A 72,089-nucleotide genomic window follows, 5' to 3' on the forward strand; every position below is an offset into this window, starting at 1 on the left:
AAGGTCTGCATCATCCAAAGAAGTTGAGTGCAGCAAGATGCAGCAGCCACATATTCCGCTTCAGATGTAGATAAAGCAATCGAACTCTGTTTCTTGCTGAACCAAGATACTAATCTGGAACCCATAAAGAATGCACCACCACTTGTGCTCTTCCTGTCATCCACGCTTCCGGCCCAATCTGCATCTGTGTAAGCATGAAGTGTGAGATCTGTATCTCTAAGATACCATAAGCCATAGTTTTGAGTTCCTTGAAGGTACTTGAAGATTCTCTTGACTGCCTGAAGATGAGTTTCCTTTGGATTTGCCTGAAATCTTCCAACTATTCCCACTGCATGCATGATGTCTGGTCAGGTACCTGTCAAATAAATTAGACTTCCAATCATAGATATGTAGGTTGGTTGATGCACTGCTGTTGATTCATCATTTGCACTGAGGCTGCATCCTGTGACCATGGGGGTACATACTGGTTTTGCATCTTCCATGCCATATTTCTTCAAAATCTGCTTGAGATACTTGGTTTGAGACAAGAAGATACCGCCTTCATTTTGTTGGATTTGCAATCCAAGAAAATATGTCAATTCTCCAAGCAAAGACATTTCGAATTCTTTCTGCATCACCAAGGAAAAGCTTTGACTCATAGCTTCTTAATTGCTGCCAAAGATAATATCATCTACATACACAACAAGTATTAGAAATTTGTTGTTTTCAATTTTTATGTAAAGATTGCTATCTGCTGATCCCTTTGAAAAACCTTGTTGATGAAGATATTTGTCCAAACGGTAGTACCAAGCCCTTGGAGCCTGTTTAAGACCATAGAGAGCCTTTTCTAGTCTACATACAAGATTTGGATCATTCCCAAGGATGAAACCATCTGGTTGCTCAATGTACACTTCTTCTTCTAAGTCCCCATTCAGAAAGGCTGATTTCACGTCCATTTGAAAAACTTTGAACTTCTGAAAGCTTGAGAGAGCAAGGAACATTCAGATGGCCTCAAGTCTAGCAACGGGAGCAAAAGTTTCTTCAAAGTCTATTCCTTCTTGTTGAGCATACCCTTTACACACAAGTCTGGCCTTGTTTCTAATTACTTCCCCATTTTCATTCAAAGTATTTTTGAAGATCCATTTTGTCCCTATGACATTCTTATCTTTGGTCTAGGAACTAACTCCCAAGTGTTGTTCTTTTCGATCTGCTCAAGTTCTTCATCCATTGCCTTGACCCAACATTCATCTTTGCATGCCTCTCTTACATTTTGTGGTTCAGTGGAGGAGAGTAATGCCAAATAGCTTGAGGCTTCTGCAATTGTTCTTCTTGTTTGTACACCTGCTTCTTTCTGCCCCAAAATCTGAGATTCTGGATGATTCTTCTTAGCGTACCTGGATGGAGTCTTCTCTTCTATCCTTATTTGTTCCTCAAGTGCCTCTTGAGGTTCTTATTCATCATCTGTCTGATTTGGAGAGTAGTCTTCATCCTCTTCAATATTTTCATGATTTACTTGCCTAGGGATGTATCCTTTTTCATCAACCACTACATCAATGCTGTCAAAAATTCTTCCAAGTCTTTTATTGTAACACTTATATGCTTTGCTGTGGGGAGAATAACCAAGGAGAATGCCTTCATCTGTTCTAGGTTCAAGTTTGCCAAGCTTTTCATCAGTATTCTTAATATAGCATTTGCTCCCAAAATTTTTGAAATGCTTTACCGAAGGAGTCTCACCATACCAGAGCTCATGCGGAGTTTGAGTGTTGTTTACTCGGACATTTTTTTTGTTGAGAATAACAACCGCAGCAAATGCAGCTTCACCCCAGAAGGTTGCGGGAGTTCCAGACTCATCAAGCATAGCATGAGCCATTTGTTGAACTGTTCTGTTCATTCTTTCCACCACTCCATTTTGCTAAGGAGTCCTAGATGTAGAGAATTCCCCTCTTATTCCATGTTCCTCACAGAAATTGAAAAATTCATTTGAGGTGAACTCCCCACCTCTGTCAGACTTGAGGCACTTAATTTTATGATCTGATTCGTTTTCAGCCAAGGCTTTGAAAGATTTGAATTTTTCGAATGCTTCATCCTTGTGTTTCATAAGTCCCAACCAAACCATCCTGGAGAAGTCGTCAATGAATAATATAAAGTATTCTTCTCCTCGAGGTGACCTTGTCCTAAATGGACCACATACATCTGTATGGACTAGCTCAAGAGGTCTGCTAGCTGATCATTCCTTCTCAGGGAAGTTAGTTCTGGTTTGCTTACCAAACTGACATGATTTGCATATTGTGTTGTCTGGAATTTTGATATCTGGAAGACCACGAATTGCCTGGTATTTGCATGCTTTCCTTATTTGTGAAAAGCTTAGATGTCCTAACCTCCGGTGCCATAACCAGTGTTCATCATCCTTGCTCAAATAGCATTGTTGTTGTCCTTCTTCAAATATGTATAAATTATTTGGATTTCTTCTACCTTTGATCACTGTTTTTCCTGTATCAAGATCACGAACACTACATCCATTTGATCTAAATATTACCTCGGTTCCTTGATCGCACATCTAACTGACACTCAGAAGATTATGCCTCAAGCCATCAACATACAAAACATTTCCAACTTTGACCTTTTCTTTCAACTGAGTAGTGCCCTTTCCTTTTATGGCTGCAGGGGTATCATTTCCAAAAGAAACTTTCTTTCCCTTTTCTAAAGCAGTATATGGTTCAAGTTTTTCTTTATCACCTGTCATATGCTTCGAACATCCACTGTCGATGTACCATAGATTTTCCTGTCCTTCTGCATAAAAAGCTATCCCACATCTTTTTGGTTGTGGTTCCTTTATTCTCCATGTTCTGGTGCTTGAGGCTTGTTCCTTTGTCTGCCGAAACTTGCTCCTGCATTCAGAATCTTCATGACCGAAGTTATTACAAATAGAACATTCAATTTCATTTTCAAGTGCCGAAAAGTTGTTATAGGTCCTTTTCGTAATCCCAGTCATACTTCTTTGTTTTTGAGCTTCTCTAGTCATGATTGTCTTATAGGCAACACATTGAGCTGCTTTGTGACCAAAGTTATGGCAAGAGAAACATTAGCCATTGAAGAAACTTCTGCGATTATCAAATCTACCAGCCAAATGATTTTAATTTCTATTGTCATCCATTCTTGAAGCAAATTGAGAATTTTTTACCTGTGGCTGGTTGTAGCTTTTGTTCACCCTTAAGATGGATTGCCCCTGGTTTACCTGGTAGTCTTTGTTTGTTCTTGATGTAATTCGTCCTTGTTTTACCTGGTGATCTCCATTGGGCTTTTGCTCATTCCTCCTTGCTGCATCAAGATAACTCTTTGAGGTGGATGCTTGAGATGTTTCTCCATTATAACCCAGACCTGTCTTGATTAGTGGAGAACGTTGTACATTGATAATCTCATCCAGAGTTTCAGATCCTTTAACAAATTTAAGATTAAGAGCCTTTGTTTTCTCAATTTCTTTTCTAAGGCCAACAATTTCACATTCTAACTTCTCAAGAAATTTTTCTTTTTCATCAAGTTGAAATTGCAGAGTATCAATGATAATATTCTTTTCTTCTAAACATGTCTTGAGTCTAGAAATCTCTTCATAAAAGCTATCCACATCTATAGCATCCATGTAATCATCATCTTCAAAAGCCATTAAAAGTTTATAGTCATTACCTTGTTCATCTTCATCACTATTTGATAGCCCATCACTGTCTTCATGAGTGTAGTAGCTTTTCTTATTTGCATTATGTTTCTTGTTCCATCTAACAGGTTCCTTTCCCTTGTCAATCTTATCCTTATGAGGACATTTGGCGGCATAATGACCTACTCTTCCACAAGCAAAGCATTTAAAAGGTAACTTATCTCTGAATCTTCCAGTACCCCGTTGAAGATTTCTGACAAAATTTGATTCTTCTTCTTCTTCTGACACGTGTCCTGACTCATAGTGCTCTCCTTTGCCTGAAGCCTTGAAGGCAGCTTCTCTCCTGTCTGATGGACCTCCTTTCCTCATTTCATAAGCAGTTAGAATTCCGTGCAGCTGTGACATTTTAAGATTTTGTAGATTCTCTTTTTCTTCTATTGCAGAAACTTTACATTCAAACCTAGGGGACAAAGATCTTAGAACTTTTTCAACCACAACAGCCTCTTTTATTTCTTCACCCAAATTTTTCATACAATTAACAATATCATCTACACGAAGAAAATAGTTAGCCACACTTTCATAATTATACATCCTGATATTTTCATACTAAATCTTGAGGGTTTGAAGTTTTGCTCATTTTACCTGATCATCTCCTTCATAGCTCAGAACAATATTGTCCCATATCTCTTTTGCGGATTTAAACTGCATTACCTTGACAAATTCTGATTGAGATAGGCATCCTAATAGAGTATTGACCGCCTTTGCATTTGTTTCATATTTCTTCTTCTCAGCCGAATCTGTAGGAGTTGCTGATGGAAAAGTATACCCTGTATCTTTGATATCCCAGACTTCTGTACCAAGGGATTGAAGATAGGCAGTAACTCTTACCTTCCAATAAACGAAGTTTGTCCCATCAAAAATTGGTGGCCTGATTGATTCTTCCCTCTCGTAGTTGCTCATGATGAAAGATATTTCTTCAAGCGATCAAGCTCCTTATGAAGAACCTGGCTCTGATACCAATTGTTGGAAATAATACTGAGAGGGGGGGTGAATCAGTATTATCAAGTCAAATAATTTATTTTTCAACTTCAGATCATATACACTACTTCAGTTAATAAAAATTGCGTATATATGCAACTACAGATAAAGAAACCCGCATATATAAAGCAATATTATTATTTGATTTAACTTTCAGATGTTAGTCATTAATCTGTGAATCAGAAGCAAATAAACAGTACCAAGAACAGTGAAACAGAGCAGAAGACAGTCACACACAAGAACACAAGATATAAGGAGGAAACCCAATGTGGGTGAAAACCCCCTGTTGCAATTCGTCTCTATCTTCTTTTTAATAAGAATCTTCTCTTTACAATGTTTTGTACTGGTGCAGTCTTTACTAGTACGCAGGCTGCAACCTGCAGGAGCTACAACTCTCTCTCGTTCTCCAGCTTTCCTGGAAGGGAGCTCCAACCCCCTTAGTTCTTGTACTAGCCTTGAGATACTAGTATGCATGCTCCTACCTGCAGAAGGCTGCAACCTTCTCTTTGCTTTCAGGGACCTCGTTTCATGAATTTTCAGACTGGATCCACAGATATCATCAATAAAACATCAAAAAATTTTGCATCAACCAAACTCCTTTTCACCAATCAACAACTGAATCAAATAAACACTTCTCTGACTGTTGTACCCAGAACACAGTAACAGTAACCAAACACCAATTCTGAACCCAGAACACTGCATCAATAAAACAGAAGCAGCTAGAACATAAATCAAGATATGTACGCTACTTCACAATATTCAGAAAACCTGCCTGTATATGCCTCTGTACCACAACCAACCTGCGTATATGCTTCTTTCACTTACAAAAAAAGCGTGTATACGTGCCTGAACTTCACTGAACCTGCATACAGATCTATAAAGGATAATTCATTCTTTTAAACATTCAGTTATTAGTTAACCCAGATTATCAGATTTATAGATCAAGTGTGCGCCACATATAACAGATCAAAATCATATAGAGATACCAATGTTCAAGCCTTGAGATTTTGATCCATCAATAGACCTTATCCTTCTTGCGCTCAGGTTCCTCCTTCCTTTAGATCCAGATCTGCACCATAATCCAATCACTAGTATTCCAGATCTAGCATAACATCAGATATTCAATAATTCAGATAGTGTGCTTGCCTAATGATCTCCTCCCTCTTTTATAGTGCTAGGCCTTTCTCAATACCAAGGTCTAAAACCATAACAAAACAATACCAAGGGCTCAATACTTGGGATCAACACACTTGTCGAGATACCATGGTCCAAAACCATAGGTTCAAATACCGAGGACTAACTACCACGGACCAAAAGTAAGTTCTCCAACATATACGTGCTTTTCCTTGCATGAAAGTGCATGTATACGCATACGCGCCTTTGAAACGTCAAACCCGCGTGTATACGCGTCTTTGTCTAGATGAACCTGCGTATATGTCTTTTCCTTCATTCTTAAAGCTTGAACTGGCCTGAACTGAGATCTTTTACCAAAGAGAGTTTCCATCAAGGACAACACCTGTGCCATAGCTCCAAACCTGTGCTATAATGCCAACAGACCCATGGTATCATGGATTCACTAGATTGGGCTACTCCTATTACACACCAAACTGCTTTGTTCCTTTCTTTTCTCATTGCATAGAGTTTATGTTTCTTGTTACATGAATGGTGCACTTCAAACAATAGTTGTTGGTACCTTTCACATGTGCTCATGTCCATATGCCAGGGATCTTGAATTACAAATACTTATTTTGGGCATTGAAATATTTTGTCATGGTTAGCGCGCACACACACATTTCTCTTTTTTTTCCCAAGAAAAAAGCGTAATTTTATTAATGAAAATAGAATTACATGCTGCATATTACTAAGAAACATAGCATCATCAAGTCCATGACTAATGGTAATCAACCTACAAAAAGAAAACTAATATACAAATGAAGAGAAAAGCTAGGCTTTTCTCCCTTTCTTTTTTTTGACCTTGCGCCATTCCGCTTGAGATGGCACCGAAGAGACAAGTGTGAGCTGATTCCAAACATCAAGTCTTGCATTGTCCTTATCTGAATCTGAATTGTCTGATGAGTGTATATGCTTGTTCCCGCTGTTATCCCTTTCTTCAGGTATCATGCCTGATTGCATCAGATGGTTTTGAGATTCAATTGAGTCTTGTGGGGTTTCCCCCTATGTTTCTGGTTCATTTGGTGTCTGGTTGTTCCCATTGGATGAGGGTTCATCCTCAACTTCATCCTCCTCCTCTACGGACTTAGGCGGGGGAAATTGCCAACCTTTGGGTTGTTTCCCAATCTTCTTCTTTCTTCGGGTATCTTTCTTGTCTTCGAGACATGTATTATGAAGGTGCCTTGTCTACCTACAATTTCCACACTTGAAAGTTGTGTTTTCATAATATATAGTCTATGCCCACTTCCGCTCTCTATGGGTTAGTTGAATGTGATTTGGTAATCCTTTGTTAAGATCTACTTCCACACATACTTGTGTGAATGTGAAGACCATTTCCTCCATTCTTTGGGTGTTTGTCTTGATGTACTTCCCAATGTTGTTCCCTATGCCTGTTAGGACTTGGTTGTCGCAATAATATAGGGGGAGATTATGTAGTCGAACCCATACCAGTATCCTGGAAACGACCATGGTATTTGCATCAAAATCTGGAAACCAAGGTGTGATGAAGAGGCACGACAATCCCCAGAACCATGCTCCTTCTTGTAGGATAATATCTCTTGCCTATGATGATGGGAATTTTACAATGAAGAAACCTTTAGAGCATAGGTTTATTTCAAACTATAGAGTCCAATTATTTAAAATCCAGTGAAAAAGATCTACTAGTTTTGGCTAGAAGGAGTTGAAACAAAAAATAATGGCTTGTGTTTCAAATATGGCACAATGCTCATCTGTTTCTAGAGTGTCTATGTTTAGTTCAAGAGTATATTTCAGTTGCTCCACCATGTATGGAATGGGTGATGTACCATCTTGTTTTTTTGGTTTCATGTCTACGTTTTTTTCCTTGTAGAATGTTCTTGAAGGATGGTCCTCCATTTATATTCTTTTGTTTTAATACTGTGCTTCTTGATGTGATGTTCCCAATACCTCCTCTTGCACTTTTAATTTTAGTAGAAGTCATAGCTCCTCCTCTAAGTCTCGGGCTAAGGGTTATGGAGGATGCTCAGAGGATGTAATAATTCATCAAGAGCAGTTAATATTTCATTATTCTACCCGCGTATACCAAGTTCTGCATATATGCAGGGTGTCCAGCTTTTTGTGTGATGTAATGCTTCAGTTGTATCACTTTGCCTGATGTATTCACCCAAATTAATAAGGAACGCTCGACAGGAATCTTTAGAAAGATTTGAAAGAAGGTAGAACTTACCAGATGTCGGGCGTCGATATCCTTCTTGTTGCCAAGAATTCGATCTACTTCAAATGTTCCATATGGCCCCATGCTCTAAACTGGTCCGATTGATGAAACGGGTCGAAACAGGGGACGCCCCTTCTGAGCCAAATCACAGTTGTTGATCAGGTTCTATCTTAGTAGAGCATGAAATAATGTGGCCATCCTGTATCCGTGGGTATTTTTCCCCTTTTACCATAGAACCCTGGGCACCCAAATCAATTATTCTCCCCTCCATCACAAAGGAAGCGTGCAGGTATGGTAGTTTCGAGTGCCCGATCGCCACAACAATATCGATATGCAATAATTTCAGCATATCTGGGCAAAATGTAGTTTGTCCAGATAGGTAAATGGAAACAAATAAAATTAGACCGCAGTGGAGTCCCGGAGAGGGAACCAGAGATACCGAAAGACAAAGGCCACAATATAATTTGTTGTCGCCTCTGTCCAAGTAACCTTGTTCAGCCAATCCAATAAGGATGTGTCAACTCCAACAATATCGAGTAGGGTTGTGAAACGCTTGCACCGGAGCGGAAAAGCCATTATAGCCCCGAGTGTGAGACTTGTTGCTTGGTCATGTTTTCCTCCATCTGAATGTTCCCGGTCCCCTGCACTCCACCAACCAAGATGACCTTGCCTCTTTGGAGAAGTTGCAAGCTCCCACCCAAATTTGAGCACCCACGAGAGGCCTATTGCCTCGGTCCCGTGTTTTCCCTTCGCATCCACCGAGAGGTAGTTCCTGGTTTCCAAACCTCTTCCTGCATTTCCACTCAATGAAACCCTAATGCATACAAGCGCCTTTTTTGCCCCACTCCACAAACTCAAATGTTCTTGATTCCACACACACATTTCTATATATATATATGAAATTGAATTGAACTAAATTAGTTAACATGGATATTTAAATAGTTTATAAATATTATGGATCTTTTTCACATTCAAAAGTGAATATATAGAGAGAAGAAGACATCATTTCTAAAATTAATATAAATATGAGAGTAAAATATTCTTATCACATCTCCCCTATACTAAGATATAATATAATTATTGTTATTAATATTTTACAATATTTTTAATTAAAACTAATTAAACAATTTAGTTTTTAATTATAATTGATATTATTTTTTATTTTAAGAGAAAAAGGCTCACGAAAAAAATTTACAAATTTTATCCACTTTTGTACATAAATGATTATTTACAATACAATAAAATTTTGATTTCATTTATGTGTAAGGTGGAAGGTGTATTCTTTTTATCTTTATCAATGTGGCTCCACACACTAGACGACTTTGAATATCGGTCCAATTCAAGTCAAAGTCTTTAAAAACAAGGGACACAACAATGTATTCTTTTAATATTTAATTTAGCCGAGACTTTGACTTGGACTTTGTTCCTCATTTAAAGTTGTCCACTAAGTCATGTGATAGGAACAACCAACAACTTCAACGACTTTGACTTGGACTTTGTTCTTTATTTAAATTTGTCACTATCCCTTTCCCTCAGAATTGTGCAATGCAAGACTCGAGGACAATCACTAGGCAGAAATGCGCATTTCTTGAGAGGAAGATAGAGCCTTCCCTTTCAGGATTGTGCAATGTTGTCTTGGTGAGGCAGAGTCCGGGCCAAGGCTACCCAGACTCGCCAATAGGCAACTGAAAGCGAATGTGAATGTGAATGCATGGCAATATTGAGTGTAAGAATAAGTGAATGGTCATGCATTCAAACATTGAATGACAGATTCAGAAAATGGAACAACATGCATGTGGGTGAGGCGAGTCGTTGAATCGACGATCATTCGTGAAAAACAGTTTCATGCATGCGACAACAGTGATATGTTGATGAAAACTAAGACGGTGTTCATACAAGCTAGCATGTATCAAAATGATAGCAAGCACTCACTGAAATCAAGCAGACATCATTCATATGAAGCAAAACACAAAAAGTTCCATAAATGCAACACAAGACATGGAAGGCGGGCTTACCCCAAAACAATTGAGTTGAATGCGCAGACGACTCCTAGATGTGATGTGGGATGTCAAAGTTGCAAGGTTGATGTGAGGAATGAGCTCTTCAGTGTCTGGTCCATGAGTTTTGATAAAATCAAAGATGTGACGTGCATGCCACAAATCTAGGAAGAGCAACACTTGGTGGGAGGTTTCCAAAATGATCCTTGTTGTTGGCATTATGATGCATGTGTTGTACTTGATAGCAACCCACTCGTAGAAGAACAACTCAGTTATATATAACTAGATGAATCTACAAAAGAGATATCAGATGTGACAGAATACATGGGATGCAGGACAGCTCAAAGGAATCAGATGACAGTTCTCAGTATGATAAGTTAGCTTTGCCATCAAGTCCAAAGGGGAAGATTGTTGGCATTATGATACAAGTGTTGTCCTTGATGGCAAGATGACAGATTATAGTGCAACGGGTCAGTAGCAGAATTGATGATCAGACTACAAAGAATGAAGAAAGATGAGTATATAAGCAGGTTCACTATATACCAAGTCGCGTACATAGGCAGGTTATACGCAGGTTAACTATGTACCAAGTCGTGTATATATGCAGGTTCGCTATATAACAAGTAGGGTATACACGCAAGTTATCTATATACAAAGATGCGTATACACGCGAGATTGCTAATCAAAAGTCGCGTATGCGTATGCACGCACTTTCATGCATGGAAAAGCGCGTACATGTGGGAAAGCTTATTTTTGGGTCCATGGTAGTTAGACCTATGGTTTTAGTCCTTGGTATTGCATTCGAAGTGTTGAACCCAGGTATTGGTGTTATAGACATTTTTGTGCCTCGCAGCATGGAGCATGAAATGTCAATAATTACAGGGGTCCTCAGTCCCTAAACATGTTGTTCTTACCCCTAGAAGAACAAGGTCAGCAAACCACAGCACTTCCCATCAGTTCTCCACCTGAAAACACTCAAAAACAGGCTATTTTTGGATCATGTCAACTGCTCCACTGAGCATCTGCGCTGGAATGCAACTGCTCCTCCTTGTACCTGCACTGAAAGTCAAATCTAATGAAGGCTACCTGCGCTGGGCGAGATTGGCCAAGTGGCACAGTCATTCTGCAAGGTGTCAATTGCCCAGGAAGCTTCCAAACTGACACTTGGTTCAAGGGATTCGCCCTGTGATGAGTAAGAGGTACTTGATCTCCATGTGTAAGCAAGGATCTCCAAGTGGACTCAAGAACTGAAGTTTAACTAAAGTGGGAGAGGACACTAGTCAGCTTTATGCCAGCCTCAAGCTGACTCATCCTTTCTCCAAATCTCCTATATATAGAGCTCTTCTATGAGGTCTAAGGAGGCTGGAATTTTGTGCAAAGCAAGGAAGTGCTGTTGGTTTACAGTTAGAGCTATTGGGTGATTGCTTTTATAGAGGTGAAGAGGAGATTTCTTGCTGCTGGGGAGGTGCTGCTGGATTGGAGCCATTGATGGTTGTAACCTTCTCAGAACCCTTTTACTTCTATCAATAAAGCTTTGAATGTTCTCCTATATACTTGTATTGCATTGATGTATTGTATTCACTTGTATATCTGATTCACTCTAATCCATGCATCAGTTATGAGTACATGTTTCTTGTAGTTTTCCTTCTCTTGTTTGTGCAGGATCTTTGTGTAGCTGGGCCGGCAAAGGGAGCAAGGAGCTGGGAACAAGAGACAAAGAGAGAGGACAGGATCGACAAAAGCAAAAGACACCGGTTGGTCAATCTTTTCTTCCTTCTCTGTACTTTCATAAAGGAAAATATCAAAGCTTTACTTTCAGTTGTTGCTAAGGACTGTCACCCTTAGAGTAGGGATAGGGTCATCCGAGTCGGATACTTTTCCTCACAACAATTGGGTCCCTAGTATTGGTTCTCAATGGTTTTGGACCATGGTATTGAGTAAGGCCTAAGACTATAAAAGGAGAAAAAGATCATTAGGCAAATGCATTGAGAAAGTCTTGAATATCTGATGAAGTATGAGATCCAGTATGCAGGTTATGGGTTTATGATGCATTGCTTGATCTGAGCTAAGGAGGAATCTCACCGATTGATGGAGAACAAGATCTAAGGATAGATCAGGATCTAATGGCTTGGAATGAATCATCTCTATACAGTTTGATCTTGTTTAGTCTAGATCTGTATACTGATGCATGTAATGTTCTGTAAATGTTATGATTTGGGTATGACTGATGTCTGGAACAGCTGCAAAGCTCTGAGTTAATATTTGCAGATGTGTACGCGGGTTAGCTTTGGTAAAAGCGCGTATGTATGCGAGTTTGTTTCATCGTAGTAGCATATACATTATGAAGTATGATATTTGAAGTTGCAGTTGGGTCTGATTGTTATTGCAGAGTTCTGTTGTCTGCTCTGGTGACTGTGTTGTTGACAAGGTTTCAGTGTTTCAGTGATTCAGAGATTGATGATGCTAGTATTGATTGATTTTGTGCTTCAATGATATTGATGGGTCCAGTATGAAAATTGGATGAAATGTGGCCTTCAGATTATTATGTTGTGCTTCAGGAGTATCCAGTCTGAAAATGTATGAAACATGGTACCTGGAGGAAGAAAGAGAAGGTTGTAGCCTTCTGTAGGTCGGCACCTACGTACTAGTACATCAGCTAGTACAATAGCAAAGGGGGTGGTAGCTCCCTTCCAGTAGTAGTTGGAGAACGAGTAAAGGTTGGAGCATTTTAGTAGGCCGGCACCTACGTACTAGTAAATGGATCGGCTAGTACAAGAGCTAAGGGGGTTGTAGCTCCCTTCCAAGAGAGTCTGGAGAACGAGAGAAGGTTGTAGCCTTCTGCAGGTAGAAGCCTGTGTACTAGTATAAGACTGCACCAGTACAAAAATATTGTAAAATGAATTTTCTTGTTAAAAGAGATAGAGACGACTTGCAGCAGGTGGTTTCCACCCACATTGGGTTTCCACCTTATATCATGGTGTTCATGTGTGTGATGATCTGTTCTATTTTACTGCACATGCTTACTGTTCATATGGTTAATGAAGTTCTGATGCACTAACTAAATATCAACATATAATGGATTAACTGAATCATAAGTATTCTGGATATACGCAAGTTGCATTAGACACAGTTGCTTATACACGCGAGTTCCATTAACTGAAGTAGTGTATATGTATCTAAGTATGGAAATGAAAAAGTTTTATTGATTTGCTAATACTGATTCATTGCCCCCCCTCTCAGTGTTATTTCCAACACTTGCATGCAACCTCCAGCTGCTAGAAGGACATCCCTGAATCAAGGTATGCATTTTCATGTTGCCTTGGGAGAAGTAGCCCATGCATGCAAATCGGTTTTTCTCGGTCCCGGAGGGAACTGGTCAACTCAACTGCACATGCAAGAGTCTATTCAACTGCTAGGAGAAAATGCGCATTTATGGATGGGAGCTAGGCTAACTGCCCAGGGGAAGCACAATTTCTAGGCAAAGTAGCTGACTGCTACCCAGGATTGTACAATTCCTCGACTGAGTAGTCCTTCTGGGAAGAATTGCGCAATTTTTTAGATGAAGCTTGACTCATAGAATTGCGCAATTCTGGAGCCCAGCAGGCTGCCAGACTGAATTGCGCAATTTCTGGAGGGAAGGTTGGTTTCCCTCCAGAATTGTGCAATTTCTTGAAGGAGCTTCTCAGCCTGCAGTTGGACCCAGTCCGGAGAGATAGCCTGTGAGAGGAATGCATCAAGCTTTGTTTGATAGACTGTTTTTCTGCAAGAAAAACACTAAAGCCTGTGTACTTGATGAAGCAAGACAAGGTGTTGTGAAAGGCTGGTAGGGAGGCTCCAATACAAAGCTAAGGAAAAAATTTGGAGGGTGGTTGTAGCCACTACAACACTTGGCGACACACTGGTAGAACTCGAGCTCTCTGAATGGACCTTTTTTGTGAAAAGCAAGTCTAACACCTCTGAAAGTATTGTTCAGTTTTCCTTTCGTATTGGCTTCACACTAGCTTGATTGTAAGATGTAGCATCTGCCAAGCTCTTGGTCGATTGATACACATTCCGAGCCAAGGCAACATAGTTGTTTCGATTGGGGTTGAGGGGTATATTTTTGCACAAGCAGTATAGTCGTCAAAGTCTTAGTTTCATCTCTAGTGTTTCTTTGCTGCCAGCAGACCTGGACAGTACCCCGACGGAGTCACGTAGGAACACAAGCATGGCTCCATTGCCAACAATCCTGGTTAGTACCCTAGTGGAGTTACTTGCATCACCTCTCTGCACAGGAAGCCTTTCTCTTCTTTCACCTTATCCATTTTTTATTTTTTATTTTTTATTGTTTATTTTTTCACTTTTCATTTTTTTCATAATTGTGCATAACACTTATTCATTTCAGAGGCGGAAGAGGGATCCTAATTTATTGAGAGAAGAAGAGGTTATTCTAGCAGAGAATTAGTTTATTGTACCTCTGACGTGCCTATTAAGGTTTTCCCACTCCCCTTACTCTATTTTGACTTAGCTAACAAGGGTTAACCCAAAAACAACCGACTAGAGAAGGTGACACTAGTTAGCGCACAAGCGTTTTGCTTTCATCAAGGTTCACTTTGAATAGTACGTATTTTCCTTCGACGTATCATGGACTAAAAGTAACAAGTTCTTCATATAGAGTCAGGATTACAGATAACCAAGTAGTGATAGCTACACAAGACCTCTTGTAATTTACCCAACTTGTTTCAAAAGTCATACATGGCTTCATGTGAAACTACCTACGAACAAAACAAGCAAACAAACGAACAACAAAGAAAAGCAGAAGTAGAAGCAGAATCGAAAGTAAAGTAAGCAAACAAGCAGGCAAACAAACAAGCAAACAAAGCAAGTAAGCAGACAAGCATGCAAGAAAACGAACTGAAAGAAAACACTACTCCTACTCCTAGACTAATGGTGCATGGGCCTGATCACGTGAAGTGATATTTCCAATGCAAACATCGACGCATTGGTTGACCCATGTTGGTGAAAGCTTGGTCTACGAGCAACCTAGTTGTGCGAACTAGCAAGCAAGAAAGATATAATAATGAAGAAAAACACACCTCATGTTTCAAAGTGCCTACAGGACATGAGTGAGTGCTAGTACATGACAAGCAGTCCGTGGACTTATCACGGTGTTATGTGACACTCCGTGCAGCTTTGAAGCATATGAACACTCTTGACTGTGACATACAAGTAAACAAAAGAAACAAAGACAACTTGTGTCATGCACGTGTGCTTGCAATGTAAGATTCCTCCAATGCATCAGCGATAGGATCGTGGAGTTCGAGTGGAGGAAGCATGATCTGTGTGTGAGATTGATCTTCAATGCATACAAATGATTGATGAGGAGCCTCGCATGATTGAACAATTTCCTGATCGAATGTGAAACTAACCCCGAGAGAGCAAGGGCCTAACATAACCATCAGCTCGAGTTGAAGTGCCTCGAGAGTCTGGAGTGTTTCAACTTCATTGTCAGATAAATCATCATAGACCAGTGGATTTGAAAAATCAACTATGATAGAATCATGATCGTGATCAAATATGGGAGTGAATGGATCATGATAGCCACGATCAGAAAAATCAATGATTTCATCGACATCCTCATGATATGATGAATCAAACAAAGGGGTAGATGAGAAGAAATTCATCCTCTATGTTTCTAGAAAATGCAGATGAAAGATCAAGTGGATTTTCAATGAATAACTTATCCTCTCTATTGTCGGATGATGGATTGACATCCAGTGTGTCCTGCGAGTGATCAACGATGGGTGCATCCGTGAATGAAGATACACATGTGAAATAATGGATGGCAGGTTCACCAAAGATGTCAGGGAAGAATGAAGGGGGCTCAGACGAAAGGGAGTCATCCTTCGCCAAGTGTTGATGCTCAAGCTCCCACTCATACTCTTCATCAATGACAACACATGCTGGTTGTGCAACACCAACTCCGTCAGTGGCTTGTTCCATGTTCAAAACAAGTGTAGAGTCTAGAATGTAAGAACAAAAGACAATATTATCCAGAGGAACAACCGAGTGTGAAAACAAAGGTTGTGGAAAAAAATGCATATGAAAACTTGATGGACTCATCCAAGTCTGCACGAAAATTAAGCAAAGTGATGTTGGGAGGATGTGATAGCTGAACAAGTGTGTGAGCTTGATCCTCAACATCACTGTGCAGTGGTGGAGTTGTTTGATGAGGGGATAGCGGACAATCACTTGTGACAGTGACGACATTCATTTGAGATTGTGTAGCTCCATCACTGAAGAATGTTGAGTGAGGCTTGATTTCAAACTTATTCTTGGGACGAGCATATTTCTTAACGCAATACTCGAATCGGTCCCAAAGATAGAAAAACTTCATCTAGCTCTTCAGAACTTGAAACTACAAATCACGCAGGCACTGCCAAAAATCCATAGTTGATTCATGCGGAGCCTTCCGTTGCTGTAACATTTTTTGGTCAAGATGTTCTGGATCAAAATGATAGAAAGTGTCATCAATGAGATCATAGAAGTGCTCAAGTGAGTGCACGTTGTCAACCGGTAGGCTGCACAACCACCAATGTGGAGATTCGTGAAATGTGTATGCAAGCATAAAACTGGCATGTTTGTTAGAACATCCATCTTCCTCATGAATCATGGAAAGAACTCATGTAAGAACTTAGGCCAGGCCACTTTACCTTCACCATCATACGTGTAAGTGGAAAAAAGATCGAAAAACTCCCTCGTGATGGTGACATCTTCGTGATTTGGAAAACATCATGGAGGGAGGAGAGAGAAATAATCCATGATATTTATGCAAATGTTCAAAATAGGATGAGAGGACACAACTTGTCATCTGGCCCTCCTTCTAGCACCATAAACGTTGACGGTGTTGGACCCATCAACATGTCAAGGGATCTCCCCTATAAGAAGTCCTAGGTAGACCTCAGACCGTTTGGTGTAGGAGTCCAGTAGTGGGTGGTACGGTAATGCCTTGACCGTGATTTTGCACAAAGGCAAGTAAGATAACTCTGTTGGTAGAAAGGGTGTGACAGCTGCAGTAAGACAAGGAAGGTGCATGACAGGTTCTAGCACACTGAGGGTGAGATGAGTGCACCCCTTGGAAACCTGTAATAATACTCAGCTTGGAAGGGAACACACAAGCGAAGATGCATCACAAGCTGGAAAGAGAGTTAGAGAGCAATCCAAAGTGATGGTTAAACCAACAACAAATTTTAGAAAGATTCATACATACTTATACAGAATAGTCCATACATGCATGCGTAAGCAAAAAAATACATATATCATTTAGAGGAAACCAGATAGCATAGAATACAATACAACACATGCATGAAACGTGCTGGCTCTGTTATACTAAGAAGTGTAAGTTCCACTCATACAATACATCCAGTTCCAACCACAAGTTCCAATAGTGGAACATTACAGCCACAACCGCCTGCTCCTCCAAAGAGATGTACTTGCTCTGTGCAATGGAGAAGCCAAGGCTCATTACAATACTATCCAAGCTCTCTCTAAGATAGTCTTATCAAAATCTTGGCTGACCAAAAGCCTTTACAATGATTTATGAGGTTCTATTTATAGCAAAGGGTTGGGTGACCCTTGACATTCCCCTTTGTGACAATTCATCTACCCTCATGACTCTTCATCTACTCTATGACTTCTACATCCAACTGTTGACACTCGAACATCCACTCGACAAGACGTTACATTATAATGCACATGTGCCCATGTGAAACAAAATGGATTGAGCAAGCCATGTAAGACATCACTGACACTCGGTCCGTTGTGATGAGACCAACTCTTTGACATGCTTGTGATGGTGAAGGTGGTGAGTTGATGCCAAGCTTTGTCATCCATGATGGTGTGCATGCACTCCATGGTGACATCTTGCTAAAGTGAACTCTTGCCTTCATTGCATCTTGGTGCATTGGTGTGGCTCCTCCATGCAACTCATCTGCTAACATGTGCATGGTCTTCTTGGGTGCGGTTGAAACAACAACAAAATGATGCATAGTGTTCGTGTTGATCTTCAAGTGTGTGTTGGTGGTCATGCGCATCAACTTGTTGAAGTACATGTTCAGCTCTAGTCGGACTTGCTTCTTGTCTTTGCCTCGATGAGTGTGCCGAATGGGTGGGATCGCATGTGTGTGCACAATGACATGCATGTTGTTGAATTCCCTTGCATGTGATCAACGACACCACTCACCATGTCTGCTCTGTGCCAGCTGCTGGGATGATTCTATAACTTGTGCGAGTGCAGTTCCATCCATTTGTGCATGTTGCACCCCCTACTGTACTTGTTCCTGTTGCAGCTCATTATTTTGTCTGTGCAGCTCCTGTTCTTCCTTGAGTTGTTGCGTGAGCACATGCAACTCCTTCTTTGTTCTATTCTCTGCCTTCGCGTGTTCTTCATGTTGTGCCATCACCTCATAGCCTGAGTCTCCAAAGTTTCTCTTACCACAAGTAGAACTACTTGAGCTTGCAAATTTGTTCTGCCTCTATGTTGTCAACAACCTTCCTCTTGTGCTCATTGCATTCTTTATGCTGCCTTCAGCTGTTGTTCATGGTGTTGCTTGCTGTGATGTTGTTGTCATCATATCTTGATGTCCTTCTCTACGAACAACTTGATGTCTTCGTGGGTAGGCAAGTTCATAGAAACTTGATCCACTGCATCCCCAAGTGTGCTCTGAATGGTGTCTTCGACTCTAGTCTCCTGGAAACCTTTGTACCTGTGTTGCTGAGAGCAAGATGAACACCTATGATACCTGGAGACATGGAAACACTCATGTCAAGCAATTTGTCAGTCGAAAACGAAAATGAACTTGAGAACTAACTTGCAACATACATGTATGACTGATCATGAAGGTTGTGCAATTTCCACCGGGAGGTCGGGAGACTAACTGCCAAGACTGCATGAGGCACAAGCTGGGCTATTAGGAGCCTATCTAACTACTGAAACTGCGCAATGCACAGTCCATCTTGGCTAATGAATGCTGGAATTGCGCAATGCTTAATCTCAGCTAGTAATGGTTGCAAGCTTAGTGACTACATTGCGCAATTTTCTGGGCCAACAGCCACTGTCCCTTAGAATTGAATAATGCAAGACTGGAGGATAGTTACTGGGCAGAAATTCACATTTCCTGAGAGGAAGATAGAGCCTTCCCTTTCAGGATTGCACAATGTTGTCTTGGTAAGGCAGAGTCTAGGCAAAGGCTACCCAGACCCACCGACGGGAAACTGAAAGCGAATGTGAATGTGAATGCATGGCGATACTAAGTGTAAGCACAAGTGAATGACCGTGCATGCAAATGGTGAATGATAGATTCAAAAAACAGAACAACATGCATGTGGGTGAGCGAATCGCTGAATCGATGACCGTTCGTGAAAAACAGTTTCATGCATGCGACAACAATGAGATGTTGACGAAAACTAAAACGGTGCTAGTACAAGCAAGTATGTATCAAAATGATAGCAAGAACTCACTGAAATCAAGCAAACAACATTCATACAAAGCAAAATAGAAAAAGTGCCAGAAATGCAACACAAGACATGGAAGGCAGGCTTACCCCAAAACAACTGATTTGAATGTGTTGACGACTCCTAGATGCGATGTGGGATGTGAGAGCTGCAAGGTTGATGTGAGGAATGAGCTCTGCAGCATATTGTTCATGAGTTTTGATAAAATTGAAGATGTGATGCGCATGCCACAAATCTAGGAAAAGTGACACTTGGTGGGAGGTTTCGAAAATGATCCTTGCATGCAACCTATAGCTGCTATAAGTAGATCCCTGAATTAAGGGATTCGTTTGCATGATGCCTTGGGAGAAGTAGCCCATGCATGCAAATCAGTTTTACTCGTTCCAAGAGGGAACCAGTCAACTCAACTGCACATGCAAGAGGCTGCTCAACTGCTGGGAAAAAATGTGCATTTCTGGATGGGAGTTGGGCTGACTGCCCAAGATATTTGCGCAATTTCTGGGCAGAGCAACTGACAACTGCCCAAGATTTCACAATTCCTAGGCAGGGCAGCCCTGCTAGGAAGAATTGCACAATTTTTTGGATGAAGCTTGACAGGTAAAATTGTGTAATTCTGGAGCCCAGTAGGCTGCTAAACTGAATTGCGCAATTTCTGGAGGGAAGGATGGTTTCCCTCCAAAATTGTGGAATTTCTTAAGGGAGTTGTTTAGCCTGCAACTGGACCTAGTCCAGAGAAACATCTTGTGAGGGGAATGCATCAAAATTTGATTGGCAGGTTGTCTTTCTGCAAGAAAAATAATAAAGCTTGTGTACTTTATGAAGCAAGACAAGGTGTTGTGAAAGGTTGGTAGGGAGGCTCCAAAACGAAGCTAAGGAAAACTTTTAGAGGGTGGTTGTAACCGCTACAACACCTAGCAAGACCTCCTCTACTATTATCTTCCCTAACGCCTTGTGAGGAACCATGTTTTGTATGTACATTGTCGTGCTACATGCCTTCGCCTATAGGAACTTGGGCATATCCTAGTCATACAACATCACCTTTGCTACCCCAACAATAGTCTTATTCTTTTGCTTTTCTACTCCATTCTATTGTGGATTGTATGGAGTTTTCCACTCTCTTATGATGCGCTTCTTCACACAAAACCCCATGAAGTCCTTATCTGTATACTCGCCTCCATTTTCTCTATGAAGCACCTTGATCCTTTTGCGTGTTGAGTTCTCCACAAGAGCCTTAAACTCTTGGAAGTGACTAAAGACCTCATTTTTCGTCTTCAAAAAATAGATCCAGATTTTCCTAGAGTAGTCATAGATGAAGGTCAAAAAATACTCATACCCTCCAAGAGATCTGGTGGACATCATGGTGCAAATGTCTGAGTGTATTAACTACAACACACCACTAGCTCTATTGTCTGTAGGAATTTACAGGGTAAGTTCCTCAGACAGAACACCAAAGGACACTACTCACAACCAGATCTCAGATCAATACACCAGTATTTTTGACATGGTTAAAACCCTCAAAGAGGGAAACAGTCCACGGCCTGAGCCAACGCGGCCACTTCAGGCAATTTATTAATAAATGAATGAAAATTTACATAAGCTTCTCTCATGCACGGATTACCCTACAAATTACCCTCCATGCGATTTAAATAGAAATCATGGACCAATCAGGTATCAAGCCACGGATCAAGTGTCGGTAATACCAAGGAGAGAATGAATCGTCGGATCACTACATATCGTGACCGTCGGATTGTAAGTTATAAAATGTACAACGGTAAAGAAACACACTTTACCTAACTCTATACTAGACCAAGTTGTACTTAACTATTTCCTATGTGTCGGAATATCCTAACATCCCCCCTTAAGAACAACTTGGGATCGGATTGAAGGATTTACAAATATGACACAATAGGAGAAGGAAGGAGGCACTAGAGCCTATCCCCCCTTAGTGACAACTTCCTGAACTCCAACCATAAATCGAAGTTTAGTGAACTTCGCCTCTGTGAGAGCCTTTGTGAAGTTGTCTGCAACTTGATCATCTGTTGAACAATATTGCACTTCAAGAACATGGTCATAAATGAGCTTTCTGATGAAGTGCATGTGCAGTTCAATGTGTTTGCTGCGCTGATGTTGGATTGGATCTTTGCATAGTTGAATGGCACTTTGATTATCACACCAAAGTGTAGTCGGATGTTGCTGCTCAAAGCCAAACTCTGACAGGATCTGACGAAGCCACAAGGCTTCCTTACTAGCTTCTACGGCACCAAGATACTTTGCTTCTGCTGACGAAAGAGAAATGGCACCCTGTTTCTTGCAAGCCCATGTAATAGGTCCTGAACCAAGAGTGAACACATAACCGGCAGTAGACTTCTGATCATCAGGGTCACCAGCCCAATCAGAATCAGTGAAGCCAACCAATAGAGGAGCTGCTTCGGCACTGTAATGAATCCCAAACTGAACTGTACCTCGAACATAACGAAGTATTCTTTTAGCTGCTTTCCAATGACTTTCACGGGGGTTTTGCATGAACCGAGCAACAAGGCCAACAACAAAGGAAAGGTCAGGACGAGTATGGGTTAGATACAAAAGTTTTCCTACAAGTTGACGGTATAAGGTAGCATCAACTTCAAGAGAAGTACAAGTGACTGAAATTTTGACTCCAGACTGAAAGGGAGAAGGGGCTGGCTTACAGTCTTCCATGTGAAAATGACGTAGAATATCACAAGAATACTTGGATTGGGAAAGGGAAATACCCTCCTTGGATTGCAAGACTTGAAGACCGAGAAAATAGTGTAAGTGTCCTAAGTCTGTCATTTCAAATTTCCTTTTAAGGCTAGACTTCACATGGTTTATAAGGTTGGGATCACTACCAGTAATGATAAGATCATCAACATAAAGAACAAGGATGATAAGAGAGTTGCCCACTTTCTTGGTGTAGATAGTATTGTCAGAATGACACCTAGAAAAGCCAGATTCTAAAAGAAAGCTATCCATTTTGGCATACCAAGCCCGAGGAGCTTGCTTGAGACCATAAAGGGATTTCTTAAGTCGACATACAAGGCTGGAGTCTGTTTGTATGAAGCCAATGGGTTGTTCCATATAGATTTCTTCATGCAAGTGCCCATGCAAGAAGGCAGATTTAACATCCATCTGATGGACTTCCCATTTGAAAGAGGCAGCAAGGGAAAGAACAAGGTGGATAGAGTTCATTTTGGCAACAGGGGAGAAGTTTTTAGTGTACTCAATGCCTTCAACCTGTGAAAAACCTTTAGCAACAAGACGAGCTTTATGTTTATCAACTTTCCCATCTGGTCCATACTTGGTTCTGTAAACCCATTTGCATCTAACAAGTTTTCGTCCCTTTGGTAGAGGAACAAGATCCCATGTATCATTTGCCAATAATGAATGATATTCTTCATTCATAGCTTCTTCCCAATCTGGATGGCCTGAAGCTTCTACAAAGGTGTCAGGATCATAATTTACTGGAGCTTGAGCCAGTAAAGAAGAGGCTCTCTCGAACTGAGAACGTGTACGGCGCTGATCTGTAGGATCACCGGCAAGATCACCTGCTGCATCTCGAGTAGCACAAACCCATTTTGGAAGCTGAGGAGCTGAAGGAGGATCCTGAGATGGTGGGGGAGGATTGTCATCCTCACTTTCATCATCTGAAGAAGAAATGTTTTCAAAAGTAGAAGAGATAGGGAGAGGTGGCACATCCACCGAACTAGGCTCGCAGGCCGATATATTTTCATCAAATTTTACATCTCTTCTAATGATAACATTTTTGGACTTAAATGGAATAAGTCTATAGCCTTTGACATCTTTAGAATATCCAACAAAAGTACATTTTTCACTCTTAGTTTCTAAGGCTTTATGCTTTTCATCTGGAATATGGGCCCATGCTTCACTTCCAAAAACACGAAAGTGACTTACATCTGGTTTGATTGAGCTCCATGCTTCTTCTGGAATGATATTCTTTAAAGCCTTAGTAGGAGTGCGATTTATTATGTAATTTGCACAGTTAATTGCTTCTGCCCAAAAACTAAGACCAAGTCCTTTAGATTGTAGCATACAATTAGCCATTTCCTTTAAGGTGCGATTCTTCCTTTCAGCTACACCATTTTGTTGTGGAGTATATGGAACAGTATGTTGCATTTGAATTCCATTCTCAGTGAAAAAGTTGATGAATGTGTTTTTAACATATTCTCCGCCATTATCAGATCTTAGATTAAGAATTTGATGTCCAGATTGTTTTTCAACAAAGGCTTTGAAAGCCAAAAATGTGTTAAATACTTCACTCTTGAGTTTTAAGAAGTATACCCAAGTGCGTCTGGAGAAATCATCAATGAAAGTTAAGAAATACTTGCAGCCAGATAATGAAACAACAGGGAGTGGACCACATAAATCAATATGCACAAGCTGTAAAGGGGCTGAGGCGTGCCAAGAGGCACGTTTTTCAAAACTGTCCCGATGATGTTTTCCAAGTACACATCCGGAACAAACACCATCTCTGCAAGATACCATAGGAAGACCTGTCACCATATTTTCTTTACATAGATGCTGAAGGGAGCGATAGTTTAAGTGACCAAATCGCTCATGCAAAAGTTTGCTCACTTCATCGTTATGAGCAACAAATACTGAGGGAAGATTTGATGACCCAAAGTTGTGAAACTTATACAACCTTGTAGAATCATCAGCAATGCCAGTAGCCAAAATCTGTTTAGGATCTCTTAAGTCCTTGATTACAACATCATGAGGTGAAAATTCAACGATTTTACCTTCACCTGAATGAGTTATCTGATATACAGATAGAAGGTTGCAAGATAAGGTTGGAACACATAATACATCATTAAACTGACCATTGTCTAGATGAACAGTTCTAGTCCCTACAACACTAAGAGATCTATCATCACCAACATATATATTTTTGGTGTTACAATCATTTAAAGAAGAAAACATGGCTTTGTTTTTGGCCATGTGATAAGAAGCTCCAGAATCAATGAGCCACTCATGAGAATGAGAAGAAGAAGATACATTTAATGCATAGCCAGACCGAGATGCTTGACAACCACATGCAGAAAGTGCCATTCCTAAAGATGAAGTTGAAGTTGAAGATTGCCCCAAATGGATGTTATGCTTCTTCATTGCTGCTTCCAAGGCTTCCATCTTCTTAAAGCATTTTGATTCTAAGTGGCCATCTCGATTACAAAAATTGCAATGTCTATCAGTCTTCTTCCCTTTGTTTTTATTTGTCTTATCATTTTCTTGAAATGATTTTTCATTTTGGGGCTGAAATTGCTTAGGACCCTTGTTTGGTTTAGGACCATTCTTTTTAGGATATGACTTCTTAGGATTCTTTGAATTTGGTTGCTGCTGGGCAGCTAACGCTTTTTTGGAAGAGTTTCCAAGATTAAGAAGACCAAGGTGTAAGAGTTTTTCTTGTTCTCTTATTAAAGAATCACAAAAAGAGTCAAAGGAAGGGGACTTGTAGTCTGTTCCTTGAGAAATGAAGGCTTCTCTTGTAGAATGGAAGGTGGAAATAAACACAGAGTAGGCTGGTCCCAACTTAGTAAGAATGGAATAGATAAGGTTACTATCTTCTTTCTTAACTTTAACACCTTCCAAGAGATATCTAAGGGTCTTGAACTTGGACAAGAAATCTTCAATACAAGAAAAATTATTAGGGTCCAATGTAAGCAACTCATTTTCAAGTTGATGGGCTCTAAGTTCATTTTTAATCCCAAAAACTTTATTGATTTGTTTCATTGCTTCATCAGGAGTATCAAGTTCTGCAAAATGGAATCTAAGATCTGGAGAAATAGACATCCCTATCAATCCACGTGCTTGATCTTGCCTATTTTCCCATTTAGCAGCCTTATCTTCATCCTTCGGTTTCTTTTCTTGGCCTGAGGCTATTCTGATACCATGTAGGAATTTACAGGGTAAGTTCCTCAGACAGAACACCAAAGGACACCGCTCACAACCAGATCTCAGATCAATACACCAGTATTTTTTACGTGGTTAAAACCCTCAAAGAGGGAAACAGTCCACGGCCTGAGCCAACGCGGCCACTTCAGGCAATTTATTAATAAAAGAATGAAAATTTACATAAGCTTCTCTCAAGCACGGATTACCCTACAAATGACCCTCCATGCGCTTTAAATAGAAATCATGGACCAATCGGGTGTCAAGCCATGGATCAAGTGTCAGTAATACCGAGGAGAGAATGAGCCGTCGGATCACTACATATCGTGACCGTCGGATTGTAAGTTACAAAATGTACAATGGTAAAGAAACACACTTTACCTAACTCTATACTAGACCAAGTTGTACTTAACTATTTCCTATGTGTCGGAATATCCTAACATTGTCACTTCTTGGGAACATTGCCTTTGCAAACTTCCTAAGTACGCACCCCCCTACACATGTCATCATTCTCTATGCTTAATTTTGGAACCTCTGTTACAGTCTCTTTGAGAAACTTGAGTGTTCCATTGTGTAAGTGTCCCATCCTCCTATGCCACAACTCTCTCAAGTATCTACCATTTATATTGCTACTACTAACTAGTGTCTTTGGAGAATCGAACTGCAACCTGTATAGCTTGTTGCTTCAAACCCCAATCTGTTTGAACTTATTCCAACCCTAGTGTTTGATGTACACCTTTTGCCCCACAAAGTAAACATTGTAACCCTTTTCTTGTAGTGTAGATACTAAAATCAAGTTTCGACCCAAACCTGACACATGTAACACATATATAGCGTTAGTGTTCATTCCTGAGTCCATTTGAATGCTGATAGTATCTCTCCCGACTGGAGTAAATTTCGTATTATTTCTTATCTGAATAATGAATTCCATCTCCTCTTCCTTGTAACTGGAGAAATAGTCTCTAACCCCCTTCATATGTGATTACATACCATTTTTTATGTACCATACACCTGTGGATATGGAGCTAGAGAGGCAAGCTATGAGAGTGAATTCATCTTCCATCCAGGAATACAAATCCTTAATGTTTTTTGAAGCTGCTTTATCCTTCCCCCTCTTGTCCTTCTTTCGGCTAGGATATTCGCTGACATAGTGAACATGTTGACTGCAACTAAAACATTTTACCTTTGACAGGTCCATCTTGTTCCCTCCTTTAAAGCCTTTTCCATTACTGGGACCCTTCTTTGCCTTTCACTTTCTAGCTAGGGCCACATTCTCTTGCTCCTCTTTCATCTCTGATGCCTTGCCATTGCTATTAGTGTCATTGACTAAGTTGAGACTCATCTACTCCTTAGTGAAATCACTCCATAGTCGATTCCAATCTAGAAGTTTGTCTCACCCAAAAACCATTTCGATGAACATGTGCCATTCATCGGAAAATATATTAGGTTCTATGCACAGTATCTCGTCATCACTTGTCTTGTCTCCAACTGAAGTTAATTCATCTCTAACAAACCAAACTATGGTGAGATAAGAAGTAACATCCTCACCCTTATACATATTTATGGTCCTCAACCTTTCTTTGAGAAAAAATTTCATGTTTTCTAAAGGATCCTGGTACAGTTTGATGATTCTCACATTTCTTTTGTTGTCCCCTTTTTTGCGATATGTGGAACAATGAAATCCTTGACTCCATCAAGAATCATCCTCTTCGTTTTGGCATTTTCCTTTTTGTAGGTTGCTAGTTGTTGTGGATTCGTCGGTATGACAGTTACATTCTCCACATACTCCTTCAAACCATACTCATCCAGAAGGAATGACATCCTGGCCTTCCAAACACCAAAAATTGAGGATCCATTGAACCTATCCTAATCTCTCAATCCTATTTTGGCCATCTCTAGAAATATACGAACTCAAATAAACTGGAGAAATCGAATTAGGTAAAAAAAAAACCTTGTGCTCTTCGCTTCCTCTTCCCTATGTTTATTTACCACTACAAAATGTTTGCGCCTAGATCAAATTTGATACCATGTGAAATTTTATTAATTCCAACAACCAGAAATTAATCTTCTAACTTATGTACTTTATTTGTCTTCGAAAATTATTATAGAAAATAACCATTAATTCACTTACAATCTTCACAAATAAAATTCAGGAACCGAGAAATTAATGCACACACAAAATTATGGACACCAATATTTTTGAACAATAGTCCCTATAAAAACTCTAATGTGGGGAATACCGGTTCAATAGATTAGGGTTTATATTATTAATTCCTCAACTACTTGAGAAATACAATTGCTTGCTTGATATTAACAAAGATCCAACATACAATTTTCTCCACGAGAAAGATAATCTAGAAACACAAGTTTCTTCTACAAAAATAACTCGGCCTCTTGCCAACCTACTCACACCTACTCCTGCAACTCACATTGTTTGCTGGAAATGTGCACCACTAGCTCTGGGAAATTTAACCAGCCTCCAGAACTATGTTCCGACTACCACATTGCCTACCGCTACTCACTGAAGCCACTCAGAACTCCTTCAGTAGTTAATCATGGAACTGGAACTCGATTTGCATCCTTTGCAACTCGAACTGGATAAACTGGAAGTGCGCACTAGATAATTCACACTTCCTAGTACAACCTCCCTGTAGATAAATTCAACCTCTCTTCCTGTCACTAGAACACTAGAAAATCTGTGCATATCTTCTCCATAAATTTCCTCCCAAATTCTCTCTTGAAACCCATGTTGTTGGTGTCTCCCTCTACTTCAACTACACCCTTGCTAATCACTGCAACTGGATAAGTCGAACTGCTCAAGTGTGTCTCTCCAAACCCCATCAACTTGTTTTTATAATCTCTTGTTGAAAAATCAACGAGCATGATCTAATCACAATCAATGGCTAAGATCATCTTGACCCCATCAAGTGACTTTTCCAGAAGTCTCTAGAGAAAAATCGATTTTCCTCAATTAATCTGATTTAATTAACCAATTTTTCTAAGTTAGACTTAAGAAAATAATTAATAATTGGTTAATTAATCTAATTGAGGTGTTTCTTGCGAAACCTTTTTTAGGTATTGGAGAATATATGTTCCTTAGCCTCTTAGACACCATAGAGACTAAAACACCTATCTGATGCTACCAAAAACTAACATAGCATAGGTCCATCTTAACCTTGAATCGTGTGAAAGTGATACAAATCTCGAAGTGTGCTAAATACACATAGACACATATTCTACAAAAAGGCATGCACAAAGACACATTAAATATACACTAATATCTCTCCCACACGGGCTATAGAGTATCTCGTTTTTCTTGGTGCAATAATTTTAGATTTATTATGATATCAGTGCTAAGTTATTCTTATTTATTCCTATATATGAACAATCCCTTGAAAATAATCTCAAGCCTTAAACATAATTCCATGTTTACTAATATCAATGGTTGGGAGTTTTGATTCCTAGAATAGGTTCGTCTAAACCCAGAATCTGTAAGTGTGAGAAAGATAAAAAAATCTCAAAATATGTTATATATGTATAGAGAGGAATAACACAAAGGTTTACACACACATACACATTATAGACACATAACCAACATCTCCCTGATTAATACAATAGAGCACCAAGCTTCTAGTAGTGTTATTAATTTAGTTTGTTGCAATTCAAATTGATTAGGTGGATTCTTATTTGTTCCTACAACTGATTGTAAATAGGATATGGTTTTGTAATATTTTTATATTATACACTAAACTTACTGGATAATACTTAAAAGAATAGAATAGCTTTGGATTTATAAATTCTTGAACTTTGACCGCTTCTATTTCATAGTTAAAATATTTCATATTATTAAAGTGGTGCTTTCACCAAATTAAGTATGAAAATCTTATTTGTGCTTTCTGTTACAACGGAATTTTAGATACTTAACGTCAAATTCTTTCGATATGTTTCCAAACCATGGAAAGATTATGACAAGAAACTTTTAGTTGGTGGCATAGCAACACTAAAATGTTTTTCAATAAATCATACAAGCCACAAAATACATGTACTTTTTTTGTATTCCAAGGGAAATCATCTTCTCTCTCAACTCGAGATCAAGAATGGGGTCAATACAACAATATTCATAGGCCCGAAGCCATTGCAACAATATTTTTCATGATCATGTCAAGGAATTGAACCTAGTGGCAGAGATAACAAACATTCTACCCAACCACTTAAGATAACCCCAATTGATAAATACATACACAGATGTGTGTGTGTCAATTAAGGTTATCTCAGGTGATTAAATAAATAAATAAAATCTATCATCAACCATTCAAGTCTGAACGTTCTAAAAATTGAAAATAGTAATCAAATTATATGGAACTACCCATTGGTAATATAGAAAATTCACGAAACTCTATAAGTCAATCAATGCGTGGTAGTACTATTTTCATCTTGCTATCAGGATTTATTATTGAAAATATTTTTAATATATGAATAAATATAAAAGCACTGCAACAAACTCGATATGGACAAAGACTAGAAATATTATTTACATGGATCTTTAAATAAACTTGCTAGCATTAACGTTATTATAACATGTAGAGAAGTGTGAGTGAAACATAAGAGATTATGCACCGAAAACATGTCGAGATGAAAGGGAAGTGCATGGAGACAAAAGTATTGTAATTTAATAGGGAAAACAGTTCCAACATCAAGGAATTCTTAAAATTGAAATTGACAAGAGAAAATAGCCCGTTACTGTTTCAATAATATCCTTGAACATGTCTCGAGGCAATTAAGGAAATGAAGACAATTATGACCACCATGGCAGAGGATAAAACTCTAGGTTTTAAGGGGTTCTATATTGTCCCATAAACTTATTCCAAGAAGGTTGGATAATCAGAGGTTGGTTTTCTTAATAATATAAGTTATAAAGTTTAGATGATGAATCACACAGGATGGTTTGAAACGCATCGACTTAAATTTTCCAATGTGATTTCTTCCAAAAATATTTTCGGATAATTATAAAGACATTGAAACGCATCGACTTAAATTTTCCAATCTGATTTCTTCCAAAAATAAAAATATTTTCGGATAATTATAAATACATTATCCCACTTTTATGATAAAAAAAAAGTAAAAAGAAAAGAAAAGTGAAGTGTCTTATTAGTCCCCGCCACAGGGAATAGGGACTATTGCAATTGAAATGTGTCGAGATGAGAGCCGTATGTAGGCTAATAATTTTTTTAACCAAAGTTTTCTTAAAAAAATTTAATGCATCTTTTGCTGACCTATTGAAAATTGAAAGCTCTCATTGTTAACCAATGAATGAATCTGAGGTCTCATTGTTAACCAATGAATGAATCTTAGTTTTTATTAAGACCTTTTGAATATTGAAAACTCTCATTGTTAACCAATGAATCAATCTAAGGTCTCTGAGGTCTCATTGTTAACCAATGAATGAATCTTAGTTTTTATTAAGACCTTTTGAATATTGAAAACTCTCATTGTTAACCAATGAATCAATCGAAGGTCTTCTTAAGACCTCTTTTCCAGGCAATAAGTTTTATAACATAAGAATCTACGACATTTCAGTTTCAGAATGGTTGCTCTCAATATGGACTAATTCCAATGTTGTTGTAGCACTAATTAACTAAAATTAAATGTCTGGGTGCTTAGCTGGTTCTTCTGTACACGCGGCTTCATTGACTCTGGCCTTAAATGTCTGGGTGCTTAGCTGGTTCTTCTGTACACGCGGCTTCATTGACTCTGGCCACAATCTTCTCGTCTATTATACTATTATGTTGCTTCACACGTTCGTCTATTATACTATCATGTTGCTTCACACGTTTATGTGACCACTTCAAAAAATTCTATATCAGAGGTGCTAGGAGTCGGTTTTCATTGGAGTTTTACTGAACGTTGAAAAACTGCCCGACCACGACCACTCACGGAAGCTTGTTGATGTTCACTCAAAAGAAGACTCACTAAAGCCTGTTGATGTTTACATTGTATAAAAAAACAAAATGATCACTCAAAGAAGACTCACTAAAGCCTGTTGATGTTTACATTGTATAAAAAACAAAACGATCACTCACAAAAGCCTGGTGTTGTTCACATTGTATAAAGAAAAACGATATCATTCTTTGTCAGATATTATCAGTAAATTTTTGCAAGTATCATCAATAAAGTTTTGCAAGTATCAGTAACCAGTATATGCTAGTAGGAAACATATTAAGAAAACAATTACCTTCTCTTTTTGAAAGCCTTCCCTCCTTCAGTCAACTTTCTTGAGTAGGTAATTATCCAGCAGGTAATTATCCATTTGCTGGGTATCGATAACGATCTAGAGATGGAACTGTTTCTCTAGGTACCGCACTTATTGCCCCTACTTTACAATCGCCCCATTAGCATTCGACCATGTAGTCACAAGCCCCTTAGGGTTACTCACTACTACACTCGTTTTTTCGTTCCGTTATGTATGTCGGAGCCCTATGACTGAGAAAAGGAGTGCGAGTCACTAAAGCTTTTGAACTGCTGCTATCTTGTTGAGTTGGTCCTCCAAGCAACCCTTGTACTTCCCCTGGCAGGAGAACTAGGCTTGAAGGCCAACCTTGCGAATTATATATATAGAAAACCCTACTCTAAGTAAAAAAATGTGTGCGGAGGAACTGTTACATACATGAAAGGATGGGCTAATGCGCAGGGGACCTTGGACAGAAAGAGATAGGACCCCCAATCATCGATCTCCTTCTCCTTTACACGTCAAACAGGCTACCCTCTCCATCTACCTGAGACCGACTCTTTCATCTCTGAATATAGCAGCCCTAAACAAACTATTATCTATGTATTAGCTTTAACGGTGCTACTCTGTCAAATCCATATCTAATAACTCAATAATCTCTCTACATTGATATAAAATAAGGGGAAGCCTGAGTAAAGCCCCTTTCTTTCTAACGGGTAAAATATTTTTCCATGGGCGCCCTTGAATCGGTCCAGCTCAGGTTACCCAGCCATAATAGTTTTCATCCTTCAACCCTTGTTCGATTGTTTTGTCTCTCGCTCTTGCCTTTCAGTATTACTTGCCTGCAGAGGAAGCCTGGAGCCCGTCCCGTTCTTCAAAACCCTGGCTCGATGAGCCAGGATACAAAGCGTTTGACATGACAATCAGGCAGACACGAGGTTGTGGAATACTGTAAAGAAGTCGGTCGTAAAATGGACTCTGTTACGACTGAGCAGAACAAAGAACAAATGCTTGACTCTGTCAGGAGTAAAAATAAGGCGAACGACATTTGTAAGTGACACTTGCAATCCATGCAAGTGTGTTGGCATGTTGCAATATTGACGATAATTAAAACTTAAGTCTACAATTTTGAACATCGTTTCATTTCACAAAGGATTATAATTTTTATTTTTGGCCAAGTGTCTATCTTAAGAACTCGGAGTTGGTGTAAATGTAAGGTTAATTTTAATATCTACTTCTCCTCTACTAATGAGCAATGAGCATGGAAGCACTGACATATATCAGATTAATGGTTTTTACCAGGATTCAAGTGAGAGAGAGAATTTGTGAACGGTCATCCTGGCACAGATAGGAAAGGGTTCGCGGCAAGCTAACGAATCAATGCCCCTAAGTATCAATGAAGGTGAAGGTAGAGCCCCGTATGAAAGTGCCAAAGTGAAGAACGCAGATTCCTGTTTTGCTTCACAGTAGTCTGGAGGTTTCCCAAACTGCAAGGTAGGGTTAGGTTCATAAATGATAGTTTTCCATTGGATTTTGAATTTGGATTTAGGTTTCCGTGTGAACTGAGAGTTGCCACCATTAAAATTTAGGTTCAAAATATATATATATTTTTTAGGCGTTTGAGTTGGGGGCATTGGTAAAATGTATGGGAAGGATCCCCACAATTTAGACACCCTGAAAATTTTCTGCCTCCAAACACATAGGATCCTCTCTTTCCCGTTGCAATTAGAGCTCTGCGCATTGGAAGGTGTCTTCAGTTTTCACTCAAAATCATTGCCTCTATTAAAGGTTTTAGATTCAATATTTATTTGTTCACAATTATTGGATAGATCAAATGTTCTTTGCACATCGTTAACTTCTTGACAGGGTTAGTTGTTCTCACAATATGGTTAATTGTTCTCTTTTTTATATACTATTTCTTACTTCAAAAAGTTCCATTCTTGCCCCTAATTATTCTTGCCCCATTCTTGCCCCTAACTATTCTTGCCCCTAACTATTTTGTCTGAATGCTAACTTTCATTCTCGACCACATAACACAAAACGACTACCTTTGTTTAATAAATAATTTTGTTTGTAGAGAAAAAAAGGGGTTGAACCCTAATTACGTCGAAAGGCGTTCTCTTGATCAAATGTTCTTTGCACATCGTTAACTTCTTGACAGGGTTAGTTGTTCTCACAATATGGTTAATTGTTCTCTTTTTTATATACTATTTCTTACTTCAAAAAGTTCCATTCTTGCCCCTAACTATTTTGTCTGAATGCTAACTTCCATTCTCGACCACATAACACAAAATGACTACCTTTGTTTAATAAATAATTTTGTTTGTAGAGAAAAAAAGGGGTTGAACCCTAATTACGTCGAAAGGCGTTCTCTTTGTGAGATTGGGTGGGAAAACACTGTTTTCCCCACCCAATTAGAGCGCTTTATTTTCGCCCTTCAACCCAATTATATTTTGACATGTTTGGCAGAAATTTGGGCGAGTTTTGGTCCATGATCAATGGGAATCCATCGTCCTGGCGGAGATTTATGAACCCATCATAAGACTCAGTGAAAACCTGCACAGACCTGCCAAGAATTTATTAGATTGCGGGTGAAAGGTCATTTGCAGATATGAAAAGACGAGGAACAGGAAGCATTTACGTTTCGAGTTAATGGAGAGGTAGAGAACTACGGAAGAAGCACCATGTCTCCAGCTGTAATGGTGTCGCAAGTGGCATCAGGGATACGAATGATAGCTGGAACATGGATGTTCAAATCCCTCATGGAGGAAGCAGATCACAAGAAGAGTATGATGGGAGGAGGGGCCATGCCCATGCCCCAATGCCCCACCTGCAATGGCTCCAAGAGGGTTCCCTGTATCTGCAAGCATTGGTTTGATGGCAATGAGGGATGTGCTACATGTGGCCATACCGGTATGAAACCTTTCTCCTCTTGTGGTGGCTCTGGAAAGGGCCGACCAATTCCGGTCAAGCTCTGGATCTCCAATGCCTGCAAGAAATTTTAACAGCATCACTATTTTATTTATCTGGGGACTCTCTGGACATCATTATTTATTGCGAACAAGCCTGATCTTAATCAAGTTGGCTGCTAGGGTTCGATATCATCTCCATGCCCCTTCTTCTATGTATACTATGTAATATGTTGTAATATGAAAACTTGAATCGAAAGGGGTTCGAATTATTGATTCATCTGTTATGCAACTGCCATGTTCACTCAACATTTTGTGTATTCATTCCATTTCATTTCTGTTTTGACAACCAATTCTACTTAATTATTTTGGAGGGGAGAGCAAGCAATGGATAAATTGTGCTAGGAATGAATAAATGTGAGTAGATGCATCGCGTTTATTTCACACCTGTGTTCTTCCCACTGAATATTGGGGTTTGCAATATGTGCATAAAATTCAATCTTGTCAATTTCAAAGAAGCTAATTTATTTTCTGGAAATTGTTGAATCTTAAAATAGTCTAAAGTGACTATTAGCTACAGGAAGTCACACCCTAGTAGTTTAATTATTAGTAATTTTGGTTAGAAATGGTTGGAGAAAATGGCGCCATGGGCTGCACTGCAGAGTGGACTGATTTACTAGGTCTGAGGGGTGATATGCTAAACTTGCATCCAGCCTCATCATCCTTAAATGGGAAGGACCACATGGAAGCAATCCTTCAATGAAGACGTCAAATGGGGTAGACCACATGGACACAATCTTTCAACTAAGACATCAAGACTAGGGTTTTGCCATATTTGCTTAGGACTTGTCCCTGGCCCTAAATGTATGAAACGTACCAGACACTTAGGTAAGCTGGTCCACTAGGTGCCAATATGAACATGTCTCTGGAGCCATATCTCATCTCATGGAAAAAACGTCCTCTGGTTGTTGGAATCGGGTGATATGGAAAATCGCAGTTCCGATTGCTAGAGTTTGGTGATAAATGAATCACAATTACCATCGATTTGGAGCTTTGATCAAATGTTCAATGATTTAGGATGATTCAGACTTGGAAAAAAACCTTGTGGACATCACTCCACCATACATAGAACTTGCAACATAAAACTCAGATGTATGACTGTGTTGATGCAGTTTGAAGAATTTGTCCAGTCATATTATATCACAATCTCATTCACAGGGTTTTGTTGAACTTGAATCTTCAAGTTTGAAATTTGGTTTTGTTTAACTTGAATCTTCAGGTTGGAAATTCGGTTCAGGTTTGTTGAACCTCACAGATAAATCTAATATTGAATCTGAATCTAAAGATAATTTTGAACTTGACTATGAATTTAATCGGAAAAAATTGAGGTTTGGTTTGAGGTTTGAACAAAAAAATTATGCAAATCATGCAATAATTTTGGTAACTTAAGGCATTGGCACCCATCTACTACCAATTCTTCCTAGTCTAAGAGTTTTGAATATCAATATGAACAACCTCACAGGTTGAGAGAACTATTTCTTCCATCACACACCCACTTTCCTTATTGGAATCTATTTTCCAATAACTTCTTTTGAATTTTGATTTCCTCCCTAACAACACAGTTGACCAGTTGGTCGCATTGTTATTGTTCATATGTCTAGCTCGATATTGTTGTAGATGATGTAACAATAAGAGTAAGTCGAACTGAATAAATGAGATGAAGTTTTTTTGTACAACAAGTTGGGCAGAGTCAATCCCCAGAAGGAACCTGAACCAGAGAGGATCAATGCAAAACTGATGATAAGTAAGCAAGCAACCTTGTCCATCGTAACATAGCAATGCACCCCAAATTTTCATATTTCACAAATGTTATTATAATCATCCATTGGGATGCTTCTTTGAAACTGTTGGTCTGAGAAGATGATGGTGCACTAGTGTTGATATTCTCCTCAGTCTCAATTGCTACATCCCCAATATCACACTTATGTCCATTTTACCCTCCACTGCATTGTCTTTTGAGAAAGGTAGCCATTCATCCCCTTTGCAATACATTGTAGCCATCCTTTCCTGTAACCAAATCACAAACACATTGCATTTCCAAGACAAGTAGGGTATACAAGCCTTCAAGCTGAAAATTTTCCAAACCCATAAAAAACAATTATATCAATGAAAATGTGATTTCTTGTTTTGTCTGTTGTCAAATTTGACGTGACTGACTCTAATCTAGTGATGGGAATCGTCTGATTATGGATATCATATTCCTATTTCAGCAAATATACAATTTCAAACACTATGTTTTGTTGTTTTCTACTCTATTTGCAAGATTTTGTCACAAAGGAAATATAGAGCAATTGGATAAGTGGAAGAACAATTGGATCAATGAAAATGTGATTTCTTGTTCTGTCTGTTGTCCAATATGATGTGACTTAGTCCAATCTAGTGATGGCCATCATCTGATTATGGATAGAAAATTCCTATCTCTGCAAAAATACAGTTTCAAACAATATATGTTTTGTTGTTTTCTGCTCTATTCGCTAGATATTGCCACAAGGGAAAATATAGAGCAATTGGATAAGTTCTTATATTGGAAATATGCAAGGGAAAAACAATTATATCCATGAAAATGTGATTTCTTGTTTGGTCTGTTGTCAAATATGATGTGCCTGAGTCTACTCTAGTGATGGGCATCATCTGATTATGGACAGTAGATTCCTATCTCAGCAAAAGTACAATTTCAAACAGTATATGTTTTGTTGTTTTCTGCTCTATTTGCAACAAGCACACCCTCTTGCATGGATAAAGTGCCAGATGTAGTTCATCTTAAGTGGAGGACAATGGTCACATGCATGCATGCACACCCCTCCTTTGGATCTGCACCCTCCTCAACTCCTCATGCGAGTAACCTAGCATATCTAGGACTCTACAACCCGCTCTAATGGTACATAATGCATTTTTTTTTTTAAAAAATGAAATAGAAAAGCTAACTTAAGTGGATCAATATTCTAGTGCTAGAAGAGGTTTGTATGTGCATAATAGAGGTATGCATGCACCCTTACTCTCTCTCCCTACATAACACCAATGTCGCTCCAAAGAACACTAGTGTTGCACCATCATACTAATCTTTTGTACCCTCACTCTAACTACACTGGAATCAAAGTAGCCTATGATGGAACTATTGCGCCATAGAGAAGGAGAACAAAAAAAAGATAAAAATATAACACTGCAGGGCATTTGACAAGGATCCACATCCTTAGTTAGTCTAAAGATTCAAGATTCAATCTAAGGATCCACATCCTTAGTTAGTCTAAAGATTAGTTAGTTAGTCTAATTTTAGTTAGTCCAACTAAGGATCCACATCCTTAGTTAGTCTAAAGATTCAATTTTACAAGGGTTGATTGGAAGACTTCAACCTTTTTCAGGTGAATATTATATGAAAGATCGACAATTTCCAGCCTAGGGCAAGCACCAGTAGGAATGGTTATGTCGGATATGGTCGTGTATAACAAAGACAAATTTGTTAAAGCATCCATGACATTGTTATCCAAGGAAATTTTTTCTATTGGACAACTGTATATAGTCAAAACTTTCAGATGTTTCAGCAGTGCAACTCCTCTTTGGTAAAATGGGCAGTTTAGAGCCACATATTTCTAACCTTTCCAAACATGTGAGATGTTCAATACGTGCATTGATATACTTTAATTTGAAGCATTCGACCAAAATCAACTCTTTTAAGTGCACTAAATAGGCCACAAAACATGGTAACTCTTTCAAGCTTGCGCTCCCTATTCTTAGTTGTTCTAATTGGCATAGTGGTTCTTAGTTCAAGGGAAATTTTCCTAAATTAGTATTTAGTATATTCAGGTATCTTAAACACCTCTGACAGGTGATTCCCCTTGGCAAGTGTTCCAATTGAGCACAACCATTGAAGTCGATATGCTCCAGTGTGGAAATTTCTCCCAAAATATCCATTGGGATGTATAGATTAATGCAGCCTCGCAATTCCAAATGTTGAAGTTGCAATAACTGAGAAAAGGAATTGGGCAATGTTGTTAGTTTAGTAGAGCTAGATAGATCTAAATTTCTTAAGTTTTTAAGTCCCCAAAAGTCAAATGGGAGTGATTGTGCATCTATGGCACCTTTCAATACAATCTTATTCAAGTTTTTCATCAAACTGCCAATCGATTGAAGAAAACAGGAAAAATATGGCATGACGCTTTTTCCTCAACTGACTGAGTGCTACTCGAAGTACTTGAAGATGCTCCCTACCCCCTCACATCAATGTTGACCTCACACAACTCCAAAGGTATCTACAATGAGCATAATTAGTTAATTAATTTCCAAGAACTGAGTGTTTCAGTCTAACTATCACGGATGCACATCATCAGTGAAGCATGATGAACTGATTAAATGATCTAACGTGAGCGTGGGACAAATACTTCTAAAAGATTTTCGGGTTACTTACCTCATCAATAAAATTGAAGAACTTTCCGGTGAGGTCGGCTTTACAACCTTGAAATTCCCAAACTCTCAAATTTCTCAGTGAAATGGTACGAGGAAGGGAAATGAAGGGAGAATTATGCCAGCAAAGCCATACCAACTCCCCAAACAGACTAAGAAACCACGATTTTGTTCTAACTAAGGATGTGGATCCTTAATTAAAATGCCAAACTAGGGCATTTGACAAGGTGCCACCCACGTCACTGATAGAAATTCAATACATGAAGTTGTATGCAGATTTGTAGCAACACATTGGGCACTGCAAGGGGATCAACCAACGATGAACTACCTGTGGAGTTGTAGCAAAGCACAATCATCACAAGGAGTTGAACTCAAGACAAACTTCATGCTAATATGGATCCTTAATCAAAATTCCAAACCAAGTTATTCAACAAAGTACCCATGTCATTGGTGGATATGGGATTATTGACTAGTGGATATGGGATTCAAGTCAAGAAGATACAATAGCACAACTTGATGAATATCTGATGAGATTATTGTTTTTAAATATACATTAGTACAAGCTGATGATCCTATGCTTTTGGTTGTCTTGATAGATGGTCCTTCATTTATAGATGCCACAATGAAGGGGTATATGTTATTTGAGATAGGCCACATATGTGGACCACTAAGGTCCATTCCATTGAAATGTGCCACATCCATGGGCTGTCAAGATCGCTAGTACTTCCACTTGGCCTCAAATGCAGCGGTTAACTTACTCAGCCATATTAAAGCATAAACATGTCTTTGGGGATTTTGAAACTGGATCAATGCTCTAATTTAACCACAAACATAACCAACTTGACAAGAAAATGGATATCCAAAAAAAATTTAACACTTAAGAGTTATCCAATTTTTTTCTCCATCACAATATTTCGTGAATAACCAAACCTCGTGGCTCATGGACACCCAAATCCTTATTTCTTGGATAACCAATACTTGAAAATTGCAACAATATTTAGTCTAGAATACCTAACATTTTTCAAAGTCATCTGGAATTCTTGAATACCCAGCATTGGTTAAAGTTATCTTCTTGCCAATGCAATAAATGCAAATCTGAAATCGATGAAAATGAGGAGGAATTCCTCTGCCAAAAGTTGTTTCATAGCAATTGGATAAGTGCTTATATTGGAAATATGTGAGGGAAAAACAATTATATCCATGAAAATGTGATTTCTTGTTTGGTATGTTGTCAAATAGGATGTGACTGCTTTAGTGATGGGAATCATCTGATTATGGATAGCAGATTCCTATCTCAAAAAAAGTACAGTTAAAAGATAGAGCAATTGGACAAGTCCTTATATTCGAAATATGCAAGGGAAAAATAATTATATCCATGAAATTGTGATTTTTTGTTCGGTCTGTTGTTCAGTATGATGTGACTTCATTTAATCTAGTGATGGGCATCATCTCATTATGGATAGCAGATTCCTCTCACAGCAAAATACAATTTCAAATAGTATATGTTTGATGTTTTGTGCTCTAATTGTTAAATGGTTATGATACTTATACATAAATTCATCTCTTTGTATATTTTGTTGTTGCAGGAGTTGGGGTCCATAGTCGTGGCAGTGTTGTGTTTCATTGATCATATTATCTTAGACTCTTATTGAACTATGTGTGATTTCATTTTGATTAAACTTCTAGAATGAATAGGGAAAATTAGATATCCACCGTGCACATTTCCTTACATCGAGTCTAGCCAGTTATCATATCTTCTCAGTTAGCTATCACTTCGAAAGTTTTGGGTGGATAGGAATGTTGATAGTTGGCTTAGCATATCCATTTCACTGTGCAAGTACAAATTTAGTGAAGCTAGAGCAAGAGTGATTGTTGTTTGCCCCTAGTTTCGCTACAACTAGATTTCTCTTTTTAATTGCCCAACATAAATGATGTTTGTATGTACATTAGAAGTCAATCTGAAGATTTGTTGCCTGATTTAGGCAAATGCACTCACCCATTGCCGTGAATTATTTATTTTAATTGATTTCATTCCATGAGAAAATTGTGGCTATAATAAAATTATAGCCAAGTATACAATCATTTCTTCTTCTTCATAAATTGTTGTTTCATATTTGTTTTTGGAATTTGATATTTGTAATTAAATCATACAACACTACACTTCTCAAAATAATTTGTATAAAATAAGTATGACGTTTATATTATGTATTTTATAAAAGATATATTATGTATATTTTATATTATTGTAAAAAAAACAAAAAAATTTATATATTTATAATTAAAAAAAAATTGATTTATCCATTAATGTAATTTTTGAAGATTTTCTAAGCATATTTTTCATGTAATTTGTAGAGCATTTCTTTATATATTATGTATTTTATAAAAGATATATTATATATATTTTATATTATTGTATAACCATTTATATTAAAAAACCAAGACTTAAATTATATATTGAAATTTTTTAAAGAAATTGATTTATATATTAATGTAATTGTTGAAGACTTTAATAATATTTATTGGAATGAATCCATGATTAAAAGTCTAAACATAACTTTGGTAAAAAATTGCAACATATAGGCAAACACTGGAAAAGAAACAATCCTGACAATTCCTCAAACCCAGCTTGGTTGCCCCCTCTATATGTTGCTGACAAGAAACCGGAACCCCGCAATCAAAGAAACCCGAACCACACAAACAGAGAGGTCCTTTCGAACTACTCGAACAACCAACTACTCAAACAACCTTGAAGAATCCAATCTAAAGCGTTACTTCGTACGCAATTGGTAACTTCCAATCTAAAGCGTTACTTTGTAACTTTTGGTGTAATTGATAACTTTCAATCTAAAATGTTACTTTATACCTTTTGGTGCAATTGTTAGTTATCGATATCTTGAATTCGAGTTCTCAAATTTCGTTGACACTAACCAAATTTTTTATTTAATTTTCAATCTTCTGTATACCCCATCTGGTTTTTAAAAATGTTATCTTGAATATTGGATCCTTTCTGATTGGGAGTCTTCATTGTTCGACAAATCAATTACGAAGGCAACGAGGGACCTTCCCAAGTCAATAATTTTATTTTCACCTCCTTGCTAAATTATTTTATTTTCGTGAGTGATTTTTGTTAGCTCCATTAAGTTTTACACAATTGCTGCCTAAAATTATGGAATTTAAACTGCAGTCTTTCCTTAACTTATGGAAACCAACTGCAGTGGTTTCCTTAAGTTAAGGAAATCAACTGCAACTAATAAATTTATTGTTAGGAGCTACTGAAGTGGTCCATTACTCCCATCTGGAGTTCTCTGCCTTGATCTGTGGGACATCTGACACATAGCTATCAGAAGCTTGATGGAAGCTTAGCTATAAATTCATCTGTTTGGTCCCCAAGCTTGCATCTCAATCCCCTTCAGTTCTACACCATCTAGCTGAGATAGCAGAGCTTGGAAGTGCCTTCAGATCAGCTGTCTTCTTTCCTTTTGCATGTGCAGCTGGAGCGTGGTGTTTCAGAAGGATATCGCATCAACGGTTTCACCAATGGCTGGAGGTAACTCGTATCCCTGGGCACTAAGATTCAGTGATTCTTTTCAGTTCTTTCCGCATGTAGAATTGCTGTTTAAGTTTTCTAACAGTTGGTATCAGAGCCATTTTACCTCTGCCTTGGTGTGTGTTGGCCAAGAATCTATGTCATGCATGCTTTATTGTTTACATTTCCATTTGTTTGACTGGCATGCCTTCCACTCCATCTTATTCAAGTCTTGGCGGGATATGGGAACGACGGCACTTGTTAATTATGCCGAACGAATAACCACTCGAGCATTCGAAACCGGTCGTCACGTGGGTTTGGAAAACCGTTTTTTTGATCTCCGTCCTCGCCGGTTTTTATCTAGGCAAAGATAGTTATGGAGGAATAGCCTCTCTAACGATAGTGCTCTCTTCCCCTAACCAGCGTCTGATAACAAGTGTAGGCAAGTCCGTCTTTTGTCTTTTCTCTCAGAGAATTGCCTCATCTCTGAATTGGGGTGTTTTTGTTAATTTTCTTTCTGGTTAAAGTTGTTATTCTGTTTCGATTTATTAGCAATATATCATTCCAACGTCAGTGTAAATGATTTAGAAAGCACATTTAGATTGGTTTCCAGGTCTATGGTTTGGTAATCATGTTGATCTTGACGGCAAAGTATAAAATTTGATCACCGACAGAAGTTTATTTCTTTGGGAATATATAGAGGCGATTTAATACCCTATATGTCCGGATCCATAACATCAGAGTTTAACTTATTTAAATCTGACATAACATTATTGCTTGCCCCAATTTCCTGGAGCTGGCTTATACCTTCTCTTTCTTCCGTGTACTTTTTTTTAAATTTTATTAGTTTTTTAACATAAGTGTGATATGACGCCCAATCAAATTGAAAACCCATCTGTTCGCTATAAGACGAATGTGATTAAGGTTTCTTCTTATATGTTCGTTGTTAGTATCACGTAAGTATGGATGTCAATCCTGATTTGACTTCGAACTTTTAATTTTGTTAATGTTACTCTGTTTATTTTTTCAATTTGGGTAAAAATACGGATGGAATTTTACGGTAAAAATATCGATGGAATTTTAATCGTCTAGCATTGAACACTGCCCATGAGACCATGAAACAAATTGAGAGACTATGAATTTGATTCTGAACTCAATAAAGCCTTCAACGCTGACTAAATAATCTGGAGTCTTGAGTGAAGCGAGCGAGAAATCTTGATGGTTACGAAGGTTTTATCAAAAGCATTATCAAAAAGCAGTAAGAACATAATCATAATTCCTCATTTCATTCTGTTCCGTGTGATTAGTTTTATGGGTTATTTCATGGTTAATGAAATACGAATTATCCACACAAAATGCAGTTCCCATTTAAAATTGTTTGATTTCATACCGCATAGAATTTGGGAAAGGTGAGATGGGTTGGTTTCACTAACACATAAAATGCTAGTTAGTGATTCAGATTTTTAGCTTGATGGAAGCCTTTGTAGTCCAACGGTAAGGATATGGTTTTTGTTTTATAACACATGCATATAAACCGTTATGTTATATAATATAACCATATTACAAATTATATATTTTTTATTATGTTTTGGTTATATATATATATATATATATTTATTTATTTATTTATTTATTTATATAGTTAATTTCGATAACTATATAAAATCAACCGTGCAAAATAAATTATAGATATTCGTTTCGGTTGGGAAGCTTGATCTTTGTGCCTGTAAATGTAAGTCCACAACAAATGTCAAACTGTCGTTTATTTAATTTCGCTAGGAGTTCTAATTACTCTATGGTTCTGAAACCACACTTTTTCATTTGAACCGATATATAGCATGGCAAGGTTACGAAACTTTAATACGAGTCTTAAACTTTGTAATTGAAAATGCAATTCCACACGAAAGACCAAACCAGGTCTTTGCTATTTGCTTTAATTTTTGCCAATATGTTTCAGTAATGCATTTGGAATTAAATTTCTGTAAAGCCACACGATCCGAAATTTAAAGATTATTAATTTTAGTTGACAGTATAGAAAAAGCCCATATCTAGTTCTTGAAAGGAATTTAAGAGAGTAATATTTGTTGGAACATTGATTTGGAGCATACGCTTGTTCCATCCCGTTTCCAGAAATATTAGTCGATAAAGAAACTCGGAGGCTCAATGAAATTTTTATCTTAAACATTTTTTTGGTGATTTCAAATATATATAGTGATTTTTCAAGTGGATAAATAAGGAGACTTTATACCGTGGATAAATAAGGGCGCTGTATATATGTTTAGTTAAGAGAGGTTTATATATGTTTAGTCTATCATCAATTATAAATTTATAAATTATAAATTACATCAATTATAAATTTATAAATTGTTATTAATTGGATTTGCTTGCAAGTTCCTATAATGCTGAAATGAACATTAGTTCATTTACTAATGAATATCCAATGTAATAACAAAAAGTTGAAATCCATATTGGTTCAATTTTTATTTTTTGAAGTTATATTTAATTATGGAGGCTCACATGAAATTTTATATAAATATGTATAAATAATATTTCAAATTTGCAGTTTTGTTTGCAAATTGTTTAGAGTCCATTTTGTGATTAATTTAAGAATTAGTCTTAAATAAATTGTGGGACAGTTACACTAAGGAATGTAAATTTGATTTTGCTGGAAAAATATTACAGTTATATGGAGTTTATTAAAATATCATCTCCTTTCAGTAAACACTATTTTTCTCTCTGGTTAAGTTTTGTTTATGCAACAAAATAATGTCTAGTGATCCATATAATTTTATTTAATTAAAGATGCTGTGGCCATTCTTTAATTAAATAAAATTATATATTGATTGGCAAGATCACATAAAGATTATTTAGACATTAAATTGTAATTAATTACACTCAATATAATAAATTTTATCCCACAGGAATTTTTATTATATTTATGTGATTAATTAGGATAAAATTTCATAACCTACCCACAGGAGTTATGAATTAATAAGTTTTATCATAAAGTTTATTGAATCTGTTTGAATTGAAAATTTAGCCCACAGGTAATTTTCATGTCATTTGATTCAATTCTTCTTAGCATGTTTTACATTGGTAAAACGTGAAAGTTCATAAAGTTTTATTGAATCTGCTTGAATCGAAAATTTAGCCCACAGGCAATTTTCATGTCATTTGATTCAATTCTTCTTAGCATGTTTTACATTGGTAAAACATGAAAGTTCATAAAGTTTTATTGAATCTGTTTGAATTGAAAATTTAGCCCACAGGCAATTTTCATGTCATTTGATTCAATTCTTCTTAGCATGTTTTACATTGGTAAAACGTGAAAGTTCATAAAGTTTTATTGAATCTGCTTGAATTGAAAATTTAGCCCACAGGCAATTTTCATGTCATTTGATTCAATTCTTCTTAGCATGTTTTACATTGGTAAAACGTGAAAGTTCATAAAGTTTTATTGAATCTGCTTGAATTGAAAATTTAGCCCACAGACAATTTTCATGTCATTTGATTCAATTCTTCTTAGCATATTTTACATTGGTAAAACATGAAAGTTCATAAAGTTTTATTGAATCTGTTTGAATTAAAAATTTAGCCCACAGGCAATTTTTATGTCATTTGATTCAATTCTTTTTAACATGATTTACATTGGTAAAACATGAAAGTTTATTAAGCCTCAATTTTAACATAAGCATGTGATTCTTTATTTTGATGCAGTAGTACAACCTACAAATTTCTCTGAAATTCGTTGTGACATTCCCGAACTAGGTCATATCTCCATAGATAGAATTAATGGAGATCTAGAGGAGGAGGTTTACATGAAACAACCTGAAGGATTCCCCTCTAGTCATGGTGAGCAATTGGTTTGCAAGCTCAAGAAGTCATTATATGGTTTAAAACAAGCATCCCGCCAATGGTATTTGAAATTCCATAATGTAATTTCTTCTTTTGGTTTTGTAGAAAACATTATGGATCAATGTATATACCTGAAGGTTAGTGGGAGTAAAATTTGTTTTCTTGTTTTATATGTGGATGACCTTTTGCTAGCAACCAATGATAAGGGTTTTCTACATGAGGTGAGACAATTCCTCTCTAAAAGTTTTTGATATGAAAGATATGGGTGAGGCATCTTATGTCATTAGCATTAAGATCCATAGAGACAGATTTCGAGGCATCTTGGGTCTGTCACAGGAAACCTATATTAATAAAATTTTAGAGAGATTTCGGATGAAGGATTGTTCACCAAGTGTAGCTCCCATTGGGAATGTTGGGACGATGTCAGAGTGATCCAGGTTTAGACCACTAGAGAGCTGCAAAGAAAGTAATAAGGTACCTTCAAGGGACCAAATACTACATGCTTATGTATATCCTGTTTGAGGCTGCTGTACATGGTGTATAGCTTAAGAATTTCATTTCTGGGCTTAGAATTATGGATTCTATCTCTAAGCCATTGAGAATATATTGTGATAATTCAGCTGCTGGTTTTATGGCTAAAAAAGTGGGAGTCGAAATAAACACATCGACATTAAGTATTTAGCTATAAGGGAACGTGTTAAAGAAAAGAAAGTGGTCATTGAGCACGTCAGCACTGAGTTAATGATCACTGATCCTTTGACTAAGGGCATGCCACCGTTTAAATTCAAGGATCATGTATTGAATATGGGACTTGGTTCCATTATGCAGTTTTTCATTGTATGGACAATGATTATGAAATTCTTAATTATTGTGATGTTTTTTCTCATATTTATGTGCACCTTAAGTTGATTTGAGAAAAATCATTTAAGAAGGACCAAGAATAAATATAGGGTTTATTCATTAAGAAATTGTTGCCACATAAATTATAATAAGAATAAATACATAGTAATACATGGAAGATAATACTCGTCATTAGAGGACTTATCGCCATGATTCATGTATCTATTACTTAATACAGATTATCAATGGTTTTTAAGTTGAGACATTAAGTTTGGAAGTATGGACCAAGTGGGAGAATGTTAGCTCCATTAAGTTTTACACAATTGCTGCCTAAAATTATGGAATTTAAACTGCAGTCTTTCCTTAACTTATGGAAACCAACTGCAGTAGTTTCCTTAAGTTAAGAAAATCAACTGCAGCTAATAAATTTATTGTTAGGAGCTACTGAAGTGGTCCATTACTCCCATCTGGAGTTCTCTGCCTTGATCTGTGGGACATCTGACACATAGCTATCAGAAGCTTGATGGAAGCTTAGCTATAAATTCATCTGTTTGGTCCCCAAGCTTGCATCTCAATCCCCTTCAGTTCTACACCATCTAGCTGAGATAGCAGAGCTTGGAAGTGCCTTCAGATCAGCTGTCTTCTTTCCTTTTTGCATGTGCAGCTGGAGCGTGGTGTTTCAGAAGGATATCGCATCAACGGTTTCACCAATGGCTGGAGGTAACTCGTATCCCTGGGCACTAAGATTCAGTGATTCTTTTCCGTTCTTTCCGCATGTAGAATTGTTGTTTAAGTTTTCTAACAGTTTTATCTTTCTTACTCACTCACCTTTGAAGGCTTCTTCACCTCCAACTCCAGCGATCTACCCATTACTTTCACAATGAGAAAAAATGCTTGAATAATGGATTGCTGCCCTGATGACAAAATATATTTGTTTAGCTTCAGTTTCACTTCAATTATTTCAACGCAATTTTGTTTTACAGACATTAATTACTTGTTTACCTTCAGTTTTAGTTCCACTTTTATTACTTGTTTACCATGAGTTTCACTTCAATTACTTCGTTACGTTCAGGTTTACACTCGCAAACATGTAAAATTTGAGAGGAAAAAGAAAATAATAATTTTTGTTTTATAAAAAATAAATTACAAATACAATATGAGCCCATAAAAAAATAATTATGGCTTACTGCGGTTCTAATTTACATTGAAGTTTCTATGATATCTTTTTACCATGCAATTGTTTACTTGTTTAATATTCAAGTCTCCTTCCCACTTGTGTTGCATAACAAGTAAATAAGTTCACTTGGTGTATCAAGCTGGATTGTTTAAATCAACTCATTTAGTGTATCAAGTCATACCATTTGAAGATATCAAATTGGTCGTTTTGATATTATGAAGTCATTTCAATGACAAGAGTATCAAGTTGGCTCTTTTGATGATATCAATTTGGTTCATTTGGAGACGCTGGAAGTACTCATAAAAACCCAATGCTTTTGACTAATCTGTTTTAAACAATCTTGATTAGATTTGATTAGATTGATTTTCTTTATCACGAAGAATATTTCCTTGGACTCCAAGGTTCCTTTTGTTCATGTTTTCTATTAATATTCTTGAGACCTACCCGGTCTATGGGACGTCTTCTCTTAGAATCAAAAGATAGATGTTAATATAAACAGAAATTTTGATACAGAAATTGTCTCTAAAATATTTCTGCTTGAACGATATTAACTTGTAAGGTTTCACCTCTTAATGTTTAAGATCTTGTTGAAAATATATTTTCCACTGTGCAACAGTTGAGCCATGTATCGGCAAGTTGGCATATCGGCGGGTTGGAGTATCGGAGGCAGGCAGCGGCAGCGATGAGCGATCGCCGATATCGCATCGGCGTATCGCAATAGAGGGCTTACAAATGGGCTTTATTATTATGCGATGAGCGATCGCCGATATCGCTATCGGCGTTTCCAATGGAGCATGGGCCTTTCGCATATATATTGTCGCGATCCGATGAGCCGGACCCGACGGGTGTTTAACATTTTGTTTCAATGTTACTTCAGTTCTGCCAAGGGCTTTCTCTTTTCGTGTTTTAATGTATATATATATATATATATATATATATATATATATATATATATGATCAGAGGTATCGGCCCATAGTGCGATCGGCATATCGCAATCGGGGAAACCATGGGCACACACTCTTTTATATATATGAGCGCTATGCGATGAAGCCCAGACCCGATGGGATCCCGAAACATATTGGTTTAACATTTGAAGTCTGTCAAGAGGAATTTTTATGAGTTTTGTAGTGCTGCTCATATACTTTCAAATATAAGGAGAAACAGAGAATTGGCGCGGAGCTGGTTAAACAAAGGGCATGCAGCAGTACAGCAGTAGGCGACTGCATTCAATTCACAAGTATGGCCGAGAAGGAAGACATTGAATTCCTCAGCCACCGCAGTAAATATGCAACTCAGCCGAGGACAGGAAGGACAGCCTCGAGCAGTTCACAGCATGGGTCTCCATCCTCGTTCATTAATTCATTCAAGTTTTGTTTTTGTTGTAGAGTGTTGTAGTCCGGTGTGGGGGTGCTATTGTCTGTAGTGTGTGTGTATGAATGTTTTGTAGAAGCGCAGTAGCGCAAGTGGATGTATGTTTTACAATACGCAGCAGCGTAGAATGTAATCTGAACTGAATGAATAGAGTAGCACTGTGTTTTTTTTTTTTGTGAATCCCTCTGAGCAGAAGAGGAAGAATTTTGTATCAGGTTTTTCATTTTAATGAATACAGATCCTTGTTTATGGGTGTAATACTCTGTTCTAATAAATAATTTTTAGCCTTCCGCTGTGTGAAGATCCTGGAGAGAAACAGAGCATTGTTCTCTGTGTGCATTTTATATTGTGTTTTTGGGATTTTGACAGAAAAATCCCCAACAGTGGTATCAGAGCTAGTCTAGGCTCTTTGAAGGGTTCAAAGAAGCTGAAGGAAGGATTCTTAATGCAGAAACTTCTCCAGCAGTGTGAAGACTCAGGCAAAAGAATCCAAGGTATTTTTTCAGTGATTTTTAATAGATAGTCAAGTAGTGCAAGAATGGCTGGCACCAGCACCAGCAATAGCATGGGTATGTAACTCCCATTATTTGATGGCAAAAAATATGACTATTGGGCAATAAAAATGAAAGCCTTGTTTGCTTCCTAAGACTTATGGGAAATAGTTGAAGATGGTTTTGAACAAGCAGCAGATGAAAATGAGTTTAATAATCTAACTCAAGGAGAGAAGGATCTGTTAAAGAGCCACAAGAAGGACTCAAAATCCCTCTTCTTCTTGTATCAAGCAGTGCATGGAAGCGTGTTTCCAAGGTTAGTAGCAGCTAAGACATCCAAAGAAGCATGGCAAACCCTTAAAACAGCCTATCAAGGCATGGAGAAAGTGAAGACAGCAAAGCTACAGTTGTTGAGGAAAGATTTTGAAAATCTGAACATGAAGGAGTCAGACAATATTGACTCATTCTTCACTCAAGTAATTGGCCTGGTCACACAAATAAGATCTCATGGAGAGATACTTGAAGAAAGGAGGATTGTGGAGAAACTATTGAGGTGCCTACCCTCAAGGTTCCATGTGATTGTCACCACCATAGAAGAGACAAAGGATCTCTCAAACTTTTCAGTTGATGAGCTTCATGCATCACTGGTCACACATGAGCAAAGGTTGAGTAGAAATGAAAACTCATCTCTAGAGCAAGCCTTCAAGACCCAGATGTCCTTTGGAAGAGGAAGAGGTCAAGGCAGAGGAAACAAGAGAGGAAGAGGCAGAAGCCAGAACAGAGGTGGAAGGAACAGTCCACCAAATGCTCAAGGAAGAGGCAACAATCCAAATCAGAACCAAGGCCAAGGTAGCAACCAACAAAATGGACAAAATCATGCTCAAGGACAAAGGTATGAAAAATCCAATGTCCAATGTTATTACTGTAAAAAATATGGGCATTATGCCAGTGAATGTAGGAAAAAGCAGCATGATGTGAGTAATAGATCAAATGCAAATATTACTAGAGAAAATGTCAGCCAAGATAATGTGCTGTTAGCGTGTAATATGGCTGAAACAAATAGTGAAGATATATGGTTTCTAGACTCCGGTTGCAGCAACCATATGACAGGAAACTTAGCCATGTTTTCTGCTTTAGATCAAAGTGTGAAGTCACAAGTCACACTTGGGACTGATAGGAAAATTTCTGTTATGAGTAAAGGAGAAGTTAAAATATTTACAAAGCAAGGTGAAAGGAAAACCATAGCAGATGTCTACTATGTCCTTGGAATGAGATGTAACCTCTTGAGTATTGGACAACTTGTCCAAAAGGGGTACAATTTTTTCTTTGAGAATGATGTATGCAGCATCATGGATATAGCACCCAGCAAAAGATGCATTGCTGAAGTGAAGATGACAAGGAACAGGATGTTCCCTCTTAGAATAAGAGCAGATTTGAAAAACAAAAAAGTAATTGCAGCAGTTTCCCAAGAGGCTTTCCAAAGTCAACCAAAAGATGAAAATTGGTTGTGGCACTTGAGATTTGGACATCTCAACTTTGGAGGTCTTAACTTGTTGAGCAGAAAAGGAATGGTAAGAGGATTACCATTGATAGAGAAACCTGACAGCCTTTGTGAAGGCTGCATATTGGGAAAACAACACAGAGAAAGTTTTCCAAGCGGGAAAAGCATAAGGGCAAAAGCACCCTTAGAGATTGTCCACTCAGATTTATGTGGACCGATGCAAAATCAATCTTTAGCAGGCAACCAATATTTTCTAACATTTATTGATGATTTTACAAGAAAAACTTGGGTTTATTTCTTGAAGAATAAAAGTGAAGTGTTTGAAAAATTCCGAAATTTCAAAGCACTCGTGGAAAATCAAAGTGGGTTGTGCATCAAAGTTTTGAGAACAGACAGAGGAGGTGAGTATATCTCCAAAGAATTTTTATGTTTTTGCAGAGAAAATGGAATACATAAGCAGTTTACAGCAAGGTACACCCCACAGCAAAATGGAGTTGCTGAAAGGAAGAACAGAACCATTATGGATATGGCAAGAAGCATGTTGAAGGCAAAGCATTTGCCAAATGATTATTGGGCTGAAGCCGTAAACTGTGTTGTATATATTTTGAATAGGTGTCCTACAAAAGCTGTGATGAACAAAGTGCCTGAAGAAGCATGGAGTGGGAGAAAGCAAGGAGTCACCCACATGAAGGTTTTTGGATGTGTGGCCTATGCACACATTCCTGATCAGCTAAGGAAGAAGTTGGACAGCAAAGGGGAGAAATGTATCTTCATCGGATACAGTGAGGAATCCAAGGCTTACAGGTTGTATATCCCATCCACCAAGAAATTCTTTGTGAGCAGAGATGTTCAGTTTATTGAGGAGGAAGCTTGGGATGGAAGCATAGAGAAAACAATTAATGTTAAAAATTGTTTGTCTCATGATGAAGATGATGAGGAAATGGTAGAAATACATCCCCAAACAGCAGCGCCAACACAAGGACAGCAAGGAACACCCTTGAGGAGAAATGAGAGTGCTTCTCCAAGCACACCACAAGGAGGAAATTCAAGTGCATCTTCAAGCACTTGCACACCAAGTGAAAGAGGTAAGAAATTCAGAAACTTAAGTGACATTTATAATGAAGGAATGAATTCCTTATTTGCCTTGTATTGTCATGTTGATGATCCTATTCATTTCGAAGATGCTATTAAAGATAAGAAATGGATAGAAGCTATGGATGAGGAGATGAATGCCATAGAAAGAAACAAGACATGGGATTTGGTTGAGCTACCAAAAGGTAAAGAAGTCATTGGAGTCAAATGGGTCTATAAGACCAAATGCAATGCTGAAGGCAAAATTGAAAGACACAAGGCAAGGTTGGTTGTCAAGGGATACAAGCAGCAGTATGGGAGAGATTATGAGGAGACTTTCGCACCGGTTGCAAGAATGGAAACCGTGAGAGCAGTGTTGTCCATAGCAGCACAAAACAAATGGAAAGTCTACCAAATGGACGTGAAGTCGGCATTCCTAAATGGAGTGTTAAAGGAGGAGGTATATATTGAGCAGCCTCTAGGCTATGAGAAGAAAGGCCAAGAACACAAAGTTTGCAAATTGAAGAAAGCTCTTTATGGGCTGAAGCAAGCTCCAAGAGCGTGGTACAGTAGAATAGATTCCTATCTATTGGATAATGAATTTGACAAGTGTGAAGGAGAACCCACCGTCTACATCAAAGAAAAAGATGGTAAAATTTTAATTGTTGTCTTATATGTTGATGATGTAATTTTTACAGGTAATGATGACTACCTCATTGAAAATTTTAAATCAGTCATGAAAGAAGAATTTGAGATGACTAACATGGGCTTGTTGAGATACTTCTTAGGAATAGAAGTAGATCAAAATGAAAAAGGAATTCTTATCACTCAAGCAAGATATGTAAATGAAGTATTGGAAAGATTCCACATGCAAGAATGCAAAGCAGCAATCACTCCCACGGTAATGGGATTAAAACTCAGGAAAGAGGAGAGCAACAAGGATTTTGATCCTAGTTTGTACAAGAGCATACTTGGCAGTCTTATGTATTTAACTGCAACTAGACCTGACATAACATTTGCTGTTAGTTTGATTTCCAGATTCATGGAGAGGCCAAAAGAGGCACATTGACAGGCAGCAAAAAGAATTTTGAGGTATGTCAAAGGTACAAAAAGATTTGGCATTTTGTATACTTTTTCAAAAATTTCAGATTTAGTTGGGTACACTGATAGCGATTGGGCTGGAAGTGTGGATGATCGGAAAAGCACATCCGGTTATCTTTTTCACATGGGTTCAGGAGCCATTTCATGGGCTTCCAAGAAACAACCAATTGTGGCATTGTCTACAGCAGAAGCAAAGTACGTGGCAGCTACTGCAGCGACATGTCAAGCAGTGTGGATGAGAAGAACGTTGAGGAGCTTAGGCCAAGAGCAGGCAAAAGCAACAGTGATTTATTGTGACAATAGCTCAGCTATTGCCCTGTCCAAGAATTCTGTGTTTCACAAATGAACGAAACACATTGATACAAGGTTCCACTCAATGTTTTTAAAACCGGAACCGGTGACCGGACCGGTCCACCTAATGAACCGGTTTACCGACCGGAACCGGTCTAACCGGCACTGGTTTGGTCTAAACGAACCGGTTTTAAAAAAATACATTAAATAATTAATTTTTAATGAAACAAAACTATTTTTAAGATGTAAAACCATGATTCCAAGCCAATAGAGACAAAATATGCAAAGTTTGCTCATTTATATACCATGTAAAGGTGAATACATCAAAATGGCACCGAGTGCAATACATATCATCAACAAAATAGCAAAATACATAACAAATGAGGCTCTAAATGGCCTATAAAGTCCAAAAACATTGCTGCAAGCTATGAGGCCATTGGCCTACTACAAGTCTACAGTATACACATGATCAATCATCAAGTTCATTACCACTACTAGTAGTAGACACAAGATCATCATCAGGAGCTACATAGACATCATCTGGTTCAGAGTCTGAGGATGCCTCAGCCTGATCTGCAACCTCAGTATCAATGCCACCAATGACAATAGAAGTGGACCTAATGGAAGCACGAGTTTGTCGACCTGCATGACTAGTGCCTTCCATTGGTTCCTTGCCTTTCCTTGATGCCGCTATTGATCCTGGTTCTGATGCCACCACATAATCTGCTTCATCCCCCGCCAAAGCCATGTCGATATCAAAATCAGCCTCAAACACAGGTTCTTCAGTCTCCTCCACCCATTCTGATGTTGGATCAATATCGTCCAACACAATGGGATCTAGATCAGGAGTTTTTCTTATCATTTGGAGCTCTAATTGCATTTATTGTTTACCCCCAAACCATGAAATCCTGAAAACCATTAAGTCTGCTGAATTTTGAGTGAAATCTAAAATTCTAGTTTCTCCATATGAAATCCAATGAGGTCGAAACCACTCTCAAACATCCTGAGTCATTTCATGGTAATGTTAAAAATTTAAGTAAAAGGATGAAAATGAAAATTAAAGGAAATGTCACTTTTACTTTAAGAATTTAACATTACCATTAATTGCCAACATTGTTAGGGTTGAAACACCCTTAGTCCCCCCCCCAAAACCCCTCAAACACAGTCAAAAACATGTTTTTTTAACTTTATGGTGGTTGTGCCTAAAACCGGCCGGTTTAGGACAAAACCGGCCGGTTTGTAACAAACCGGCCGGTTTTGTCCTAAACCGGCCGGTTTTCACCGGTTAGGGCCAAAAATCGGGCAAATGAAGGGTCTGACCGGGTTTTTAGGCCGGTTCGGACCGGCCAGCTAGCTAACCGGCCGGTTTGACCGGTTACCGGTTTTTCTGAGCGGTTTTTAAAACTATGGTTCCACTATATCAGAGAATTGGTAAGCAATGGAGAAATCAGTTTACAACATTGCAGGACTCAAGAACAGATAGCTGACATTTTGACAAAGCCATTGGATCAGAAAAGCTTTGAATTTTTGAGGAAGTGTTTGGGTATGATTGAATGCCCAACAGTTGAAATTAAAGGGGAGTGTTGAAAATATAATTTCAACTGTGCAACAGTTGAGCCATGTATCGGCAAGTTGGCATATCGGCGGGTTGGAGTATCGGAGGCAGGCAGCGGCAGCGATGAGCGATCGCCGATATCGCAATAGAGGGCTTACAAATGGGCTTTATTATTATGCGATGAGCGATCGCCGATATCGCTATCGGCACATCGCTATCGGCGTTTCCAATGGAGCATGGGCCTTTCGCATATATATTGTCGCGATCCGATGAGCCGGACCCGACGGGTGTTTAACATTTTGTTTCAATGTTATTTCAGTTCCGCCAGGGGCTTTCTCTTTTCGTGTTTTAATGTATTTCAGGCATGTGTTATAATATATATATATATATATATATATATATATATATATATATATATGATCAGAGGTATCGGCCCATAGTGCAATCGACATATCGCAATCGGGGAAACCATGGGCACACACTCTTTTATATATATGAGCGCTATGCGATGAAGCCCGAACCCAATGGGATCCCGAAACATATTGGTTTAACATTTGAAGTCTGTCAAGAGGAATTTTTATGAGTTTTGTAGTGTTGCTCATATACTTTCAAATATAAGGAGAAACAGAGAATTGGCGCAGAGCTGGTTAAACAAAGGGCATGCAGCAGTACAGCAGTAGGCAACTGCATTCAATTCACAAGTATGGCCGAGAAGGAAGACATTGAATTCCTCAGCCACCGCAGTAAATATGCAACTTAGCTGAGGACAGGAAGGACAGCCCCGAGCAGTTCACAGCATGGGTCTCCATCCTCGTTCATTAATTCATTCAAGTTTTGTTTTTGTCGTAGAGTGTTGTAGTCTGTTGTGGGGGTGCTATTGTCTGTAATGTGTGTGTATGAATGTTTTGTAGAAGCGCAGTAGCGCAAGTGGATGTATGTTTTACAATACGCAACAGCGTAGAATGTAATCTGAACTGAATGAATAGAGTAGCACTGTGTTTTTTTTTTTTGGGTGAATCCCTCTGAGCAGAAGAGGAAGAATTTTGTATCAGGTTTTTCATTTTAATGAACACAGATCCTTGTTTATGGGTGTAATACTCTGTTTTAATAAATAATTTTTAGACTTCCGCTGTGTGAAGATCTTGGAGAGAAACAGAGCATTGTTCTCTGTGTGCATTTTATATTGTGTTTTTGGGATTTTGACAGAAAAATCCCCAACAGATCTTTACTGAAATTATCTAAACATTTTAAATTCCATTACAGGCTCCTTTGAGTACGCAGGCTTCTTTGAGCTCACTTCACTTCTAGTGAGGTAGGTTTCTCTAAGATGAAAGTTTTCCTTTTTTTAGAAGTCCCTTGCACAGTTATTACAATTGATCTCGACAAAAGGCCAGTGGTTTCCACGTTGCCTGTAGCAGGGGATCCAGTCCCGACTTATTTCCAGGACACCATTCATGAAAGGGCTTACTCTGGCTATCGAACTGTAAAAGATGCAAGGGCAACTCAAACTGGTTAGGATGCTTTTTCAATTGGTGGTGCAGCCATGAATCCATACTATCCCTTTCTTGGCCATCTGCCAGTAGCTTCAATTCCTCCAATCATGGTACCCCAACCTCCCATTAATGTCAATCAACCTGACAGCGAAAATTAGGAGAATTGGCTATTAGCCCTCTGTCAACGCCCCTACTCTGTCAACGACTATTGACTGACTGACACTAGCTTAAAAGCATGAAAGAGAGCACCCTACATATCAATAAAAACATCAATATACTGGGTGCAACGTATATAAGCACCGAAGTTTCACTTGTCCATTTCACAAAACCACTCTGCATCCATCATAATTGAATGACAGCTTACCTTTCTTGGTAACAAACAAATTCCATCGTAGAACTCAACAACTTTACAACTAAGATCTTGATACAACCCTACAACAGAGCTTGGAATACATTTACAGAGTTTGGAACAAACAAGCGGATTCGAATGCTCCACTCTACAGTTGAAATGAACTTTAAGGATTTCACATTAAATCTTCTTGGTTACAGTCTACAGGGATGGTATAACGCATAGTTATGGCTCCAGAATTTACTGGTGGTGGTTTACATAGCTTGGAATCCAGACCTGGAAGATGCTACCAGTGCTCAAAATGACCTGAATGAAGAATATAAAGAATATAACTTTTGATTACTTTTTTACAGGAGAAAAGGGTTTTTCATTTCCAGAATTACAGTCAAACAAACCTTACCTGTAGTCTTAGCTAATGTCCAGGTTCTTAGCTAATGCATACCAGATCCTAAACTAAACAACTCACTTTTCTTCCAGCACCTCATATCAGAGATCGACAGTCAATCCTCTGGTGCTTTTGAAATAACCTCACTCTAGGAAACTTAAAACACTAGTTTCTTAAGCTGGAGAACACTAGTTTCTGGTTTGTTTTTTCGCACTTCTCAGCCTTTGGGAAAGTTTTTTAAGTTGCAGAGAGCAATAATCTACAGGATTATCCAAGAGAACAATAGTCACTGTGATTGTTGTACTTGTGGACTATTCCATCCTTGAAGCACAGCTAAAAATGATGCTTCCTGTAGCCATTAAGATTGATGGTGGAATTGTCAACCAAAGATTTAGCTCTGTGCTCAACAAATTTTGCTAATAGAATAGCGAACATGCCTTCGTAGAATCCCTGAGATTGCCCACTGAAGTTGATACTTGCTATTTGCATATAGATCATCTATGCATAGTTCTTAGGGCAGTGCAAATCTGAGTTCAAAAGATTGTTTGCAGCATTATAAACACCTTTGACTTTTCGACAAGAATCCATTTACAGAACTCACGCCCTGCCTTCTCTGTTCATCATAGGATCACTTGAGTTTATAGAGTGAAAAACTCCTCTGCTCAACTCAACATTTACAGAACTCACGCCCTGCCTTCTCTGTTCATCATAGTATCACTTGAGAACTCCTCTGCTCAACTCAACATACTACTTGGATCAGTTTTGTCCAAAAACCGACGACTCAGTAGTTTTAGTTTTCGAATTTGTTCGAACTTTTGACAAGCCTTTGACTGCGCAAATCGTTCTCGTAGATCTCTCTTGATTAAACTGAATCTGTCAGTACTAGCTCTCGATCTCAAATTGGTTTTCACCACAGTCCGTGCTTTTAGGCTTGCATTGCAATCGCCCAACACCCTTCAAGTATGGCAGGGACTTGCTGCTTTGCAGCTCGTCTTGTTAAAATATATTAATTACAACTTGTCACATATTTGAATGTAAGTTCTTGTAGCAGGACATATTGTCAGTGTTTTTAGATTACCGCTTACAAAATACAACTGCCATCCAAAACATACAGTAGAATACGCGTCAAGGAATCGATGCTACTTCCCCAGATGAGAAAAGTTAATAAATTATCGGATATCTTCAATTCAAAAGATTGGATATGCAAAAACCTATTTATATCCTGTTAATTTACTGGAGTTAGCGGCCAACTAAACCAAACCGCCATACATATATTAAAAATGCTCAGCATTTATAACTATTCACACTATGATGGCATTATCCAGCATAAAAGTATCTCTATATATAGATGCCTCATAATTGTGTTGTTGAATCCCCTTATTTAGGCCTCTTTAAATCAATGTTGTAATAAAATTTCAAATATAATCTAAATCCAAATTTTCAAATCATAATGATATTTGAGCTACCCAATTTCTCCATACGGCTACCTATTATGAAATTTAGGCGTCCGGCCTAATTCTTAACAGTTCTGAGAAGGTAGTTGTGTCTTGTATTGATTAATCTTGTTCCACAGCTGTAGCTTCAAAATCTTGGTGCAAAGGATGAAGGTTTTGAATATCTCTAGAAGTATAGAAAGCATCATCTTTGTTAACATGCTTTTGCTCTTTATTTGAACTAGTGAAATCATGAATGGGTGTGGAAACAAACCAACTGACTTTGACTTTTAATTCTTCAAAACAATTTCAAAGCTCTTGGTATATATATGGCCGAAACAATACAAATAAAACGAAATTCCAGTGCATTTTATTGTAGACATAGATGAATATTGAACAATAACATTGATCTGCATGAAGTTTTCCTAAGATAAAGATAATGTATTCTTAAGATAGGGATAGCGTATTCTGTCCTAAGATAAAGATAATGTATTCTTAAGATAGGGATAGCGTATTCTGTGACTGCAAAAACATTCAAATGCACTTTTTATGGCATATCCTTGTATTTCACAATCACATGCATCCGATAACAGACAAACTATATAGAGAAGGAAAGCAAAATAAGATGCAAAAAAATGCGTTGCATAAAATAGATGGACCTAATGACAATATACTTAAATTTCTTCATGGTCTAGTTACGCAACCGTTAGTTCCTTGCAATAGACTAGAATGTAGAAGAATTTTGGTTGTCCCTAGTATTGTTCTGAGTTATATAACTTGTACTTCCCAGTAGATGTGTTATATCTGTTATATCTGATTGAAATTTTTGAATGCTAAATGTCTCTTTGATGCAGTGTACCCACAATGTCCATCATAGTAGGTTGTCCTTCAGGTGATTCTTTTGTGCATAGCAAACCCACACTTATGCATTGCTTGAGGTAATTGAGATCATTATCTTCTCTAGTGTTCATACAAGTTCTCAATAGATTCTTGTCCACCACTTCACCTATTCGGTTTGAGAAACCACTAGCCACCCATTTCTGGAAGTGCATTCCTTCCACAAACATGTTGTTGGTGGGCTTCTTTCTAGTTAACATCTCTAATAGCATTATTCCATAGCTATAGACATCACCTTTTGTTGTGACACCCCCACCCAATCCATATTCTGCATTCAAAAATTCTCATCTTAATGTTTTGTTCACAATGTTTACTATTAATATGAAATTCATGACATTATATAACATGCTATTAGTTCAAATAATACCTGGAGGAATGTAGCCTATGGATCCTTTGAGTGCATGTGTCGAAGTGAGTGCTGAATCTTTGAGATTTTCAAAACATATGGTAGCAATACCAAAGTCTATTAAATATGTTGTCATATCTTCACCTAGAAGCACATTGCTAGGTTTCAAATCACAATGGAGCACCTGCATGAAACAATGGTGATGGAGATATGTCATGCCCTGTGCAATGTCTATTGCTATATTCAACCTTTGAATCAAACTCAAACAACTTTCTTCTTCACCATTGGGATATAACCACTTTTCTAGGCTTCATTAATGGAAATATTAAAGCTTTGGTTTGGAGATTTGAATAAGTGGTTATGATTCTAATCAGGTTTCGGTGCCTAACTTTACCCAAAACTTTGCACTCTCTGTCAAAACTCTTGTAAGCCCCTTCATTTTCCAAATTGAAAAGCTTGATAGCAACATTTGTGCCATTGTTCAAAACCCCTTTATAAACTTTCCCAAAATTACCAACACCTAGCAAGTTGGCATCATCAAATTCATTTGTTGCAATGATGATCTCTCCATAGGAAATTCTCAGATGCTCCGCATTTAAGGATGTCCCAACCTCTCTAAGAATATGTCTTTTGCAATTTAGAATCCAAAATATTCCCAAAAACAAACATAATACAACAATGATTACAACAGCAACAATAGGTAAGATATTTCATATGCCAAACACTTTTATGTTTGTGACTAGAGCATGGTGACATACCCGCGACAACTTGTTGAAAGAAAAATTCAAGTGCTTGAGCATTTTGAGATTTGCCAATGACAAGGGTATTCCACTAGACAAATTGTTGAAGGAGAAATCCATGACCTGAAGATTTTGAAGTTCACCAAGTGAAACTCGAATCGGACCTTGAAGTGCATTGTAGGAAAGATTCAGGTATTCTAGTTCTTTGCAATTTCCAAGTGCACTTGAAATGTTACAAGTGAACTGATTAGCAGAAATATCAATGGCTTGAAGCATAGTCATCTTGCTTAGTTCCATAGGCACTAGACCATCCAATAGATTGTTTGAAATGTTGAAATAAAAAGCTAAATTTGCAAGAGGTGCAACTTCTTGAGGTATATGCCCGCTGAGGTTGTTGTATGATAGGTCTCACGTTAGTAAGTTCACACAATTCCCTATATTTGCAGGGAGTTTGCCTGATAACATATTGTGGGCCAGATTTAGATATCTTAGCTGTTGGTTGTCGGCAATAAATTCAGGGATTCTTCCCCAGAGATTATTTCCAAAGAGATTTATGTACCCTAAGCTTTTAAGTTGCCCTATTTGTATAGGGATATTTACTTCTAAAAAGTTGGAATCCAGATATAATCTCTCCAACCTTTGAAGCAAAGTAAGTGAAGAAGGGATTACCCCTGTAAATTTATTGCTGCCTAGAGCAAGCAATGTTAAACTAAGTTTCCCTATTTGTATAGGGATATTTACTTCTAAAAAGTTGGAATCCAGATATAATCTCTCCAACCTTTGAAGCAAAGTAAGTGAAGAAGGGATTACCCCTGTAAATTTATTGCTGCCTAGAGCAAGCAATGTTAAACTAGTCAGGTTTCCAATCTCTGGAAGTATTTCTCCCGTCAAATCATTGAAACATTGAGGGAAACTACTCTCTGTCTTCGCCGACTGCATACGATACCTGTCCATTCGCAGAACGAGACATTTGGTTTCCAGACAGTGGGTAATGATAGGGATCCATCGTAATCGGTGATTGCAGACATGAATCCAAGCAAAGCCTCTTGGTCTGAAGCATTGCCGAGACGAGGATGCCCACGATAAGATAATTTGTCGGTGGAAAATACAGGACTGACACAAAGAATGAAATAAAAGAACAAAATCATTCTCGTAATAAACCAGAGAAATGAAGGCACGTGACGTATCTCCATCTCCTCCTCCAAGAAGATGGTTTCTGAAGTGTAACTAACAGTCAGACAGAAACGATGGAAAAGAAAACCATTTTGATTGGAGTTCTCTCATTTATTTATATGGCACAGATTCTTGTATTAATCTCATATTAGGAAAAAATAATTGCCGCGTAAAATTAAAGATAAATCTAAGTATGGGGGATTTACGCAGTGCATTATATTAGATATCATTTTTGGGATTCAACTGCGTTAAGTAAGTCATTCAAACGTATGACCATTTCCATGAGAGGTAGTCGTAACTGACTGATTGTGGGGAAAAACTCCACAGTTAAGCGCGCTTGAGCCAGAGGAGTTCTGGGATGGGTGACCTCCTGGGAAGTCCTGGTTACCAGGTGCAAGCCCCAGAAGTGATGATTGATGCTATGTGATTCGTTCTCCACATTTCACTAGTTTCAATCCCACTTCTTCACCCCTGTGAGCATCACCCGATGCAATGAGTGCTAAGTGAACTATTCAAAAATCATGAGAAATTAGTCAGTTACGACTACCTCTCATGGAAATGGTCATACGTTTGAATGACTTACTTAACGCAGTTGAATCCCAAAAATGATATCTAATATAATGCACTGCGTAAATCCCCCATACTTAAATTCAAAAAGAGTCAAGGGATCTCTACTTGAATGGTTCATGAGGCACAATACTTGCTAAGGTTTTGCAAATGGGGTAGCAAGCTAAGTGGGCTTGATTGTGGGGAAAAACTCCACAGTTAAGCGCGCTTGAGCCAGAGGAGTTCTGGGATGGGTGACCTCCTGGGAAGTCCTGGTTACCGGGTGCAAGCCCCGGAAGTGATGATTGATGCTATGTGATTCGTTCTCCACATTTCACTAGTTTCAATCCCACTTCTTCACCCCTGTGAGCATCACCCGATGCAATGAGTGCTAAGTGAACTATTCAAAAATCATGAGAAATTAGTCAGTTACGACTACCTCTCATGGAAATGGTCATACGTTTGAATGACTTACTTAACGCAGTTGAATCCCAAAAATGATATCTAATATAATGCACTGCGTAAATCCCCCATACTTAAATTCAAAAAGAGTCAAGGGATCTCTACTTGAATGGTTCATGAGGCACAATACTTGCTAAGGTTTTGCAAATGGGGTAGCAAGCTAAGTGGGCTTGATTGTGGGGAAAAACTCCACAGTTAAGCGCACTTGAGCCAGAGGAGTTCTGGGATGGGTGACCTCCTGGGAAGTCCTGGTTACCGGGTGCAAGCCCCGGAAGTGATGATTGATGCTATGTGATTCGTTCTCCACATTTCACTAGTTTCAATCCCACTTCTTCACCCCTGTGAGCATCACCCGATGCAATGAGTGCTAAGTGAACTATTCAAAAATCATGAGAAATTAGTCAGTTACGACTACCTCTCATGGAAATGGTCATACGTTTGAATGACTTACTTAACGCAGTTGAATCCCAAAAATGATATCTAATATAATGCACTGCGTAAATCCCCCATACTTAAATTCAAAAAGAGTCAAGGGATCTCTACTTGAATGGTTCATGAGGCACAATACTTGCTAAGGTTTTGCAAATGGGGTAGCAAGCTAAGTGGGCTTGATTGTGGGGAAAAACTCCACAGTTAAGCGCGCTTGAGCCAGAGGAGTTCTGGGATGGGTGACCTCCTGGGAAGTCCTGGTTACCGGGTGCAAGCCCCGGAAGTGATGATTGATGCTATGTGATTCGTTCTCCACATTTCACTAGTTTCAATCCCACTTCTTCACCCCTGTGAGCATCACCCGATGCAATGAGTGCTAAGTGAACTATTCAAAAATCATGAGAAATTAGTCAGTTACGACTACCTCTCATGGAAATGGTCATACGTTTGAATGACTTACTTAACGCAGTTGAATCCCAAAAATGATATCTAATATAATGCACTGCGTAAATCCCCCATACTTAAATTCAAAAAGAGTCAAGGGATCTCTACTTGAATGGTTCATGAGGCACAATACTTGCTAAGGTTTTGCAAATGGGGTAGCAAGCTAAGTGGGCTTGATTGTGGGGAAAAACTCCACAGTTAAGCGCGCTTGAGCCAGAGGAGTTCTGGGATGGGTGACCTCCTGGGAAGTCCTGGTTACCGGGTGCAAGCCCCGGAAGTGATGATTGATGCTATGTGATTCGTTCTCCACATTTCACTAGTTTCAATCCCACTTCTTCACCCCTGTGAGCATCACCCGATGCAATGAGTGCTAAGTTAACTATTCAAAAATCATGAGAAATTAGTCAGTTACGACTACCTCTCATGGAAATGGTCATACGTTTGAATGACTTACTTAACGCAGTTGAATCCCAAAAATGATATCTAATATAATGCACTGCGTAAATCCCCCATACTTAAATTCAAAAAGAGTCAAGGGATCTCTACTTGAATGGTTCATGAGGCACAATACTTGCTAAGGTTTTGCAAATGGGGTAGCAAGCTAAGCGGGCTTGATTGTGGGGAAAAACTCCACAGTTAAGCGCGCTTGAGCCAGAGGAGTTTTGGGATGGGTGACCTCCTGGGAAGTCCTGGTTACCGGGTGCAAGCCCCGAAAGTGATGATTGATGCTATGTGATTCGTTCTCCACATTTCACTAGTTTCAATCCCACTTCTTCACCCCTGTGAGCATCACCCGATGCAATGAGTGCTAAGTGAACTATTCAAAAATCATGAGAAATTAGTCAGTTACGACTACCTCTCATGGAAATGGTCATACGTTTGAATGACTTACTTAACGCAGTTGAATCCCAAAAATGATATCTAATATAATGCACTGCGTAAATCCCCCATACTTAAATTCAAAAAGAGTCAAGGGATCTCTACTTGAATGGTTCATGAGGCACAATACTTGTTAAGGTTTTGCAAATGGGGTAGCAAGCTAAGTGGGCTTGATTGTGGGGAAAAACTCCATAGTTAAGCGCGCTTGAGCCAGAGGAGTTCTGGGATGGGTGACCTCCTGGGAAGTCCTGGTTACCGGGTGCAAGCCCCGGAAGTGATGATTGATGCTATGTGATTCGTTCTCCACATTTCACTAGTTTCAATCCCACTTCTTCACCCCTGTGAGCATCACCCGATGCAATGAGTGCTAAGTGAACTATTCAAAAATCATGAGAAATTAGTCAGTTACGACTACCTCTCATGGAAATGGTCATACGTTTGAATGACTTACTTAACGCAGTTGAATCCCAAAAATGATATCTAATATAATGCACTGCGTAAATCCCCCATACTTAAATTCAAAAAGAGTCAAGGGATCTCTACTTGAATGGTTCATGAGGCACAATACTTGCTAAGGTTTTGCAAATGGGGTAGCAAGCTAAGTGGGCTTGATTGTGGGGAAAAACTCCACAGTTAAGCGCGCTTGAGCCAGAGGAGTTCTGGGATGGGTGACCTCCTGGGAAGTCCTGGTTACCGGGTGCAAGCCCCGGAAGTGATGATTGATGCTATGTGATTCGTTCTCCACATTTCACTAGTTTCAATCCCACTTCTTCACCCCTGTGAGCATCACCCGATGCAATGAGTGCTAAGTGAACTATTCAAAAATCATGAGAAATTAGTCAGTTACGACTACCTCTCATGGAAATGGTCATACGTTTGAATGACTTACTTAACGCAGTTGAATCCCAAAAATGATATCTAATATAAAGATAAATCGTTATTACAAGTGCATAATTTATATGATAAAAACAAAAGTGAATCTGACAAATCTGTTGGTATAATTGCATAATTTATATGATAAAAACAAAAGCGAATTTGACATATCTCTGTTTAGTGAACAATGTTTTCTTATTATGCAAATATATTTGAATATTTTATATTTTAGATGATAAAAACAAAAGCGAATTTGACATATCTCTGTTTAGTGAACAATGTTTTCTTATTATGCAAATATATTTGAATATTTTATATTTTAGGATAAAGATAGATTGATTTTAATTTTGAATTTGAATTTGAATTTATAAATATTTAAAGGAATCAAATTTTTTAACAGGTATAAATTTTGAGAAAAAAAATTACATTTGTTCAAAAATTTACTCTTCAAGATGTGCAAAATTTGATTTTTTTTTAGCTCTTTACTTAGAACAACTATTTTACAAGTGTTGATGTGTTAAATTTGAGAAAAAATTGACACCTCAAGATGTGCAAAACTTGACCTTTCTTTTAGCTCTTTACTTAGAGCAACGCTTTTATCTTTCTTGGTTAACTTGCATATCTTTGTGCTTCAATGCTATGCTCTTTTCTTTATTGGCCCAGATCTCACATTACTTATTGCTTGCTCACGCTCTCTTCAACTTGATATTCAAATTGCTTTGTTCCTCACGCTCTCTTCAACTTGATATTCAAATTACTTTGTTCCGGTTAACACACTCAACACTGTCACCACATCACTTCGCAATTCAATCTACTAAGACTTCATGTGCCTTAGTTGGCTTACCCTTCTTCACTTGGTCCATTCTAGCTCTCTTAATCTCATAGGTTTTTGCTATTCTCCCCAACATGGAAAATTTTAGGGGCGAATGTTCGCCCTTTGGCGAAATTAAGGGGTTTTAAATTTTTAGTGGGCGAATATTTTGTATCATAGTACATTTTTACAAATCACCTCAAATAGCCCACCTTATTTTAAGGGAGAGGGTAAAAAAGGTAAATTTAGCCCTTGAAATTAGGAGTTACAAACTTCCATTCGCCCTAATTTTCAAGAATAGGTTTTATTTAAGTGAATCCTATGGGCCAAATACCATATTTATAAAAGAGGTATGGTAAATTAATAAAATATAAATAAATGAGAGGTATGGTAAATAAATAAAACATTTTTTTATATTTACTCCATAAGTCACCTTATATACATGCAAAGGTGTAAACAAATAAAAATAAAAATAAAGTGGAGGTATGGTAAATAAATAAAACCTCTTTTTATACTTACTCAAAAGGTATGGTAAATAAATAAAAATATAAATAAACTAGACGTATAGTAAATAAATAAAACCTCCTTTTATATTTAGTCCATAACCCTCTTTCTATTTATGAAAGCTCAAAAAAGAGGTTTTATTTAAGTGAATCACATGGGCCAAATACCATATTGGTAAAAGAGGTATGGTAAATTAATAAAAATATAAATAAACGAAAGGCATGGTAAACAAATAAAACATTTTTTTATATTTACTTCATAAGTCACCTTATATTTACAAACACTCAAAAAAATGTGTTATATTTAGGTGAAACCTATGGGAAAAATACTATGGGCCAAATACCATGGGTTAGATTATTATTAATACCATGCAAAAAAACATTATTAACCATAATATTAGTATTAATAAAAATAAAAATGGCACATGGTATTGACCCATGGTATTCAAGTGGAATGTAGCCTATTTAAATGGGGGAATTAAACCAGCATAGATTATCTTTACTCTGATCTACTAAACCCCCAGAGATATCAAATATCTCGGGGCTTCTTGGATCAATAGTAAAAATGGATGTTGAAATAAAAAATAAAATAAAAATCAATTATTAATTTTATTGATTTTTATAAGTTACTAATAGTAATTTTTAAGCTCCAGGTTTACGATAACCCATGGTATTGACCCATGGTAATACCATGGTATTCATGTGAGCATAGACTATTTAAAGGGGAAATTCTATCATCTTAATTCTGGGTCTACCAAGTGCTTAGAGGGATAAATAGATTTCATCCCCCTAAGAGTGGTAGATGTGGAGTTAAGATGGATATAGGTTGGTTTTTATGATAATGAAGATATTAAATAGACTTAGGAAATTATATTCTAAAAACATCTTAAGAAGAATGGTTAAAGCTACATTTAGTCACTTCACACAATTTAGTAAAAAATACCAATATCTCCATTAATATTGGTTTTTAACTTTTTCTGATTTAACAAAAAAAATTCAAAAACAATGAAACCTTATCACTCTTTCCGCATCACCTTCGCAGAAGATTTCTCACCATTTTTCAAACATTCTCAATGTGATATCTTCATGAAAAAGTTTAGGTCCTGATGTTGGATTAGTTGTTTGAAAAATAAGTTGGTTCGTACAACCTTTCATCTTCTGTGCTATTTTTAGTTTGTCCTAATGACCTGTAGGGGTTGGAACCACTGCACCATATTTTCCTAAAAGGTGGAGATTGTTCACCAAAAAGGAAATAGATCTACATGTTACAAGGCTGTTAAAAAATGCGAGACCTATGAGGGTAGTGAATTATGCTAATAAGCAATTTAGATTAGGAGAGACCTAATTAAATTTTATTATTTAATTGAAGATTTCCAATGAAAATAATAATAAATCTACATTTATATATTCATATATTGATTGGAAGGATTCTCACAATGGTCACTTCTTTCAATTAGATCCCCTTCAAGCCCTTGAGCTACCTAATACTTTCTGATATAATATAGTTGGGGCTTGCTACTTGTTGGTGTGTTGGGGTAAACAAACTTGATGTGTTTTTTTTTATCTCACAGTTGGAGTCTATGGAATAAGAAAGAAATTTGATAACTTGAAAAAAGTGGTAGCTTCACAAAAGTTGTAGAGAAAATATTAATCTCTCCTACCTTGACAGAACTCGTTGTCAATATCAACACCTACAATAACTTTGTTGTGGAATATTATCAAAACTAATAGAAGGATATGAAAGAGTGTATTGTAAGAACCTTGACAAACACAGCCACTGAAACTTGGAACATTGTTTGTAGGAAGAGAAAATTATGTTTCTTTTTCCAAACATGTATGTGAGTATATTACAGTTTAATGAATATGTTTTCCTATTATCATATATGGTTTCATACTTTAACAAAACATTCGCCAAGACTTCACAATGTTTTATTATTCAGTAAAATATTTTCCAAGATCTTATAAGATTTTATAATTCAGTGAAAGATTCTCCATCACTATACAAGATAATATAATCAAGTGGTAGATTTGCCAAAAAAATTATATATACATATTATATTATAGATAAAATTGCCTCCCATTTTTCCTATGTATCATGGGGATTAGCCCATTTATTATACATATAAATTTAGGATGGTTCTTAAAATTTTCCCTGCTCCCCAAGTATTAACACTATATTTATATATTATTTCTTCCTTACCATTGATATTGATCTATGGTATTGGCCCATGGTATCATGGATTCACTGGATCGGGCTACTCCTATTACATGCCAAACTACTTTGTTCCTTTCTTTGCTCATTGCGTAGAGTTTATGTTTCTTGTTACATGCATGGTGCACTTCAAACAATAGTTGTTGGTGCCTTTCACATATGCTCATGTCCATATGCTAGGGATCTTGAATTACAAATCCCTATTTTTGGACATTGAAATATTTTGTCATGGTTAGCGCGCACACACACATTTCTCTTTTTTTTCCCAGGAAAAAAGCATAATTTTATTAATGAAAACAAAATTACATGTTGCATCTTACTAAGAAACATAGCATCACCAAATCCATGACTCATGGTAATCAGAAACCTACAAAAAGCAAACTAATATACATATGAAGAGAAAAGCTAGGCTTTTCTCCCTTTCTTTTTTTGACCTTGCGCCATTTCGCTTGAGATGACACCGAAGAGACAAGTGCGAGCTGATTCCCAACTTCAAGCCTTGCATTGTCCTTGTCTGAATCTGAATTGTCTAATGAGTGTATACTCTTGTTCCCACTATTATCCCTTTCTTTAGGTATCATGTCTGATTGCATCAGATGGTTTTGAGATTCAATTGGGTCTTGTGGGGTTTCCCCCTTTGTTTCTGGTTCATTTGGTGTCTGGTTGTTCCCATTGGGTGAGGGTTCATCCTCAGCTTCATCCTCCTCCTCTTCGGACTCAGGCGGGGGAAATTGCCAACCTTTGGGTTGTTTCCCAATCCTCTTCTTTCTTCGGGTATCTTTCTTGGCTTCAGGACACGTATTATGAAGGTGCCTTGTCTGCCTACAATTTCTACACCTGAAAGTTGTGTTCTCATAATCTATAGTCTATGTCCACTTTCATTATCTGTGGGTCAGTTGAATGTGATTTGGTAATCCTTTGTTGAGATCTACTTCCACACATATTCGTGTGAATGTGAAGACCCTTTCCTCCATTCTTTGGGTGTTTGTCTTGATGTACTTCCCAATGTTGTTCCGTATGCCTATTAGGACTCTATTGTCTCAGTAATGAAGGGGGAGATTGTGCAGCCGAACCCAAACTGACATCCTGGAAACGACCATGGTATTTACATCAAAATCTAGAAACCAAGGTGTGATGAAGAGGTCCGACGATCCCGAGAACCATGCTCCTTCCCATAGGATAATATCTCTTTCCTCTGATGATGGGAATTTTACAATGAAGAAACCTTTGGAGCATAGGTGTATTTCACACTGTAGAGTCCAATTTTTAAAAATCTAGTGAAAAAGATCTACTGGTTTTGGCCAGAAGCAGTTGAAACAAAAAATAATGGCTTGTGTTTCAAATGTGACACAATGCTCATCTGTTTCTGGAGTGTCTATGTTTAGTTCTGGAGTATAGTTCAGTTGCTCCACCATGTATGGACTGGGTGATTTACCAGCTTGTTTTGTTGGTTCTGTGTCTGTGTTTTTTCCTTGTAGAATGTTCTTGAAGGATGGTCCTCCATTTATATTCTTTTGTTTTAATACTGTGCTTTTTGATGTGATGTTCCCAATACCTCCTCATGCACTTTTAATTTTACTGGAAGTCGCAGCTCCTCCTCTAAGTCTCAGGCTAACAGTTATGGAGGATGCTGATAGGATGTAATAATTCATCAGGAGCAGGTAATCTTGCATTATTCTACCCCCGTATATCAAGTTCTCCATATGTGCAGGGTATCCAATTTTTTGTGTGATGTAATGCTTCAGTTGTATCACTCTGCCTGATGTATTCACCCAAATTAATAAGGAATGTTCGACAGGGATCTTTAGAAAGATTTGAAAGAAGGCAGAATTTACCAGATGTCGGGCATCGATATCCTTCTTGTTGCTAAGAATCCAATCTACTTCAGATGTTCCATGTGTCCCCGTGCTCTGACTGGTCCGATCGATGAAACAGGTTGAAACAGGGAACGCCCCTTCTGAGCCAAATCACAGTTGTTGATCAGGTTCTATCTTAGTAGAGCGTGAAATAATGTGGCCATCCTGTATCCGTGGGTCTTTTTCCCCTTTTACCGCAGAACCCTGGGAACCCAAATCAGTTATTCTCCCCTCCAGCATAGAGGAAGCACGCAGGTATGGTAGTTTCGAGTGCTTGGTCGCCACAACAATATCGATATGCAATAATTTCATCATATCTGGGAAAAATGTAGTTTGTCTAGATAGGTAAACAGAGACAAATAAAATGAGACCGCAGTGGAGTCCCGGAGAGGGAACCGGAGATACCCAAAGACAAAGGCCACAGTATAATTTGTTGTCGCCTCC

The sequence above is a fragment of the Pinus tabuliformis genome, chromosome 1_1 (genome assembly GCF_031772625.1).
Source record: "Pinus tabuliformis cultivar Carrire ecotype Pingquan chromosome 1_1, CPIR1, whole genome shotgun sequence".
Taxonomy (NCBI): domain Eukaryota; kingdom Viridiplantae; phylum Streptophyta; class Pinopsida; order Pinales; family Pinaceae; genus Pinus; species Pinus tabuliformis.